Source organism: Delphinus delphis, chromosome X, assembly GCF_949987515.2.
Source record: "Delphinus delphis chromosome X, mDelDel1.2, whole genome shotgun sequence".
Lineage (NCBI taxonomy): Eukaryota > Metazoa > Chordata > Mammalia > Artiodactyla > Delphinidae > Delphinus > Delphinus delphis.
This window is the reverse complement of record NC_082704.1, coordinates 16,511,662-16,583,750: the sequence shown is the minus strand read 5'-3', so window position 1 is coordinate 16,583,750 and position 72,089 is coordinate 16,511,662. Positions and strand designations below refer to the sequence as shown.

Genomic DNA, 72,089 nt, shown 5'->3' with positions numbered 1-72,089 from the left:
AAATTAGAAATGAAAAAGGAGAAGTTACAACAGACACCAGCGAAATACAAAGGATCAGAGGAGAATACTACAAGCAATTATATGCCAATAAAATGGACAACCTAGACTAAATGGACAAATTCTTAGAAACCTAAACCTTCCAACACTGAACAAGGAAGAAACAGAAAATATGAACAGACAAATCACAAGTAATGAAATTGAAACCGTGCTTAAAACTCTTCCAACAAACAAAAGTCCAGGACCAGATGGCTTCACAGGCTATTTCTATCAAATATTTAGAGAAGAGCTAACACCCATCCTTCTCAAACTCTTGAAAAAATTGCAGAGGGTGAAGCACTCCCAAATTCATTCCATAAGGCCACCATCACCCTGATACCAAAACCAGAAAAAAATCACAAAAAAAGAAATCTACAGGGCTTCCCTGGTGGCGAAGTGGTTGACAGTCTGCCTGCTGATGCAGGGGACACAGGTTCGTGCCCCGGTCTGGAAAGATCCTACATGCCACGGAGCGGCTGGGCCCGTGAACCATGGCCGCTGAGCCTGTGAGTCCGGAGCCTGTGCTGCGCAACGGGAGAGGCCACAACGGTGAGAGGCGCACGTAACACACACACACACACACACACACACACACACACAAGAAAATTACAGGCCAATATCACATGAACATAGATGCAAAAATCCTCAACAAAATACTAGCAAACAGAATCAAACAACACATTAAAAGGATCATACATCATGATCAAGTGGGATTTATCCCAGGGATGCAAGGATTCTTCAATATACTCAAATCAATGTGATACACCATATTGACAAATGCAAGAATAAAAGAGCATGATCATCTCAAGAGATGCAGGAAAACCTTTTGACAAAATTCAACACTGATTTATGATAAAAATTCTCCAGAAAGTGGGCACAGAGGGAACCTATTTCAAGACAATAAAAGCCATATACGACAAACCTACAGCAAACATCATCCTCAATGGTGAAAAACTGAAAGCATTTCCTCTAAGATCAGGAACAAAACAAGGATGTCCATTCTCACCACTTTTATTCAACATAGTTTTGGAAGTCCTTGCCATGGCAATCAGAGAAAAAAAGAAATAAAAGGAATCCAAATTGGAAAAGAAGTAAACCTGTCACTTTTTGCAGATGACATGATACTATACACAGAAAATCCTAAAGATGCTACCATAAACCTACTAGAGCTAATCAATGAACTTGGTAAAGTAGCAGGATACAAAATTAATGCACAAAAATCTCTTGCGTTCCTATACACTAATGATGAAAAATCTGAAAGAGAAATTAAGGAAACACTCCCATTTACCACTGTAAATAAAAGAATGAAATACCTAGGAATAAACCTACCTAAGGAGACATAAGACCTGTATGCAGAAAACTAAAAGACACTAATGAAAGAAATTAAAGATGATATAAACAAATGGAGAGATATACCATGTGCTTGGATTGGAAGAATCAACATTGTGAAAATTACTCTACTACCCAAAGCAATCTACAGATTCAATACAATCCCTATCAAACTACCAATGGCATTCTTCACAGAATTAGAATAAAAAATTTTACAATTCATATGGAAACACAGAAGACTCCGAATAGCCAAAACAATCTTGAGAAAGAAAAATGGAGCTGGAGGAATCAGGCTCCTGGACTTCAGACTATACTATGAAGCTATAAAAATCAAGGCAGTATGGTACTGGCACAAAAGCAGAAATACAGATCAATAGGATAGAAAGCCCAGAGATAAACACATGCATATACGGTCACCTTATTTCTGAAAAAGGAGGCAAGAATATACAATGGAGAACAGATACCCTCTTCAATAAGTGCTGCTGGTAAAACTGGACAGCAACATGTAAAAGATTAAAATTAGAACACTCCGTAACACCACATACAAAAATAAACTCAAAATGGATTAAAGACCTAAATGTAAGGCTAGACACTATAAAACTCTTAGAGGAAAACATAGGCAGAACACTCTATGACATGAATCACAGCAAGATCATTTTTGATCAACCTTCTAGAGAAGTGGATATAAAAACAAACATAAATAAATGGGACCTAATGAAACTTAAGAGCTTTTACACAGCAAAGGAAACCATAAACAAGACAAAAAGACAACACTCACAATGGGAGAAAACATTTGGAAACGAAGCAACTGACAAAGGATTGATCTCCAAAATTTATAATCAGCTCATGCAGTTCAATATCAAAAAAAACAAAAATCCAATCCAAAAATGGGCAGAAGACCTAAATAGACATTTCTCCAAAGAAGATATACAGATTGCCAACAAACACATGAAAGGATGCTCAACATCACTAATCATTAGAGAAATGCAAATCAAGACTACAGTTTTTTTGTTTTATTTTGGTTTTTGGTGGGGCTAATGGTGGACTCTGGGAGGGCTCACGCCAAGGAGTAGTTCCCAGAACTTCTGCTGCCAGTGTCCTTTTCCTCACGGTGACCACAGCCACACCCTGCCTCTGCAGGAGACCCTCCAACACTAGCAAGGGGAAGAGACTAAGAAGCCTTCAAAGAAACATTGCCCATGACCTGAGAAGGAAACAAAATGTGCAAGGAGAAGCCATTCTGCTAGTCTTAAGGTCATTCTCATCAAGAGTTGCTGTAGAGGCCTTCCAGGAAGACGGCAGAAGAGTAAGACGCGGAGATCACCTTCCTCCCCACAGACACATCAGAAATACATCTACACGTGGAACAACTCCTACAGAACATCTACTGAACGCTGGCAGAACCTCAGACCTCCCAAAAGGCAAGAAACTCCACACGTACCTGGGTAGGGAAAAAGAAAAAAGAATAAATAGAGACAAAAGAATAGGGACGGGACCTGCACCAGTGGGAGGGAGCTGTGAAGGAACAAACGTTTCCACACACTAGAAACCCCCTCACAGGTGCAGACTGCGGGTGGTGGAGGTTGGAAGCTTCGGGGCCGCGGAGGAGAGCGCAGCCACAGGGGTGCGGAGGGCAAAGCGGAGAGACTCCCGCACAGAGGTTCGGTGCCGACCAGCACTAACCAGCCGAAGAAGCTTGTCTGCTCATCCAACGGGGAGAGCGGGCCTGGGAGCTGAGGCTCGGGCTTCGGTCAGAGCGCAGGGAGAGGACTAGCGGCGTGAACACAGCCTGAAGGGGTTAGTGCGCCACGGCTAGCGGGGAGGGAGGCCGGGAAAAAGTCTGGAGCTGCCGAAGAGGCAAGAGACTTCTTCTTCCCTCTTTGTTTCCTGGTGCGCGAGGAGAGGGGATTAAGAGTGCTGCTTAAAGGAGCTCCAGAGACGGGCATGAGCCGCAGCTAACAGCGCGGACCACAGAGACAGGCAAGAGACGCTAAGACTGCTGCTGCCGCCACCAAGAAGCCTGTGTGAAAGCACAGGTCACCATCCACATGTTCCCTCCCGGGAGCCTGTGCAGCCCGCCACTGCCAGGGTCCCGGGATCCAGGACAATTTCCCCAGAAGAACGCACAGCGCACCTCAGGCTGCTACAACGTCACGCCGGCCTCTGCCGCTGCAGGCTGGCCCCGCACTCCGTCCCCCTCGCTCCCCCCGGCCTCAGTGAGCCAGAGCCCCCAAATCAGCGGCTCCTTTAACCCTGTTCTGTCTGAGCGAAGAACAGACGCCCTCCAGCGACCTACACGCAGAGGCGGGGCCAAATCCAAAGCTAAGCCCAAGGAGTTGTGCGAACAAAGAAGCAAAAGGGAAATCGCTCCCTGCAGCGTCAGGAGCAGCGGATTAAATCTCCACAGTCAACTTGATGTACCCTGCACCTGTGGAATACCTGAATAGACAACAAATCATCCCAAATTGAGGAGGTGGACTTTGAGAGCAAGATTTAATATTTTTTCCCCTTTTCCTCTTTTTCTGAGTGTGTATGTGTATGCTTCTGTGTGAGATTTTCTCTGTATAGCTTTGCTTTCACCATTTGTCGTAGGGTTCTATCCATCCATTTTTTTTGTTTTCGTTTTTGTATTTTTATACTCTTTAAAAAAACTTTTTTCTTTATAATTATCTTTTTATTTTAACAACTTTATTTTATTTTACCTTACTATATTTTCTTTTATCCTCTTTCTTTCTTTCTATTTTTCTTCCTTTCATTCTGAGCCATGTGGATGAAAGGCTCTTGGTGCTGCAGCCAGCACTCAGTGCTATACCTCTGAGGTGGGAGAGCCAACTTCAGGACACTGGTCCACAAGAGACCTCCCAGCTCCACATAATATCAAACGGCAATAATCTCCCAGAGATCTCCATCTCAACACCAACACGCAGGTTCACTCAATGACCAGCAAGCTACAGTGCTGGACACCCTATGCCAAACAACTAGCAAGACAGGAACACAAACACAACCATTACCAGAGAGGCTGCCTAAAATCATAATAAGTCCACAGACACCCCAAAACACACCACCAGACATAGCCCTGCCCACCAGAAAGACAAGATCCAGCCTCATCCACCAGAACACAGGCACTAGTCCCCTCCACCAGGAAGCCTACACAACCCACTAAACCAACTTTAGCCACTGGGGACAGACACCAAAAACAACGTGATCTACGAACCTGCAGCCTGCAAAAAGGAGACCCCAAACACAGTAAGATAAGCAAAATGAGAAGACAGAAAAACACACAGCAGATGAAGGAGCAAGATAAAAACCCACCAGACCTAACACATGAAGAGGAAATAGGCAGTCTCCCTGAAAAACAATTCAGAATAATGATAGTAAAGATGATCCAAAATCTTAGAAATAGAATAGACAAAATGCAAGAAACATTTAACAAGGACCTAGAAGAACTAAAGATGAAACAAACAACGATGAACATCACAATAAATGAAATTACAAATACTCTAGAAGGGATCAATAACAGAATAACTGAGGCAGAAGAACGGATAAGTGACCGGGAAGATGAAATAGTGGAAATAACTACTGCAGAGCAGAATAAAGAAAAATGAATGAAAAGAACTGAGGACAGTCTCAGAGACCTCTGGAACAACATTAAACACACCAACATTCGAATTATAGGGGATCCAGAAGAAGAAGAGAAAAAGAAAGGGACTGAGAAAATATTTGAGGAGATTATACATGAAACTTCCCTAATATGGGAAAGGAAATAGCTAATCAACTCCAGGAAGCACAGAGACTCCCATACAGGATAATCCAAGGAGAAACACGCCAAGACACCTATTAATCAAACTGTCAAATATTAAATACAAAGAAAATATATTAAAATCAGCAAGGGAAAAACAACAAATTACATACAAGGGAATCCCATGAGGTTAACAGCTGATTTTTCAGCAGAAACTCTGCAAGCCAGAAGGGACTGGCAGGACATATTTAAAGTGATGAAGGAGAAAAACCTACAACCAAGATTACTCTACAAAGCAAGGATCTCATTCAGATTTGACGGAAAAATTAAAACCTTTAGAGACAAGCAAAAGCTGAGAGTTCAGCACCACCAAACCAGCTTTACAACAAATGCTAAAGGATCTTCTCTAGGTAAGAAACAAAGAGAAGGAAAAGACCTATAATAACAACACCAAAACAATTAAGAAAATGGGAATATGAACATACACATCGATAATTACCTTAAATGTAAATGGATTAAATGCTCCCACCAAAAGACACAGACTGGCTGAATGGATACAAAAACAAGAGCCATATACATGCTGTCTACAAGAGACCCACTTCAGACCTAGAGACACATACAGACTGAAAGTGAGGGGACGGAAAAAGATATTCCATGCAAATGGAAACCAAAAGAAAGGTGGAGTAGCAATTCTCATATCAGACAAAATAGACTTTAAAATAAAGACTATTACAATAGAAAAAGAAGGACACTACATAATGACCAAGGGATTGATCCAAGAAGATATAACAATTGTAAGTATTTATGAACCCAACATAGGAGCACCTCAATAAATAAGGAAAATACTAACAGCCATAAAACAGGAAATCGACAGTAACACATTCACAGTGGGGGACTTTAACACCCCACTTTCACGAATGGACAGATCATCCAAAATGAAAATAAATAAGGAAACACAAGCTTTAAATTGTACATTAAACAAGATGGACTTAATTGATATTTATAGGACATTCCATCCAAAAACAGCAGAATACACATTTTTCTGAAGTGCTCATGGAACATTCTCCAGGATAGATCATATCTTGGGTCACAAATCAAGCCTTGGTAAATTTAAGAAAATTGAAATTGTATCAAGTATCTTTTCCGACCACAACGCTATGAGACTAGATATCAATTACAGGAAAAGATCTGTAAAAAATACAAACACATGGATGCTAAACAATACACTACTTAATAACAAAGTGATCACTGAAGAAATCAAAGAGGAAATCAAAAAGTACCTAGAAACAAATGACAATGGAGACACGACGACCCAAAACCTATGGGATGCAGCAAAAGCGGTTCTAAGAGGGAAGTTTATAGCAATACAATCCTACCTTAAGAAACAGGAAACATCTCGAGAAAACAACTTAACCTTGCACATAAAGCAATTAGAGAAAGAAGAACAAAAAAACCACAACGTTAGCAGAAGGAAAGAAATCATAAATATCAGATCAGAAATAATTGAAAAAGAAATGAAGGAAACGATAGCAAAGATCAATAAAACTAAAAGCTGGTTCTTTGAGAAGATAAACAAAATTGATAACCTATTAGCCAGACTCATGAAGAAAAAAAGTGAGAAGACTCAAATCAATAGAATTAGAAATGAAAAAGGAGAAGTAACAACCGACACTGCAGAAATACAAAAGATCATGAGAGATTACTACAAGCAACTCTATGCCAATAAAATGGACAACCAGGAAGAAATGGACAAATTCTTAGAAATGCACAACCTGCCAAGACTGAATCACAAAGAAATAGAAAATATGAACAGACCAATCACAAGCACTGATTGAAACTGTGATTAAAAATCTTCCAACAAATAAAAGTCCAAGACCAGATGGCTTCACAGGCGAATTCTATCAAACATTTAGAGAAGAGCTAATACCTATCCTTCTCAAACTCTTCCAAAATATAGCAGACAGAGGAACACTCCCAAACTCATTCTACAATCCCACCATCACCCTGATACCAAAACCAGACAAAGATGTCACAAAGAAAGAAAACTACAGGCCAATATCGCTGATGAACATAGATGCAGAAATCCTCAACAAAATACTGGCAAACAGATTCCAACAGCACATTAAAAAGATCATACACCATGATCAAGTGGGGTTTATTCCAGGAAAGCAAGGATTCTTCACTATATGCAAATCAATCAATGTGATACACCATATTAACAAATTGAAGGAGAAAAACCATACCACCTCAATAGATGCAGAGAAAGCTTTCAACAAAATTCAACACCCATTTATGATAACAACCCTACAGAAAGTAAGCATAGAGGGAACTTTCCTCAACATAATAAAGGCCATATATGACAACCCCATAGCCAATATCGTCCTCAATGGTGAAAAACTGAAATCATTTCCACTAAGATCAGGAACAAGACAAGGTTGCCAACTCTCACCACTCTTATTCAACATAGTTTTGGAAGTTTTAGCCACAGCAATCAGAGAATAAAAGGAAATAAAAGGAATCCAAATTGGAAAAGAAGAAGTAAAGTTGTCACTGTTTGCCGATGACATGATGCTATACATAGAGAATCCTAAAGATGCTACCAGAAAACTACTAGAGCTAATCAATGACTTTGGTAAAGTAGCAGGATACAAAATTAATGCACAGAACTCTCTGGCATTCCTATACACTAATGATGAAAAACCTGAAAGTGAAATCAAGAAAACACTCCCATTTACCACTGCAACAAAAAGAATAAAATATCTAGGAATAAACCTACCTAAGGAGACAAAAGCCGTGTATGCAGAAAATTATAAGACACTGATGAAAGAAAGTAAAGATGATACAAATAGATGGAGAGATATACCATGTTCTTGGATTGGAAGAATCAACATTGTGAAAATGACTCTACTACCCAAAGCAATCTACAGATTCAGTGCAATCCCTATCAAACTACCACGGGCATTTTTCACAGAACTAGAACAAAAAATTTCACAGTTTGTATGGAAACACAAAAGACCCCAAATAGCCAAAGCAATCTTGAGAACGAAAAACGGAGCTGGAGGAATCAGCTGCCTGACTTCAGACTATACCACAAAGCTACAGTAATCAAGACCGTATGGTACTAGGACAAAAGCAGAAATATAGATCAATGGAACAGGACAGAATGCCCAGAGATAAACCCACGCACATATGGTCACCTTATCTTTGATAAATGAGGCAGGAATGTACAGTGGAGAAAGGACAACCTCTTCAATAAGTGGAGCTGGGAAAACTGGACAGCTACATGTAAAAGAATGAAATTAGAGTACTCCCTCACACCAAACACCAAAATAAACTCAAAATGGATTAAAGACCTAAATGTAAGGCCAGATACTCTAAAACTCTTAGAGGAGAACACAGGCAGAACATTCTATGACATAAATCACAGCAACCTCCTTTTTGACCCACTTCCTAGAGAAATGGAAATAAAAACAAAAATAAACAAATGGGACCTAATGAAACTTCAAAGCTTTTGCACAGCAAAGGAAACCATAAACAAGACCAAAAGACAACCTGCAGAATGGGAGAAAATAGTTGCAAATGAAGCAACTGACAAAGGAATAATCTCCAAAATTTACAAGCAGCTCATGCAGCTCAATAACAGAAAAACAAACAACCTAATCCAACAATGGACAGAAGACCTAAATAGACATTTCTACAAAGAAGATATACAGAGTGCCAACAAACACATGAAAGAATGCTCAACATCATTAATCATTAGAGAAATGCAAATCAAAACTACAGTGAGATGTCATCTCACACCAGTCAGAATGGCCATCATCAAAAAATTTAGAAACAATACATGCTGGAGAGGGTGTGGAGAAAAGGGAACACTCTTGCACTGCTGGTGGGAATGCGAATTGGTACAGCCACTATGGACAACAGTATGGCGGTTCCTTAAAAAACTACAAATAGAACTACCATATGACCCAGCAATCCCACTACTGGGCATATACCCTGAGAAAACCATAATTCAGAAAGAGTCATGTACCAAAATGTTCATTGCAGCTCTATTTACAATAGCCAGGAGATGGAAGAAACCTAAGTGTCCATCACTGGATGAATGGATAAAGAAAATATGGCACATATATACTATGGAATATTACTCAGCCATAAAAAGAAACGAAATTGAGCTATTTGTAATGAGGTAGATGGACCTAGAGTCTGTCATACAGAGTGAAGTAAGTCAGAAAGAGAAAGACAAATACCATATGCTAACACATATATATGGAATTTAAGGAAAAAAATGTCATGAAGAACTTAGGGGTAAGACAGGAATAAAGACACAGACCTACTGGAGAATGGACTTGAGGATATGGGGGGGGGGAAGGGTAAGCTGTGACAAAGTAAGAGAGTGGCATGGACATATACACACTACCAAACGTAAAACAGATAGCTAGTGGGAAGCAGCGACACAGCACAGGGAGATCAGCTCGGTGCTTTGTGACCACCTGGAGAGGTGGGATAGGGAGGGTGGGAGGGAGGGAGACGCAAGAGGGAAGAGATATGGGAACATATGTATATGTATAACTGATTCACTTTGTTATAAAGCAGAAACTAACACACCATTGTAAAGCAATTATACTCCAATAAAGATGTAAAAAAATAAAAAGAGTAAAGGGACATAAAAACTAAGCACAAGACGTAATTTTTGATTGGACCATGGACCAGAATCTTTCCCCGTTTTTGCTATAAAGGACATTATTTGGACAACTGCCAAGTATAAATAAAGTAAGACATACTGATGTAAAAAAACAATAAATCCCCCCCCAAAGAAAAGAGTTTCTGTATATTTAGTTTTAGTTTTGGTGTGTTGGTGGAGGGTGGTGAGCTCAGGGACTTCCTATTCTGCCATCGTGATCCCTCCCTTTCCTGAAATCTCAAATGTGGTTCTTGTAGTGGTAGCTGGATGACTTAGTATGGTCTATTTCTCTGAGACTCAATGTCCTGATTTGTGATATTTGTAAAATAAAATTATATATACCTCAAATTACTTCCTATAAATATAAAATGAATCAAGTGATTTAAAAAAAAATCAAGACTACAATGAAGTACCACCTCACAGCAGTCAGATAGGCCATCATCAAAAAATCTAGAAACAATAAATGCTGGAGAGGGTGTGGAGAAAAGGGAACACTCTTGCACTGCTGGTGGGAATGTGAATTGGTACAGCCACTATGGAGAACAGTATGGAGGTTCCTTAAAAAACTACAAATAGAACTACCATATGACCCAGCAATCCCACTACTGGGCAAAACCATAATTCAAAAAGAGACATGTACCATAATGTTCACTGAAGCTCTATTTACAATAGCCAAGACGTGGAAGCAACCTAAGTGTCCATCGACAGATGAATGGATAAAGAAGGTGTGGCACATATATACAATGGAATATTAGCCATAAAAAGAAACGAAATTGAGTTATTTGTAGAGAAGTGGATGGACCTAGAGTCTGTCCTACAGAGTGAAGTAAGTCAGAAAGAGAAAAACAAATACTGTATGCAAGGTTCTGAAGTACTTAGGGGCAGGACAGGAATAAAGACTCAGATGTAAAGAATGGACTTGAGGACACGGGGAGTGGGAAGGTTAAGCTGGGACGAAGCAAGACAGTGGCACGGACATATATGCACTACCAAATGTAAAATAGATAGCTAGTGGGAAGCAGCCACATAGCACATGGAGATCAGCTCGGTGCTTTGTGACCACCTAGAGGGGTGGGAAAAGGAGGGTGGGAGGGAGACGCAAGAGGGAGGAGATATGGGGATATATGTATATGTATAGCTGATTCACTTTGTTATAAAGCAGAAACTAACACACCATTGTAAGCAATTATACTCCAGTAAAGATGTTAAAAAATATATAGACAAAGATACGTTGAAAATAAATAGTTGTAAAATATATATACAAACAATAAAAATCAGAATACTGGAGTGGCTATAATGATAGCAGATAAAATTTCTTTCAAGATAAGAAGGGTTACAAGAAATAGAGGTATTTCATAATGATAAAAGGCTCAACTAATCAGGAAGAAAGTGCAATCATAAATATATATGTGCCTAACAATGGAATTTTTAAATATCTGAAGTAAAATTTGACAAAATCAAAGGGAGAAATGGACACTTTCACAGTCCTTGTTAGAGATTTTAACAGCCCTTTCTCAGGAATTTATAAAAACCACTGGACAAAAAAAAATTAGCAAAGAAAGAGAAGCTCTGTACAGTATACTATAAAGCACCTTAACCTAATTGATATTTATGGAAAGCTAATCCATATAAATGCATAATGCACATTCTTCTCACTGGAATTGGGCATATGCTGTGGTACAAAACAATAAAATTTAAAAGGCTGAAATGATATACTGTGTTCTCTGGCAACAACAGAATTAAACTATATGTCAGTAATGATAACATACCTAGGAAAGCCCCAAATATTTGAAAATTAAAGGACATAGTTCTAAATAAGCAATGGTTCATAGAAGAAAACACAAATGAAATAAGAATATATTTTAAATAGAATTGTGGGAGAAATTAAAGCAGTACTTAGAGATAAACTTGTAAACCAAAAGCTAATTTTAAAAAGTATCAACAAAATTGATAAATATCTATCTAGACTGACCAAGAAAAATGAAAGAATACAGAAATAACAGCCAAGAATAAGAGAAGAGACAGTATTGTGTTCCTAAATGATAAAAGAGAAAAAGCAAAATATTATGAACATTCACACAAATAAATTTGACAACTTAGATGAAATGTACATGTTTCTCAAAGGCACAAATTACCAAAATTAACCCAAGAAGAAGTTGATACCTGAATAACTTTATATCAATTAAAACAATTGAACTGGTAGTTTAAAACTTTCCAAAAAAGAAAACTCCTGAACCACAAAAATAATGTTAATTATGTGACCTGATGGAGATATTAGCTAATCCTATGGTGATAAGCATATATGTGTATGAAATTAACACATGTACACCTTAACCTTAAACAATGCTAAATTTTAATTATATCTCAATAAAGCTGAAAAAAAGAAATTTCCAGGATCAGATTACTTTGCTGGTAAATTCAACCAAACTTTTAAGGGGGAAAAGCAATCAATGCAATACAAGCTCTCAGAAAATAAAGAGTACAAAATATTTCCAAAATATTTTTATGATTATTACACTGATAATAAAGTCAGACAATGACACTGCAAAGAAAAACAACAGACAAATCTTCCCCCAGGACACAGATGCAAAGATCCTCAAAAATATTTAGCAATTTGAATACAGTTTAATATATTAAGAGGGTACTACATAATGACTATGTATGTTTAGCACAGGGATGCAAGTTAGATTTAATATCCAAAAGAATAAATCATTAATCATTAGAGAAATGCAAATCAAAGCTATGATGCGATATCATCTCACACCAGTGAGAATGGCCATCATTAAAAAATCTACAAACAATAAATGCTGGAGAGGCTGTGGAGAAAAGGGAACTCTCATGCACTGTTGGTGGGAATGTAAATTCATACAGCCACTATGAAGAATAGTATGGAGGTTCCTTAAAAAAGTAAAAATAGAACTGCCATATGACCCAGGAATCCCACTACTGGGCATATACCCTGAGAAAACCATAATTCAAAAAGAGTCATGTACCACAATGTTCATTGCTGCTCTATTTACAATAGCCAGGACATGGAAGCATCCTAAGTGTCCATCGACAGATGAATGGATAAAGAAGATGTGGCACATATATACTATGGAATATTACTCAGCCATAAAAAGAAACGAAACTGAGTTATTTGTAGTGAGGTGGATGGACTTAAGAGTGTCATACAGAGTGAAGTAAGTCAGAAAGAGAAAAACAAATACTGTATGCTAATATATATATGGAATCTAAAAAAAAAAAATGGTCAGAAGAACCTAGGGGCAAGACGGGAATAAAGATGCAGACCTACTAAAGAATGGACTTGAGGATACGGGGAGGGGGAAGGGTAAGCTGGGACAAAGTGAGAGAGTGGCATGGACATATATACACTACCAAACGTAAAATAGATAGCTAGTGGGAAGCAGCCACATAGCACAGGGAGATCAGCTCGGTGCTCTGTGACCACCTAGAGGGGTGGGATAGGGAGGGTGGGAGGGAGACGCAAGAGGGAAGGGATATGGGGACATATGTATATGTATAACTGATTCAGTTTGTTATAAAGCAGAAACTGACACACCAGTGTAAAGCAATTATACTCTAACAAAGATGTTACAAATAATAATAATAAAATAAAATAACACAATAAATAAATAAATAAATAAACAACAACAGCAACAAAACCTTTACAGTTACCACCATCAGGTGAAATACTGAATTATTTCCAGCTGAGTTTAGGAAGCAGTTAAAGGTGTTAACTCTCACCACTTTATATTCAATATAGTACTAGAGGTTCTTGCTAGCAAAATATGGCAAGAAAATAAAATAAAGGCCATCGAACTGGAAAACTGTCCTTATTTGCAAATAGCATAATCTTGTATGTAGAAAATTCTAAACTATTTGTGGATATAGAAAGCTAGTAGAAAAAATAAGTGAATTTATAAAGTTTACCAACTACAGGGTCAATATACAAAAATCAATTTCATTTCTATGAGATGTTAATTCTCCCCACACTCCTCTATATGTTCCACACAATCTAGTCAAAATCCCAAAAGGAGTTTTTGTAGAAGTTAACAATTTTTTCTAATATATATATATCAAAAACGAAGAATCTAGAATAGCCAAACAATTTTGAAAAAGAAAACAAAGTTGGATGATTCACACTACCTGATTTTAGGACTTACTCTAGAGCTAAGTACTGCTTTAAGCATGAACAAATAGAACAACAGATTAGAATACGGAGTACAGAACTGGAGCCTCACCTACAAGAGCTATTGAATTTTGACAAAGATTACAAGGTAATTTGGTGGTAAAAAGATAGTCTTTCCAAGAAATGGTGGAGGAACAATTGGAAATTGCAGTGGGTTGATTAGTATCTCTCCCCCACAAAAAAATTATCTTCACTCAGAACCTCAGAATGTGATGTTATTTGGAGAAAGTTTCTTTGCAGATGTAATTAGTTAAGGATCTCAGGATGATGATACTGGATTTAGAATGGGCCCTAAATCCAATGCCTGATGTTCTTACAAGAAGAGGAGAGAACAAGAGACATAGCGAAGAAGGCCATGTGAAGATGGAGGCAGAGTTTGCAGTTATGCTATCACAAGCCAAGGATGGCCTGGAGCCACCAAAAGCTGGAAGAGGTACAGAAGGACTCTTCCCTAGAGACCTGTTGACACCTTGATTCTGGATTTCTGGCTTCTGGAAATGTGAAACAACAAATTTTATTATTTTAAGCCACCCAGATAGTGGTAATTTGTTATGACAGTCCTAGAAAACTAATACAGATGCCATATGGGGAAAAAGTGAACCTCTACTCTTACCTCACACCATACTAAAAAATTAATTGAAGATAGATCATAGACCAAAGTAAATGTTAAAACTGTAAAGCTTCTAGAAGAAAATATAGAATATCTCTATGACATTGGCAGTGGTAAAGATTTCCTGGACAGATCACAAAAAGCACTAATCATTTATAAATGGATACATTGAACTTCATCAAAATTTAAAACTTCTTCAAAAATACCATTAAGGAAGGGAAAAGGCAAACCACTGACTGTGAGAAAATACTCACAATGTTCACATTTGACAAAATACTACATTTGAGATATATAAGAAACTCCTAAAAATCAATAACAAAAAGACAACTCAATAAAAATAAGCAAAGGACTTGAGCACATACTTCACAAAGAAAGATTCTAAATCACCAATAGTCATATGAAATGTACTCAGCATTATTTGTCATTAGTGAAGTGTAAATTGAAACCACAATAGGAGGGTGATGTTAGGGTGAAAAGTGTATGGGAACTCTCTTGTACTATCATTATAATTTTTCTAAATATAAAGTTATTTCAAAATAGTTTTTTTTAGAAACCCAATGAGATACTACCACATACCACCAGATGGTTAAAATTAACAATACCAACAACACCAATATCGGCAAGGATATGAAGCAACTGGAACTCATATATTGCTGGTGGCCATGTAAAATTTTATAAACAATTTCAAAAAACGTCTGAAAACGTCTTTAAAATTAAACCTATATCTACTCTGACACAGCCATTAGACTCCTAGGTATTTACCCAGGAGAAGTGAAAACAAATGTCGACAAAATGACTTGTACATGAATGTTTATAGCAGCATTATTCAATATAGCTCCAAATCAGAAACAACTCAAATTCTATCAATAGGGGAATAGATAAAACAATTGTGATATATTCATACAATGGTCTATTCCTCAATAGTAAGAAATCAAAAAAAAGAAATCATAAGCAATTAATACATGAAACAACATGGATAAATCTCAAAAACATTACATTAAGTAAAAGAAGCTACATACAAAAATGTGCATTCTATATGCTTCCATGCATATGACATTCAAGAACTGGCAAAACTAATCTGGGGGAATATAAAACAAAATAGTGGCTGCCAGTGGCAGTAGTGATTGACTGGAAGGGAACACAAAAGAATTTTGGGGGGTGGTAGAAATATTCTATATCTTTACTGAGGTTGTGGTTACATAGGTATGTACATTTTTCATAATTCCTCAGTTTTACATTTAGTGTATCTCACTATATGTAAATCTCACTTCAATTTTAAAGAAAGAAAAAGAAAAAGTCTCAGAGAGGCTAATGGATTGCCTAAAGTTTTATTTCAAGTTTATGCAGGTGTCTTCAGACCTAGATCTCACTGTCTCAGCAAACACCTTTATAGTAGGCAACTGATACTCCAACAACAAAAATGAGCAATTCCATACTCTTAGCACTTCAAGTCCAGTCCCAGGTGTATGAGAAGCTAACCCACTGTCTTCCAGCCTCCCTTTTTCTCCCTTCAGGTGCAGGTCTCAGATGCGTCTCCAACTCCTAAAAGAATGGGAGTTCTTCATAGAATACTTCAACTTTGCTTTCCAACTTGTCTAAGCCATATCCCCCAAAGCAAGAATTATAAATGCATTTCAACCACCTCATCGGGTTTATTATGTTTTTTGGAAAAGCCAAATATGGAGCTGTCAACCTTTTGCTAGAGAAGTGAAACAGTAAGATAGGCACAAGATATTATACCCCACTGCTTATCCTGTCTTGTGGTACCATAAGGAAAGGCTATTTTTCTAACTGTTTGCTTTAATGACCTAGGATTTTAGTTTCCCGATTGCTACTGTCTAAGCATACCCTGATATAGCTATAGTCCCAGAAGTTGAAGGGGTATTAAGGGACTACCGTTGCAGCCCTTCATAAATACGTCTAATCTTAGGACATGCCAACTCAACAGAATAATTGATGGTATACCCTCAGAATGACCTAATACTTCATAAAGTACTTGCATACACATTTACCACTTTAGCTACATCCTCTCATCTTGCGAACTTGATGAAGAGATCTGCTTCTCGATAATAGTAGCTACCATTTACTGAACACTTTAATCAGGCACTGCTGTGCATTGTTATATTTTATCCCCAAAACAACCCTATTAGATAAGTATTACTGTATTCAATTTATTTTTCAGATGAAGAAACTGAGATGCAGAGAAGTCACACAATTAGTAGGTGGCAGATCTGGAAATTCAACTCAGGTTTGCCTGACAACAGAGCTCTCACTCAAATACTATGCTATGCTGCTTTCTTGCTAAACATTTATCAGGCCCATAGCCTGGGTTTGCTCACAAAGGGAGTTTGAGACATGAAAGCAACATCTGATATTTTATAGTAAATTCACCCCTGTATGATGGAAGGAGAAAAGAGGGTATGTGATCACACTCAGAAAATTGTTTCAAGAAATGAAAAGGGGGAGGGATTACTAGGAGAATCAAGTTATCAAAATATTTTCCTGGATAGTCTCTGTAATCATTGCAGAGCAGGTAAGGGAACTAATAAGTCATTGCCCAGGGACCCTGCCCCTTGAGTATCCAAAAGAGAAAAGCTTCTTGGAAATTGAGTTTATAGCCATTAAATGTTTTCATTGCAATGCAATGCTTTCTTATTCAAGACATTAATGGCAGTTGGAAATATCTGGGGACCTCAAGGTAAATTGTTCGGCCTTGATAGGAATCTGGCATGACTTGCAAAGTGTTACAGAAGGCAGGTCCAGAATATGAGACTTGATCTCTTCTTAGATACCACAATGGGGTGTCTCTGGGTCCAGTCCTTAAAAGCTTCTACCTCACACAGGCAGTGGAGCCATCATTTTTTCAGAATAAGAAAATAATTTCTTTCAGTTCATGCCACAAGTATGAAGAAGAGTTTTTCAAGTTTCCCTGAATAGTTTTCCATATTTCTTGCAACAATAGAAGACTATTCAAATTAACCTCATCCATTCAGGTATTTAACATCAATAATATTCACATTCAGAGATAAAAGGGGAGCTTTTATATCTCGAGAGCTTCTTATTAACTGTTCTTATCTGGTCAGATTTCACTAGGCAGACCACAGGAAGTTGTAGATCCTAGCGCTTCCCGGATATTGGACTTTCTCCTACATCTCTGCCTGGGAACTGCCAGCTGAGTTATTGCTGTCGGAGAATTATGCAGTGTGTCTGGGCTTTGAGGTTATCTGATCAGCACAGGCAATGGTAAGTAAAGTTTACTTTCCCCTCAGCCAAAGAATTATAAACTCAGAGTCTCAGGCCTGGAATAACTTAAAAAGCCATTTTGTCCAACTTCTAGTCAATGCCTACATCACCTGAGCATCATATTCAGGCCCCTGTAATATTAATAGAATAGAAATAAATTTATCAAGTACTTACTCTATACCAAGGATAATGTTTTATCAACCATCTCATTTAATATCCATAACATCACTCTAGAGTAGAAATTATTTTATAAATGACAAAACTAAAACTCAGAGAAGTTAGATGGTTTGGCCAAGGTCACATAAAGTAGCAAGGGCAAGATTCAAACCCATGTCTGTCTGCAGAGCCCACACCCTTAAACACCACATTGTCCCACATAACTGAATTATCTAGGATAACTCCAACTTCTAATACTCCATCATGATATTCCTGAAAGTTGCCTAGTAATTGTCAGAACATCCATATCAGTTTCAGATTCAGAAAATTCAGTTACCATTCCTCTATCGTCTCATTTTTCCTCTTCTCCCAACAAAAACAACTCTACTTTGATTTTTAATATTAGTCCCTTTTCATGGTGAGAAAAAAAATTGGCTAGCAGAAAAATGAAGCTGGTCATCAAATTCCAAGACAAAATAAAAGCCTCTATTGAACACAATACAGGAAATTTGGAACCAAATATAAATCTGTCAAGTGAACTCAAGATCCCCTGGTCAAAATACATCTCTCAGTTGTTCATTGGGTTCTATAATAGAGTGGCAAGACTTGTTTGTCTGACTTGTTTAAAGTTATTTGTATTCAGAGGTCCTCTCCTCTTCTACCTGCTAGGTGGTGACCACTTCCAGAGCAGGGACCATGTCTTACACTTATCTCTGTTTCTTTTAAAGAATCTACATATTTATCTTTCCAACATTTATTGAGCACCCTTTTTGTCCTTGACACTGTACTAAGCACTAGATACACTTTAAAAGACATACTCTCTCTCTCAGTCTCGTGAGGAAACCAAACTCTGAACAAACAGCTGCAGTTTAATACAGAGTGCTCTAATAGAAGTATATGCAGAGTCCTACAAGAACACAACAGGTAGCACAGAATGTACATTACAGATGCTCCAAATTCATTTGTTAAATTTAAGTTATTAAATAGGAGAGTTTAGCTCAGTAGAGAGGAACCATGAGGTGGATCAAGGCCAAAAAAAGTGTCTATAACCAATGGTTTCTCAGTGTACACTCCCCTTGCCTCCCACTTACTTCCCCGAATTAAGCACACAGAGGCTAAGGATATTAAAATGTAAGAACAAATTCTCTACCCTTAGTGTTTTACCACCAATATTTCACTCTGCAAATGTAATCTTAAAGGAGAGTATCCTAGTATCACATGGCCCAGAAATAAGTTATGAGTGGGCTGGAACTGATGGTAGTGGCAGAAGTGATGTAACCCAAACTTTCTTGTGTTAGTACTGGTTAAAGCTTTAGGGTTAGAGAGGGTGGGGTGAAGGATGCTTACCATGGGTGGATTAATAGTAACAAGCTAAAAGTGATATGGAGGTAAGAGCCTCTGGAAATTTTGAATAGACAGTTGTATAATGTTGGCTGGTAGAGAACAGTAAGTAATTGATGTTTCCAGAAGAGGTAAACAGTAAATAGGACTAGGTAATCTTACTGAAGTAATGAAAACCAATTACTAAACTAGATTATAGATTATTTGGGGATGGTTAGTAGGAAAAATGTTTGGGTGGCATACCAGTAAGAAAGGAACGGATCTGCTATCACCTCAGGAAAAAAGAGCTCGAAGTGTATGAGATTTTCCTATCTCCCCTTTCTTCCTCCCTCTTCCTCCCTCTGTACCCCCTCTGTGCTCACATTTCTTTCTTTCCTTGCTCTCATCTTTCTTTTTGCTCCCTAATTTCTGTCCAACAAGTATTTATTGACCCCTATTGTGGACAAAGCATTATACCAGGTAAGGAAATAAATGATACGTGGTTTCTGCCCTCAGAAAGCTTACAACATAGAGAGGGAGATAAACATGTACTATATATACACAATTAGCTACAATTTATTGAAAAGAGTGATATGTACTATAACAGAGGAAGAAAAAACCAAAAATACTGTGAGAGAACACTAGAGGAAAATATTAATTCTGAATTGGGAGAAAGGATTCTTGGAAGAGATTGATCAATAAATGTCTAGAATTTTAATGGAGAGAATAGGATGGTTAGCCATTCTGGTCAGAGCTGTGTGACCAAAGTCATAGAAAGTGGCACGTCTGGGGAATGGTGAGTATGGAAAATCTATGGAGGCCAACTCATCCTAGTTTGCCTGGATTCCCCAGGTTTGGGCACTTGAAGTCCTCCATTCCAGGAACCCTCTTAGTCCTGGGCAGAGAGTTTTGGTGTAGGACATTGAGTACATACATCATAGGGAGCAAATAAACAAAGGGAAAACCAAGGATCAGTGAACATAACTGACAGAAAGTTAGGTTGAGGACAAATAATGAAGGATAATGAAAGGTACTGAATGTCAGACTAAGAAGTTATGACTTGATTTCATAGGCAGTGGAGAATGAAACAAGCGTTTTGGATAAGGAAGTGATATAATCAAAATATAAGATTACTCCGGCAAAAATGTCCAGGACAGATGAAAAGGATAAAAAACTATTTTGGAACCTATTGACAGAGTCCGTGCAAAAGGTACAGAAAAGACTTTGACAAGGGAATCTCTATCAGGGATGGAGCAGAAAAGCCACATTAAAGAGACAGTGCAGTTTGGTGATACGTTAGTGGCTGATATGGGAAACTTAAGGAAAGAGGGACGATGACTAAGTTTCTCAACCTGCTTTATTGGGAAAATTCAGATGCCATTAGTACAAGTAGGGAAGAAACAATGACAGTTTTAAATAGGATGGTGACAAGTACATTTTAATTTTTTAAATTTTACTTTCCAATAGTCTGGGGCTTCAGAAGCCAAATGGACATGTGACTCTTGGGCTAAAAACAAAGCTATCTGGCCTCTAGCTATAAGTTTTTGGAGTCATGAGTACCAAGAGTTAGATGAAGTCATAAAACTAGACATGACTATCCACGGACAGAATAAAGTTACAGAAATTAGGAAGGAATATATGGTAGTCATTAGAGTCTTTCACAAGTAATCCAGTTCTTATTTCCTTCCAGATACATGACATCATTGCCATATGATTGTTTAGCCAACTAAACATGAGTAAAAGTGACTTCCAGGCAGAAGGTTAAAGAGGCAATGCACAATTCAATATGCCTCTTTTTTCCTGCCTCAGCAATCATTAAAGCATACATAAAGAAGACTCCTCAGTAAGTCTGGGTCCCTGGGTGACTTCAATGAGCAGAGACCCACCACAGATGAAAAAGTAGCATGAGCAAGAAGTAAACTTTCATTGTTTCAAGCCACTCAAAATCTGAGGGTTGTTTGTTGCTATAGAGCAAGCTAGCTTATCTTGAATGCTACAGAAACTTTAGAAATACATACATTTAGAAGTTAGAAAGAAGAAGCTAACATGGTAAAAGGATAATCAGAGAGGTGAGAGGTGAATTGAGAGAAATGGATCTTAGAAGACAAAGGAAGAAAAAATGTCAAGAGGTGGGAATGGTAAGAAGTGTTAGATGAAATTAAAGACAGAGAAATAACACTGGATTTGGTCCTTAGTAGTCCACTGGGTCACTTTCTAGTAGGTACAGTTGTGTGATGGAAATCGAAGCTCTGAGTTGACTTACTAATCTTGTATAGCTGGAATTTCGTACCCTTTGACTAATACCTTCTCATTTCTCCTTCCCTGCCCCCATCCCTGGCAACCACCATTCTACTCTCTGCTTCAATGAGTTTGACTATTTTAGATTCCTCATATAAGCAGTGTCACCTAGTATTCGTCTTCCTAGTCTGGCTTATTTCGCTTAGCATAATGCCCTCCAAGTTCATCCATGTTGTCGCAAGTGGCAGGATTTCCTTCTTTATCAAGGCTGAATAATATTCCATCATGTGTACATATGACATTTTCTTTATCCATTTATCCACCAGTGGACATTTAGGTTCCTTTCATGTTTTGACTATTGTGAATAATGATGCAATGAAAATGGGAGTGCAGCTATCTCTTCAAGATACCGATTTAAATTCCTTTGGATATATACCCAGAACTGAGATTGCTGGATCATCATTCCTAGAGATCTACTGTACAGCATAGAACCTATAGTGTATTTTATACTTAAAACTTTACTGAGAGGGTAGAACTTGTGTTCTTATCACAAATACTAACTGATAATAATAAAGAGGGAAGGAAAAAACTCTTGGAGGTGATAGATATATTTATGGCTTAGATTGTGGTGATGGCGTCACAGGTATATACTTATTCCAAACTCATCAAGCTGTATATATTAAATATGTACAGTTTTTTGTATAGCGATTATACCTCAATAAAGTGTTTTAAAGATAAAAGCAGCATTAACAGGAAGGGTGGAAATGGAGCTAAGTAATAAAGATAACCCTAGTTAGAAGCTTGGTGAGGAGAGGAAGTTACTTAACTAGTGCCCTGCAGCCCTTTGAGGGCATGGTTCCTTCTCTCTCTTTCCATCTCTCTTTGCTTACTCTCTTCCTCCATATTCCCCTAATTTAACTCCCTGGATCTGTCCCTCTCCTAGATCTGTCTCTTCTCTTTCCTGCCTTCTCTATGCCCTTGCTTCTTTCTTCCATTTCTTCTCTCTCATAATTATGGCATTATAGATTCTCACAGTTGTATAGACTTGGCCTAGTTCAGGCTATGGTCTAATATGGGAGATCCCCCTACTGTACTGATAACCAGGCTGAAATTGAGTGTTGCATCAGTGAAGGAGTGAGCTCACTAATTCATGAAACTGCTTATTCCATCATATTAGATAACTCTAGTTATCTAGACCAGGGGTCCCCAACCCCCAGGCCATGGACTTGTACTGGTCTGTGGCCTGTTATGAACCGGGCTGCACAGCAGGAGGTGAGCGGTGGGTGAGCAAGCGAAGCTTCATCTGTATTTACAGCCACTCCCCATCACTCTCATTAGCACCTGAACTCCCCCTCTTGTCAGATCAGCGGCGGCATTAGATTCTCATAGGAGCGCAAACCCTACTGTGAACTTCACATGCGAGGGATCTAGGTTGCACGCTCCTTATGAGAATCTAATGCCTGATGACCTGAGGTGGAGCTGAGGCAGTGATGCTAGCGCTGGGGAGCGGCTGCAAATACAGATTATCATTAGCAGAGAGGTTTGACTGCACAGAGAACATAATAAATCAATTGCTTGCAGACTCATATCAAAACCCTATCAGTGAGTGGCAAGTGACAATTAAGCTGCATCTGGTGGCAGGCTTTCTAGTGGCAAGTGAGTTGATGTACTTCAATTGTACAGCTGCAACTGGTGGCAGGCTTTAAGTCAGAATCTGACACTTAATTTCACTCCACGTGGTGGCCCACCCATTATTTTATTTACCACTTCCGTCCTCACCTCTTTCCCACACTGTGCACTTGTCACAGTTTTGCTAAGCCCACAAGCTAACCCTAGCCAAAATGAATAAAAAACAAACGTCGCTGGAGAGCTTCTTTGAAAAGAGAATGATGAGACAATGATGAGACAGTGGAAGACTCTAAGACTGCCAACAAAAAGAAAGCTGCATTGAAAAGAAAATACCAAGAGTCCTATTTAAATTATGGGTTCATTGCAACAGGTGATTCACATTCTCCAAGCCCACCTTGTATAATATGCAGTGACCGGCTATCCAACGAAGCCATGAAGCCTTCAAAACTGCTTCACCACATGGAGACCAAGCACCCTGCATTAAAAGACAAGCCTCTGGAGTTTTTCAAAAGAAAAAACATGAACACAAAGAACAGAAGAATTATTGAAGGCCACCACTTTATCACATGTGTCTGCACCGAGAGCACCATTCTTAGTGGCTAACCGCATTGCTAAAGCTAAGAAGTCCTTTACTATTGGTGAAGAGTTGATCCTGCCTGCTGATAAAGACATTTGTCGTGAACTTTTAGGAGAGGATGCAGTTCAAAAGGTGGCATGTGTTTCTCTTTTGGCTAGCACTATAACTAGACAAATTGATGAAATAGCAGAGGATACTGAGGCACGCTTGTTAGAGAAGATTAATGAGTCACTGTGGTATGCAATCCAGGTTGACAAGTCTACTGATGTTGACAACAAGGCAACAATGCTTGTTTTTGTGCAATATATTTTTCAGGAGGATGTGCATGAGGATATGTTATGTGCACTTTTGTTGCCAACCAACACCACAGCTACAGAACTATTCAAGTCTTTGAATGATTACATATCAAGAAAACTGAATTAGTCATTTCTGTCGGTATATGCACGGACAGAATGGCTGCCATGACTGGACAGCTTTCTGGTTTCACTACTCAGGTCAAAGAGGTCACTTCTGAATGTGGGTCTATGCACTGTGTCATCCAGAGAAAAATGCTGGCTACCTGAAAAATGTCAACTGAACTTAACAACATTTTGCAGGATGTGATTAAAATTATCAGCCACATTAAAGTACACGCCCTTAACTCACATCTGTTTGTGCAGCTCTGTGAGGAGATGGACGCAGAGCACACATGTCATCTCTTATTCGCAGAAGTGAGATGGCTTTCTGAAGGTAGATGACTGGCCAGAGTTTTTGAGTTACAAGAGCCACTGCACAGATTTCTTTTAGAAAAACAGTCACCACTGGCAGCACATTTCAGTGACACAGAATGGGTCGCAAAACTTGCTTACTTGTGTGACATATTCAACCTGCTCAACGAACTCAATCTGTCACTTCAGGGAAGAACTACAACTGTGTTCAAGTCTGCAGGTAAAGTGGCTGCATTCAAAGCCAAACTGTAATTATGGGGGCGATGAATATGAACATTGGGATTTTTGACATGTTTCAAACATTAGCAGAGATTTTGGAAGAGACTGTGCCAGGGCCTTCTTTCTCCCAGCTGCTGCATGACCACCTATCTCAGCTTTCAAGAGTTTGAGCATTACTTTACAACCACAAAAGACCCCCGAACTGGGAAGGAATGGATCCGTGACCCATTTGTGAATAAGCCAGGTGAATCGACTTTGTCCACACTAGAAGAGGATCAACTGCTTGAGATCGCAAATGACTGTGACCTTAAAAGTATGTCTGAGACAACTTCAAATCTCCATACGTTCTGGATTAAAGTCAGGGCGGAATATCCTGAGATTGCCACGAAAGCACTGAAAAGCCTGCTTCCATTTCCAACATCCTATCTTTGTGAAGCAGGGTTTTCTGTAGTGACAGCAACCAAAACGAGATCACGGAGAAGACTGAACATAAGCAACACACTTCGGGTGTCACTGTCTCCCATCACCCCCCGATGGGACCATCTAGTTGCAGGAAAACAAGCTCAGGGCTTCCACTGATTCTGCATTATGGTGAGTTGTATAATTATTTCATTATATATTACAATATAGTAATAATAGAAATAAAGTGCACAATAAATGTAACGCACTTGAATCATCTCGAAACCATCCCCCACCCACCAGTCCGTGGAAAAACTGCCTTCCACGAAACCGGTCCCTGGTGCCAAAACGGTTGGGGATCGCTGATGTAGACAGAAAATCTGTCCTCCTACTCAGCTGAAATCTGCCTCTCTTTTAACTGTCTTCCAGTTCTAGTTCTACCCTCTTATACCACAACAAAATTATTCTCTTCTATACCTCATTCTTGATATTGATCTTCTCTCTTCTCTCTGCCTTCTTTTCTCCATTCCTTATTTTCATCTCTGACTTCCTATCTCTCAGTCTTTACCCTGAACTACAAACTTAACATTAGTTTTATGTTTAATATCCTTAGTTTCATCAAGTTATTGAATAAATTGGCCTTACTTTTAATAATATACATAAATGTAAATATAGATATCAGTATTTAGGAGAGTTAGAAAACCACATTTCTAGCTATGCAAACAACTTAGATTATTGTGTATTTTAAATTACGTTTTTTACTACAAATAGAACTACCATATGACCCAGCAATCCCACTACTGGGCATATACCCTGAGAAAACCATAATTCAAAAAGAGTCATGTACCAAAATGTTCATTGCAGCTCTATTTACAATAGCCAGGAGATGGAAGAAACCTAAGTGTCCATCATCGGATGAATGGATAAAGAAGATGTGGCACATATATACAATGGAATATTACTCAGCCATAAAAGGAAACGAAATTGAGTTATTTGTAGTGAGGTGGATGGACCTAGAGTCTGTCATACAGAGTGAAGTGAGTCAGAAAGAGAAAGACAAATACCATATGCTAACACATATATATGGAATCTAAGAAAAAAAATGTCATGACGAACTTAGGGGTAAGATGGGAATAAAGACACAGACCTACTAGAGAATGGACTTGAGGATATGGGGAGGGGGAAGGGTAAGCTGGGACAAAGTGAGAGAGTGGCATGGACATATATACACTACCAGACGTAAAATAGATAGCTAGTGGGAAGCAGCCACATAGCACAGGGAGATCAGCTCGGTGCTTTGTGACCACCTAGAGGGGTGGGATAGGGAGGGTGGGAGGGAGGGACACGCAAGAGGGAAGAGATATGGGAACATATGTATATGTATAACTGATTCACTTTGTTATAAAGCAGAAACTAACACACCATTGTAAAGCAATTATACTCCAATAAAGATGTTAAAAAAGAAATTATGTTTTTTGTGCATCAAGTGTTATATAAAGGAGGATTAAGCTTCCTCTTTTAAAAAAAATAGGTGTTTTTATGAAAACACTAATCTGAGAAGATACATGCACCCCAGTGTTCATACCAGCATTATTTACAGTATCCAAGACTGTAAATAATGGAAGCAACTTAAGTGTACATCAACAGATGAATAGATAAAGACGTGGTATATACACACAATGGAATATTAATCATCCAACAAAAAGAATGAAATTCTGCAATTTGCAACAACTTGGATGGACCTAGAGGATATTAGGCTTAGTGAAATAAGTCAGACATAGAAAGACAAATACTCTATGTTATCACTGATATGTGGAATCTAAAAAATAAAATGAATGTATATAACAAAAGAGAAGCAGACTCACAGATATAGAGAACAAACTGGTGGTTACCAGTGGAGAGAGGGAAGGAGAGAGGAGCAAGATAATGGTACGGGATTAAGAGATACAAACTACTGTGTATAAAATAGATAAGCAAGAAGGATATGTTGTACAGCACAGGAAATATAACCATTGTTTTCTAGTAACTTTAAATGGAGTATAAGCTATAAAAATATTGAATCACTATGTTGTACACCTGCAACTAATATAATACTGTAAATCAACTATATTTCAATAAATAAATTTTAAAATAAGTGTATTTAAGTTCACAAAGAAAAAGTTAGATTGAATATTTTAAAATCATCTTCTTTTCTTCACAAACAAAACCATTAAAATTTTTGAAGTTACTTTTTACTTATGTATGGCCCCTGACTGATATGTGGGAGTTGAGTCAGTTATCCTCAGTAGGAAAAAGCTTCCTATACCTAAGGTGTTTATAAATGCAACTACTGAATTCCTAGGCTCCCTTATACCTTGAAAAGAGACAAGAAGGTTGGATAAGGGGATATTTTGGTTGTATTCCTTCTTCCAGAAACAATAATCACTTATGTTTTCATACATTTATAATTTTCACAGCATTCCCCAATCCATTATCTTGTTGGGACTTAATATTTCTGTGACATAGGAAAGGCATATATTTTTCCTCATTCTATAGGTAATGAAACTGCAGCTCAGTTGGGTCACACAGCAAGTAAACAGTCAAATCAAAACTAAAATGCCCTTACTTCAGTATTCTTTCCTATGATTTACTCTGGTTCTTTCAGTTATAACTCAGCTACAGGAGAATACAATTATCCTGGGTAAGAGTTGCATGCAATTTCGCAAAAAGCAAAACCCAAAATTGGCACAGAGCTGCCCTTGGCACATTCTCGACTTCTCTTCATGATCACGTCCTTTTTCAAGTTCCTTGAATTCTATTATCAGATCTTTAATTTCTACTGTATCTTTTACCCTCTTGTACCTAAGAAATTTTTCTCTAAAGACAAGAGATGCAGCCATAAAAAGAAACGAAATTGAGTTATTTGTAGTGAGGTGGATGGACCTAGAGTCTGTCATACAGAGTGAAGTAAGTCAGAAAGAAAAAGACAAACACCATATGCTAACACATATATATGGAATCTAAAAATTAAAAAATGGTTCTGATGAACCTAGGGGCAGGACAGGAATAAAGACGCAGACGTAGAGAATGGACTTGAGGACTTGGGGAGGGGGAAGGGTGAGATGGGACGAAGTGAGAGAGTGGCGTGGACATATATACACTACCAAATGTAAAATAGATAGCTAGTGGGAAGCAGCTGCATAGCACAGGGAGATCAGCTCAGTGCTGTGTGACCACCTAGAGGGGTGGGATAGGGAGGGTGGGAGGGAGGGAGACGCAAGAGAGAGGAGATATAGCGATATAGGTATACGTATAGCTGATTCACTTTGTTATACAGCAGAAACCAACACACCATTGTAAAGCAATTATACTCCAATAAAAATGTTAAAAAAAAAGACAAGAGATGTTCAAGACCTGAAATCTGACTGTAAGCAAAATAATTTTGATTTTGTTACCTAGGCAAAGACAAGGGAAATGTTCTGTTTAGGGTTTGAGATGCCTGCCCTTGTGTCTGATGGCTTCTATCATCATTCTGGGCCAAGTAAACGCCTTAGCAAGTATAGAAGTTCCTTTGAAGAGCTGCACTTCACCATGAAAACACTCATTACAGACATGAAATCAAGGATAGCCACCCCAAACAAATCTCTATACAAAATACCCCCTTGTAATACAAATTATAAGGAGGGTGTGGTTCTGCGTCTTCAGGTTTGAATGCTGAGTGAGAGGATGAGGAGCTAAAAACAAGGCCTCATTGACCTAACCACAGCTATGAGAAGATCCAAAGGATTATAGAGTGGCATAAACTGTTTTTTTTTTCTCCCTCTGGTGAAGTGAAGTTCTTCCTCATCATTCAGCCTTGCCCTTTTTCCAGTGCCTTCTTAGGATTACAACATGTTTGTCATACTTTCCTCCTTTTTCTCTTCATAGAAAGGATGATGATTTACCCAACTGAAGAAAATAATCCAAATGTGATGGAATTCATTCTGATGGGGCTCTCCAGACAGCCTGCATCTCAGCTCCTTCTTCTGGGCGATGTTGTTCATCTAATCTGTCACCTTGGTGGGTATATTCTCATCATTGTCATTATCCGGATTGATTCCCATCTTCACACCTCCCATGCACTTCTTTCTCAGCCAATTATCCTTCTTAGATATCTGCTAGTCTACAAGCTCCACACCCATGGTTCTGGTGAACTGCTGGAAGGACTTTCCCACTATATCCTATAGTGACTACTTTTTCCAAATGACGATCTCTCTTTACTTGGGAGTGATGGAGTGTTTCCTTCTTACTGTTATGGCCATGACAGGTTTATTGCCATCTCAGAATGCCTGCACAACAATGTTTGTATCTGGATGGTGGCAGGAGATTGGGCCAGTGCTTTCTTAATGGCTGTGATTCCTGTCCTAGTCACACCAATCCAATTTCGTGGCCACAATGTAGTTAACCATTTTACATGTGAGCTCCAAGTAATCTTCAAACCCACTTGCTCTCATATACTAGTAAAGGAGATCCTAATGTTTGCTAGTGGTGCAGTAGTACTGTTCCTGCCTTTTGGGCTCATTGTGCTCTCTTATTTCCGTATTGCTGTGGCTGTCCTGAAGATCCACTCTGTAGAGGCCAGACACAAGGCCTTTTCTACCTGTGGCTCCCACTTGACTGTGGTCATAATTTACTATGGGAGAGCAATCAGTGTATATGTGCCCACACTCTCAATCTTCCCAGGATGAGGATAATATTGTTACATTGTTGTACGGGGCAGTAAAACCCATGCAGAACCCACTCATTTACATTCTGAGGAACAAGGATGTGAAAGATGCCCTAATGAAGGTGGTCAAAGGAAGGATAATGGTCTGATGGCCTTAGATATCTTGTCCTGCATCTCTGTCAATGAGTCACCAGTCTTTTGCTCTTTCACAATTGTCCACAAAGAAGAATTGAATAAAAGATGAACCTATCTCAGACCCAATCAAATGGGAGTCAGTTGTTTTTAAAGGACTCTTTTCCATGACAGTTTCATCTTTAAGAAAATGGATCTTGATAGTTCTCCAGTTTATGAATTTATTTCTCACTGATTATAATCGTTAGAAAAAGCAGGTGCTAGATCTTGGGGTAGAGTGGACAGTCCAGTCTCTGTGGTACCACATATGGAAGAGAACTGGTCTCTTATATACAAACTACACAGTATACTCTTGCTTATAAACTGTCCCTTCCCAAAGAAGAGATTGCCACAAACAATTGTGTTGCTAACTCACTAACAGCAACAAATTTCACACACTAGCTCTGAAGCAGCTAGGTAGCCATGCTGTTCACCTGATGGAATAAAAAGATGTGGCAGGAAGGCACGCTCTCCACATTCTCCCTGGTATGCCATTTATCTTGATATGTTTGCTACAACAAGTTTGTAATTTCCAGAGCCAGATGAGAATAACTTTTGGATCAGCCATTGCTTTGTTTTGCCTACCCTAGTACGTCCCTGCCTACATACAGAAATGAGAGTCCAGGAAGTAAAGGTAGAAATCTGTTTATCTTCCAGAAGCTTATACCACGAAAAGGACCAGATGACTACTGAAAAACTAAGACTAGAGGAATAAGAACTTTTAACAAGACTCAGATGTGCATACACTATCTAATCTAGGCAACTTCTATGGTACTGCTAAACTAACTTTCTCCAACTCCCTTCCTTCCTAAGGAGTTGGCCTGGCCTATTCAGTACTGGCTGAGTTGAATGGGTAAGGGTGTGGAATTAGGTTGTAAGGAAGTAGAGCTTCAATATATGTAGTATATATTTATATACTAAAAGCAACTGGGACAAGTTGGTGAGTCAAACCAATGTGCATAAGAAAAAGTGGAATTTCAGACACTTGAGAGAACACATATACTATAAAGAAAGGCAAGTCCATAGGGCTAGAGTCAGGGATTGATATAAGGATCCCAAAGCAAAGCAGAGTGGGGCACAGGAACAGAGCCTAAAAAGTTAAGAAGATTGAAGTGAGTTGACTCAAAAGAACAGGTTAGTGTAGACCCCTGGTTTTCAAATTTTATGAATCACCTGGGGAATTTTGATGAAATGCAGATTCTGATTCAACAGGTCAGGGTTAGAATCTGAAATTCTGGATTTCTAGCAAGCTCCCAGGTGATTCTAACACTGCTAGTGTATAGACCACACATTTGAGTATCAAGAGTGCAGATAATTCCATCTAGAAAACACTGATATGGTAATGTGGATATCAAGTAACACTTGAATGGGGATAGTGGAGAGAAAATTTACATGCATAACGTCACACAGAAATCGTTAAACATTTAGACATTTTGTTTTATAATTCTTATGTTTTCCTATAACACTGAGAATAAAGAAAAAGTTTTTCACAGAGAACACATTTCTGCCTTAGATATCATTCAGAACTCTATAGCTTACATGACAATGACTCAGTGATGCTTTTCTTAATCTTTAATGATGTTGTTTACAAAATGACATCTAAACTGAGACTTCCGCAGAGGATAATGAGACATTTGCTGCATAGACAGGGGTTTGTAAGCTATATTTTTGGCATTAGACTGGAAAGGACAGAGCAGTGGCCCAGGAACCTAACATCATAAATAAGAAATTCAACCACCCTGAAGCCAACGTTACTGCATTTGTATCATATGCAAAATTTAAGGCAAATCATATAAAGAGCTTTATTCTCCTAAGCACTAAAGATAATTTCTTATAATAATAACTAGCATTTGCATAACATTTACACATTGTTTTCACATATATTATCATATTTCATACTCATAGCAAATCTGTGAGGTAGAGAAGGCAAAAATAGTAGGCTTTTATTCAGAATAGAAAAGAGAATCAGAGAAGTCAGATGACTCACTAAGGGCACAATTTACAGTCAGGTATCCTGACTAATAATCCAGTGTAGTTTCTATTGTACATTTAACAGTGCATCTTAAAGTAAATTGTTGAAGGTGAACTCCTGATCGTCACTCATTTTGGTGGCACGTTCAAGCTTTCTCATCAAATAGGTGAAGAAATTAATGTGTCATAGAGTGAAATGCTAAACCAAGAAGCATGGGGTCTGTATTAGGAGTATATTACTTGTTTCACTCCACCTACCAGGGTCATCAAGTGTAGAAATGTTGACTTTCCTGTCAATTTCTGTGTCATTCCCAGTCTTTGAAACACTTCTTTCCACATAGCGAGTTTTACTTTGCCCTCCTGCCTACATACAAAGTCCCACTCCAATTTCAAGCTTGAACTTAGGCAAGGGTTATGCAGGAAACTCTAAATACTTTTGTGATTCAATATCAGGTGAATCAGGACATACAGCTTCTATTCCATACCTGACCCAGTGCACCAGTTGACCTCCATTACCTTTTTTCCAATTAAATCTTTGGGTCATGGTCAAATATCTAGCACTCTCGGTCCTCTAGGACTCATGAGTAGTCTTACTCTTGCAAGTAGTGTTCCCTCCATCCTTCCAGAAACTAGAATCCTACCTGACCTGGAGTACAACTTTATGATATCAAAATTCCTGAGTGATGATTACATGCATAGTCTACTGAATACAGTACCCAGTACCCATACACAATGAATTTCTGATCACCAGGTCCCATATACATGTCTGGATAAGATTTCATTACCACTAAATCCCTGATTCTGACTGCTGATCTGTATCCTCTATTGTTTGTTTTGGCCATGCTTGCCTAAATCATATCTTATATACAAGGTCTTATCTCATACCACTACCCTGATTTGAGGCACAGTATTTATGTGCAGTTGTTGTATTGGGAGTACAATTCCAGAGAACAAGAATGAGGGAATGGATAATGAATCAAAGAAACAGGGAAAGCCAATTCAAGGATGTGTTACTGAGCTGACCTCAGCTAAGTGAGACTGTTTGCTTAATCTCATTGGATTTTTCAAGAAGTTGTATAAACTCAATCCTATTCATGGGTGAAAACAAGATGGATGAATTTAGCCACCATCTCCTATCTCCCAATGGATAAAAGGTTCATTCATCAGTCATTCATGCTTTCAGATTGTAGATATATAGGCATCAGTGACGGTCTTATAGTAGTGTTCACTGGTAAATCCCAGCCCAGGAGTTGAGAGGCCTACAAAGAGGGTATGAGGTATTGTCAGGTTGCACCTGCATGAAGTATGTTGGAATCCACACAGCTGATTGTCATAATGACAGGTAAAATAATATACAGGTGAAGCCAAGATGTACAAAAGAGATGCTAATATATCCCAACACCTGAGGATGTTCTTGTCTCCCTGTGCCAGATCCACCCAAATGCCTGAGTAGTATTCAAATTCTTGTCCTTTTGTTGATACATCTAGCATCCTTAATTAGCCCATGTCTAGCCATATCAAATTTCTATGTTTGGTTACAAATAACAATAGGCAAAACCAAATGGGAAGAACATTTCACCATGGGGAAAACAGTATGAAAAAATCAGCTGGAAACATAAACTCAGTACCCGCTTAGTGAGATAGACCAAGTTTTTGGATGGATTCTACTTTATAAAGGAGGTACCTGACAGCCAAAAGCAAACGGCCCATTTCACAAGCCTGAATGACTTCAAGGATGTAGTGGAAAAGTGTTTGTCAAAGACCAGTACATAAAATGGTGCTGGTAGTGGTAAAATTTTTACCAGTCTATGTTGAAATGAAAAGAAATGAAAGCAAAGTAATGAGCTGTTCATAACTAGATTCATTTCAAAGAGTGTTCTAAGCCAGTTCACTGAAGCACTGCTCATAATAGCAAAAGGTTAAAAATAATCAAATGTCCATTAATAAAAGGCTATTAAGCAAATTTGGTAAACCTATACAACGGACTACTATGCAGACATGAAAAGAATTAGGAATCTCTTTATGTATTGACATGGAATGCTTTTAAAGATATCATTTTTAAGGCTTCCCTGGTGGCGCAGTGGTTGAGAGTCCACCTGCCGATGCAGGGGACACGGGTTCGTGCCCCGGTCCAGGAGGGTCCCGCATGCCGCATGGTACTTTCTTTTAGGTCTTCTTTATACCAAACGGGTCCAAATTGAGATTATGTCCTACGGCAGGGATTGCTAGTTGTCTACCCCATTATCCATTCTCCCAATCTTCTTTGGTAATAGATCACCAAATTTTATTTAGGTAGCAACATATTTAGCTAAAAAACAAACAAACAAACAAAAAACTACAACTCCCAACTTCCCCTGAATCTAGGTGACAAAATTCTTATCAATGAAATATAAGTAAAAATGTTGTGGTATATTTTTAGAAAGCCCTAAAAAGGAGAAAATGAGTCCTCCTTATTTTCCTCTTCCTCTATCCTGATGTTTAGAATGTAAATGTGATATCTAGAGTTCTACCAAGCTTCTTGCTCTATGAGAATGAGGGAAGAATGTTTAGCTGGAAGGAATGCAAGTTCATAAATATTGTAGAACTACCAGAGCTTTTCTGGACTTCTCATCTTCAGTTATCTATTATGTGAGGTACAAAAAATCATCCATCTTTTTTAACCACTATATATTAAGTTTTCTGTCTCTTGAAGCTGAAACTGATTCTGACTGATACATGGTCCCTTCCAGTTTGTCATGTCCATTTGAAAATAACTAAGCCTTACCCCACAATGTTTCAATACTCAACATGCCTAACTAATTATACCTCTCCATATATGTATGGTACATGGATATTTACAACATTTCAATCCTAACTGTACTGTTCATTCCTTTACTGCCTACATACCAATTTCTTATTATTCATCGTATACTTGGAGATTATTGCTTTATATTGATTTCATTCTCTACCCCAAACCATAAAGGGAGAGGATATACCGTGGCATGGGTGAAACATGACTTCTACTAGACAACTAGAGCAGAAGATATTAGTAAGAGCAAGTTCAAACTCATGAACACTGTCACAAATCATTATCTAGAGTAATAACTGCCAAAGCTCTATCTATAGCTCAGACATCTCTTCTGAGCTCCAGTTACATGTGTTCTCGAAAAATGGACATGTATCTACCTCAAAGCTCCACAGACAACCCACATGGAACCATTCCAAATCAGAAAGCTTCATATTTCCCCTAAAATCTCCCCTTCCTCTTGTTTTCTGGATGTCATTTAATGGTGCCACCATCCATCTGAGAGACATCCTATAATCTTCCTCCTCCCTCACTACACAATCCAATCATCTTTGAAGCTTTGCCTATTCTACTTCTGTGATAAATCTCAAGTTCATCCCTAGTCTTTCATCCACTGTCTCTCTCTTAATTCCAGCACTCATCATTTCTTGCTTTGACTATTGCAATGACTTCAGACATGGTCTCCTCAACAATCCACTGCAACTAGGCTCCACACTATAGTGTCACCCATCTTTCCAAGACATGTCAGAGCATGTCACTCTCTTGTTTAAAAATCCTCAATGATATTTAGTCACATGGAGGCAAAAAGCTAGATTCATCAGTGTGACATTTAAGACTTTCTGAGATCTGGACCCAGCTCACATGGGTGTCCTGACTTGCTAATCCAACCACACAAACTGATTACCATTCCCATAAACACTTTATTCTTCTACAGTTCTGTGCATAGCATTGATGTGGTCTCTGTAAAATGTTTGTATACTGAACTAGTAAGCTATCCAACCCTGAAAGCCCAACAAAACTGTATCCTTTAATATGAGCCTTCTTCATTTAACTTTTATCTCTAGGCCTGGAAAGTGAATCCCTTCTTTATCAGTGCCCCCACACACAAATCTGTATTTGCCTATTTTGTACATGTCTTATACTTTGTACATGACTACAATGTAGCACTCTTTCCATGTGGTTGCAGGTCTTAGAAAGCAAGAGACAATGACATCCATATGAGCCAGCACCAGGACATATCCTTTGCTGTATGAACTTCTGCAGAGGCTCACATGAATGTGGGGCCTCCAGAGATCCACAGAACAGCTTGCAACAATAAGAAGTCTACCTCTACGCTTGTATCCTTCTCACTCTACTAATTCAAGGGACTCTCTCTTATTCAGAAGCATCAACAGCCCATTTACCTCCTCCTCAGGCCTTGCATCACCCAAGCTTTTGTTGGGTGGGACTGAGGCCCTTCTTCCAGGTGTCCCTCAGCGGCAACTTGGCCTCCTAAGAGATGAGATGAGTCTGACCAGCCAGGATTGCAATATAGCTGACCCTTCCCAACCACTAAGGACACTCTGTTCACAGCTTCTTGGCCTGAAAAGTCTCAAGTGGCTGGAACCTACTCATTGTCACTAAATTCAAGCTTTCAGAAGAAATATTGGCTGGAACTTTGTGTCTTCATCTTTTTTTTCTCTTTTTAGAAATATAACATCTCTGTCTAATAGCAGTCTTTCATCCCTAAGCCTAGAGTCAAGTGGAACAAACGCAGAGAAGTTGTCCTGTTTTCTGCGCAGTTAAGAAATGGAGAATTCAATATGTGTTTACAATGATAGCAACATTAAAATAGCTCATGCTACATTGCCAAGTGAAGGATAACAGACATAAACACTGTCTTTTAAAAGATTATTTTAGAAGAAAAAGTATGAATCGAATCATTTAGTGAAGTACTGTTTGAACAGATGGTGTGATTAACAGCTCTCATGTAAGCCATCTTGGGAGCTTATGGAAAAGTAAACAAATGGAGCTAAAAAGAAATCACTCCATCCCCCAAAAGCGTCTTTCATTCATTTTACTGGGAAAATTGGAAAGTCTGTGTTTTGAAGGCTGTGTTTCTTTGGGGGATGTAGGAGTGAGCAGGGAGGGTCTCTTTAGAGCAAGACCACATCCATGCCAGGTTCAGTTCTGAATTTGCTTCCTGAGGGATGAGATGGGTCAGAGCAGTCAAACCCCCAGCAAAGCTGACCCTTGGAACCACTAAGGACACTCTTCACCTTTGCTTGTCTTGGAAGACCTCGTGTGCAAGGGGAGAAGAGAAAGGAATTAAGAGTTGACAACCAACTACGTAAGAGGCACTCTGCCAGGACCATCACACATACTCTTTCCTCTAAGGCCAGCTCACAATGGCCCTAGGAGTCACATGTTATAAGGCCAATTTCCCAATCGGGAAATTGACATCGGAAAAGGGGGAAACCATCTCCTAAGACCACGTAGCTACTTCCTTTGTGGAGCTGCCATTGAAACTGTTGAGTTTCAGAGCTCTTAGTAGAGGCAGCTGATTACAGAGAGAAGAGCACTGACCAGGACATCTGGAGATACAGGTATGAAAGTCTCCTCTGCTAGCTAGTGCCTTAGGGGCAGACTCTATTCCTTTCTGGGCTGCAATTTCTCCATCTTTAAAATGTGGGCAGGGACTTCCCTGGTGGTTCAGTGGTTAAGAATCCACCTGCTGATGCAGGGGACGCAGGTTCAATCCCTGGTCCTGGAAGATCCCACATGCTGCGGAGCAGCTAAGCCCGTGCACCACAACAACTGAGCCTGCACTCTAGAGCCCACGAGCCACAACTACTGGCCCCGTGTACCACAACTACTGAAGCCTGCGCGCCTAGAGCGCGTGCTCCACAACAAGAGAAGCCACCGCAATGAGAAGCCCACGCACCACAACGAAGAGTAACCCCTGCTCCCCACAGCTAGAGAAAGCCTACGCGCAGCAACGAAGACACAACACAGTCAAAAAAACTTTTTTTAATAATAAAATAAAATGTGGGCACTGTATCAGATGGGCTCCAAAGTCCTCATTTGGATACGAAAATCATATCAGAATATCACACTGGCTTCCCAGCCCCATTCCTGACCTTCATCAACTGACATGAGGAAGAAACCTTGCACATTGGTACAGCTCTAGCCTTTGTGCCACCGCCCACTTAGACAAATCTCCAGGTATTGGCCGACCCTTGACAGAGCCCTTTCCCTACTGCCTTCACCACAGAACATTCCATTAGTGACGGCCCACTACAGGTTGCCCAAGTGTTCTTTCATTTATCTAATATCTGTGGGTGTGTAGTAACATTCCACACCCTGTGCTACATATGGTGGAAAGGAAACAACGGTGGGCAGGAAGGACACAGTGTCTCTCCTCCCAAAATTAGACCCAGAGTTGGAGACACACGAGTGCACAGATAATAAAAATATAGAGGCGTGAGTGTGAACATAAGAAAAGGAACCAGATTTCTTCCTGAGGAGTCAAGGTAGGCTGCCCCAAGGTAGTGATGTTGGCACCAAATTAATACGTGTTTTATCATCCATCCAGATATTTAGAATCATCCAGGTGACTACCACAGATTTGCTGGCCTTTCATCCTGGCATTCGGTACCACTTAGACCCACATGTTGGATTCCCAGGCCATTTAGAACCAAAAGTTGCCAAGAGGCAATGAAATCTTTTATGTTTCCAAAGATAGAGAATTAATTAAGGAGGAAAGCAACTTTAGCATTAATAATCTAGAAATAAGCTCTTTCTCTTGGGCCTGTTCTTGTAAATACTCCTGAACTCTTTCATGTGAACAGCCTTCTAATTGCATCTCTGGGACCTAATCCTGGAGGGTTTGAACTGATTTCCCTTTGCAACTTTAAAACCTTTGATACTGTGTCCCCTGGCAGGTGCGATTCCACTCCTTCCCTGGCCGTTTTAATAAATGGACTTTGGAGAGTTCCTCTCCCCATTTACTAAAGGTGCTGCTGCCTTTGAGTTACATTTGGAATTCACTTCAGGTCTCTACGAAATGGAAAGGAAAAACCTACTGCTACTGCATGTTCTGTGTTCATACATGACACTGCTCAGCCCAAGGATTCTTTCCTCGTGTGGAATGATCCACTGGGACACTGCTCCAGGTCAACAGAAGAAAGAAATTCCTACAACACCTCAGATGCCTCTCTGCACGGATACCTACCACTTTGCCCCTCACCTTATAGTTACTTGTGTCCAAGGGTCACCCCTCCCCTGCGCAAGTCAGCTGTGAGTCCCTGCAGGCAACAACAGTGTTTTGGGTTTCCTGGGGTGCTATGTGCCAAGGGCCAATGTCTTGTATGAGGAGGTGCTCATCCAATATTGGGCCAACATCCAAATTTCCAATGTTGCTTTATTGGTCTCTAGATACTGGTTTTTTATCCATGTCTGCAAAACCTAGTATAATTTTTTTACATCTTTATTGGAGTATTATTTCTTTACAATGGCCTGCCATAATTCATTCTCAAAGTCAGCCATCTTCATTCTTTTCCATATGGCATCAATATTGCTTCATTTTTTTACAGGGTGCTAAAAGTTATACTCTAAACTCCTTAATCCAGAGGAGTTTTCTGTTTTTTTAAAAAACATTATATCTGTTCATCTCCAGTAATTTTCATAAAATCTGACTTCTGGGCTTAGGGACCATATGCTTCTCCTGGAGGAGAAAGGAATGGTATAATTGGTTCTTTAATTTACCACACTGGACCGTTCTTTAGGGTACAATCCAATCAAGGGCCAACAAGGGTAAATAAAGGATTGTAATAATTCTTTCTAAGTTTATAAAGAATTTATTTTTACTATTCTTACATTTATTTTCTATGAAAAACTTTATATTGACTTCTTTATTGGTTAAAAAATCAAATGTTATTTACCATGATTTTTGATGGTCTATTTCACATGGACCATAAGAAACCAAACATACCTGAAATCAAAGAGCAAGAAGAGTCCTTAACAATTGTCTACTGCCATGGGAAAATGCCTGAGTGGGAAACAGGTCCCAGCATTTTCTACAGTTTGACATAATGACTGTGAAAATAGGCATAGGAGTAGGGAAAGAGCCCAAATGTTGTTAATGACCATGACTGAACAGTACAATTCTCTGTGGTTTTAGTTCAATTACCTACAGTTTTCTGTGGCTTTCATGTTTTCTCTTTTGATTGGAAAAAAATGTTGATTAAAAAGAGTAATTGTCCAGTGAGAGTCACTTTCTTTACACAGGAGAAATGAAAGTCCCGGGTGTTCCGGCACAACCAGGACAAGAAATCTGGCCACAGGACATCTAGAGTAAGCTGTTCCTTGACTTGAGATTTGGCAGACATAGAATTCCATTTTTCAATTACTCTAGAATTTCAGTAAAATAAGAATTCTATGCATTTGAAAACCTGGCACTCATTCTAGAGTCAAGTAGGAAACGTGGTTTTACATAAGCAATGGATATGCTTACTAGACTTCCACTCTCTTTTAGATGGAACAGTCATTTGGACTCGTCGTCTTACAGGGACCCCCTTGCCCTGCTCTAGTTTCTCTTCTCAGTCATTTGCTCTACCCAACTGCCCATTGCCAACAGTGGCTTCAGTCATCCAAGGATGCTCATAACCTCTGGTGCAAAAGGAGATTGGACTGTTTTGGTAAAGGGCTGCCAATGCTCTGGATATGAATTAGTTTCAGTGAAAGGAATCTGAACTTTTACATGATGGGTGCTAATTCCTGCTAATTGCTATCACCTCATAATTAGATTGGCAGACATTTCACTCCAGGGACAGGGGATATGAAAACTGGTAGGTTTAAAAGCAGCCTTCTCAGAGGATTCTGAGACTGGGGACTGTGAGATCAACGGCATGTTTCCAGGCCTTAGTTCTATGAGGGATTCAGAGGGCACAGACGACCACAAATTAGTGCTGTTAGCCACAGGACACAAGACCTCCAGATGCCTGAGGGACTACTATTTGCAGTGACCTGTAGGGCACAGGTAATCTCCAATTAGTATAATGCAAAAAGCAAATGCAAGGTAGCAGCTAGGCTATCGGATAGGATTTCAAGAATAATCACCATCCCTTCTAGACCAGCAGTTGGCAAAACTGCAGCATGAGAGCCCAAACCGGCCCACTGCCTGTTTTTGTAGGTAAAGTTTTATTACAGTACAACCATGCCCATTCTTTTTCATAATCCCTGTAGCTACTTTTGTGCTACAATGATAGAGGTGAGCAGTTGCAACAGAGACCTATGGCCTCCAAAATCTAAAATATTCCTGATGACAGAAAAACTTAGCCAACCCCTGTTCTAGATCATAAAAGAAAAAAGTTGGAAGAAATAATCCTGAAAGGAAGCCAAGATAAAAGGGAGTTAAAGAAATCCCAACCTACAGTGTTGAAGCTTAGTAATAAAAGAGATTAACATAGAGAAGGAAGGTCGGGGAAAACTGTATATTCCTGGACTGTGTATGAGGCTATTTCTATAAGGGTGATTCTGGATCATCTAAGCTGATGTTGGCAAACTACACCCTGCCAGTCAAACCTGGCTCACCATGTGTTTTTGTAATTGAAGTTTCATTGGAACACAATCACACCCAGTCATTTATATATTTTCTATGACTGTAGCATCATTACAAAAAAAGAATTCAGTAACTGTCTAAGACATTTAACTCTTCATTTATACTTAAGCCCCCTCCTCTTCTGGTCTTTCCCAAATTGTAAGACCTCTGAATCAGCTTTAAGGGCTCTTTTTCTCCATGCTAGATTTGCCGACTGTTCTCCAGCTGTTCCAGCCTCATTTCCAATCTTATCATCCATTATTCCCAGTAATCTGCAAGGACGAATAAAAGGGGCTTTATCTTCAGGCAATATTTTGGCTTCATGATTACATGCCATATCCCAAATCATGAGCAACAGAGTATACCTGAAGTTTTAAAATTTAGTATCTGCTTAAACAAAATTTTCCTAACGTATTGATTAATGAATTAATGCTATGTTGGAAGGTCTCCAGTGACATGCCCAGGGCCATGTTTTGTCCAACATTTTAATCAAATGATCTCAATAAAAACCCAGAAGGCACATTTGTCAAATTTTTGATGACACAAAGAAAGTAAGAAGTGCTTAGGTAAAGTTTCAGATACCAGAATTAGCATTCAAAAAGACCTCAAAAGGAAGGGAATGCTGAGCTAAACTGAACAAGAATGAGCATTGCTTAGCAAATGGTCAAGTTGAGCCTTGAGGTTGAAAGAAAATCAGCTTTACAGTTACAGGAAGTGGACTAACTGGTTTGAGAGTAGTTTGTGTGGAAAAATCAGGGCTAGTGGACTTACTTCCTTGCTAAGCATACTACTACTAAAAATAGCTGGCTATCCTAGGATGACTTATTAGAAGAATGCTGCCACAATCTGTAGTTTCTCCATAATGGACATTGGTCATCCCATGTTTTCAGAAGGGTGTCTGGTTCAAAGGGCCACTCTTCAAGAGTACACGGGGGGAAAAATCAAGTATATTCTCAGGAGTAGTACTGGGTTTGTGATTGAGAGGTCTTAGAACTAACTATATCATCTAAGTTGAGATGGAAGGACTACAGAATGCTTAACTTGGAAAAAAATACTCCGTGAGGTTAGTGTCATTAGTGAGTTTCTACGGTAATACTAAGTCCCACACAGGGTTTGAAGGGTTTCCTAGGACGTGAGACTTTCAAGTGGTAAAACCAAGAAAGTTTGGGACAAGCCAGGATGATTGGTTACCCTACACTATGCTCCAGCCACACTTATCTGCTATCTATTCAGCAAACAGTTAAACCTGTTCTTGCCCTAGAGTCTTAGCACTTGCTGTTCCCTCTCCCTGGAACTCTCTTCACCTAAATTTTCACATAGTTCCTTTGTGTTCTTTTGTTTATTTTATTTTTTTATTTTTGCTGTGCTGGGTCTTCGTTTCTGTGTGAGGGCTTTCTCTAGTTGCGGCGAGCGGGGGCCACTCCTCATCGCGGTGCGCGGGCCTCTCACTGTCGTGGCCTCTCCCGTTGCGGAGCACAGGCTCCGGACGCGCAGGCTCAGCGGCCATGGCTCACGGGCCCAGCCGCTCCACGGCATGTGGGATCTTCCCGGATCGGGGCACGAACCCGTGTCCCCTGCATCGGCAGGCGGACTCTCAACCACTGCGCCACCAGATAAGCCCCCTGGCAGGAGTTCTTTAGACCCAACCAAGTTGTCAATTACTTGCCGCGCAGTCTTAATTTGGATGTTTGGTGGTCGTCTGGGTGGATGTTTTCAAGCCCAAAGAGATAGAGCAGTAGGAGAATGAGAAAGACTGAGAGGAAAAAGCCTTGGCCTCAGTGCGCTTCTTCGCGGCCAGGGAACCGGTCTCTGCCAGATCCTGCAGGCGACGTCAGCTGCCACTTAACGGGCTACTTGAATCTCCATGGCTCAGGATAAGGCCCAGCCACCCTTCAGAGGGGAGCCATAGCCCAATAGGCGGATCGAGATTATGGCCATGGAGGCCCCGCATTGGGTGCCAGAAAAGATGTTGCAGGAAAGAGAGTGGGGTGCCAGAGGATGGTCACATCCCAAGTCATGTCTGAGTCCCTGGGATGGCCGCCCAGTGTGGGTTCTTGGCTTTGTGCAGGCAAGGATTCAAGAGCAAGACGTAGTAAAGTGAAAGAAGGTTTATTCAGGGAGATACACGCTCCATAGACAGAGTGTGGGCCATCTTGGAAGGCAAGAGCCTTTGTGTCCTTTTGATCTCAACTCAAACATTACCTTCCTTGAAAGCTAACATTTATTGTATAATAACAATCTTGTTCCAGCACTCTCTTTCATATCACTCTGTTTCTTTCATAACCGTTATTACTATATCAATTGCTTTATTTGCTACTTCTTGTTCTCACTATCATCCCAATAGAGTATAAGTCAAATAAGAAGGTAAGCCTTGTCTCTTTTGGTTCATTGTTGTATCCTCAGCAACTTTAACAGAACTGGACACATGGTATGAACTCAATAAGTATTTGTTGAATGGACAAATGAATGATTCTGCCTGACTATAAAGCCTATATTGAATTCTCTCATAGACACACCAAAAAGCTCTGAGAAAAATATCCACAAGATAAATAAAATCCAGGTACTTAGTAAACTTTCAGATTAGGCCACACAGATCAGGACGCTATAGGGATGGGTCTAGTAGAATCTGACTACAAGGCAAGAAAGCTGCTGTCAATTAGGCCTTATGAGATTGCTACGTAAGTACTGTCTACACCCAGGAGATCTGAGTCTGGGCTGTTTGCATGTTGTGTGCTGTGCTCTTGAAGTGGAAAAGGTCTATTTTCACCTTAAATCTCATGATTCTCTGCCTCTGGTCAAACTATCATCAGAGCCTTTAAGAAATTTGAAATTAAAAGATTGAGAGAAAAGATATCTATGGTCTCATAGCCAACTTCCCTTTTGGAAATATTGGCTATAGACTTTCTTTCTATTATGAACTCCCAGATGATATGGTTATTTTCTCCCAAGATTCTGGTCCATTCCATCATAATTAAGTCCACAGCATCATTTCCCCTCAATGCTTCTTTAACCTTCTGAGAAATGAAATTGTCAGCAAGGCAAATACCAAATTTATAAGATGCCTTGCTTTTACCAGACTGAGACTTCCATCAAATGCCTGGACAGCTGAAGCTTTCCATTCCTACTGTAGCTTGCCTCTATGCCAGTTCTGTAATCTTCATTAGGGAAGCATCAACCATGTCCTCCATGAAATATTTCCCTGATGGCACTGCAATTTCTTTCAATTTGTACGCTACTACAAATGTTCATCATCTTATTCTCCTTCACATTTTGTGAATTTCCACATAGGTTTAATATATTTTTTTATATATGGGTGTGAGAAGGTCCCTAGGATAGAATCACACAGAAAATTCTTGAGGAATGGGTATCTCACATAAGCAGAACCTTACCATCAACCCTCTGTGGAAGGAGTGACCCACAAAAGCCTGATATGAAGTGACTATCTGGGTGAAAGTTCTCCTTTTCTGTTGTCTTTCTACAGAGCACTGCTCTATCAATCAATACATTTTTTTGCACCAAGAAATTGACAAGTAAAAACTTCAGGAAAAAAATTGTTCAGGGTCAGATAGCCAAAAACAGATAGTATGATTAAATGCAATATAAAAATACCTGAATGGAAAAATCCACTTAGTGAAAGTGACATCAAGAGCTTTTATTTCAGCAAAATCTTTCAAGAGTTTCCTCTGTGCAAGGTAGAGTTCCAAAGAAAACGGAGATGACTCAGATATGGTCGCTAAATCAAGGAGCTCACAGCTTCCAAAATGTACACTCAGACTTACTTCCATTATACAGGGTCAAAAGTCCCTCAAGTTAAAAACAAAACTAAATAAAAATTGAACTCACAATCATACTTGGGAGAGAATTGGATTGACAAACAGAGCATATCTTTGGAAGACCCAGTAAACACAAAATTAAGTTATACAATCATACTATGATGTACATTTTAATCCCCAAATTTCCTCAATATAAATTCTTAATAGCACTACCTGAACATTTAACTTGCTATCAGAAGAGAAAGTAAATGAAGAACTGCCCAAACAGAAGAAAGCTTCTCCTTGAGGAAAACCAGCCCTGGTTCCCGACCACCACCATATTTACTGACCAGAATCATTGCTATAGGGAACAGTCACTGAAATGCTCATTAACCAAGTTAGGAGGAAAGTGAACATTATTTTAATGAGCTAAATATAGCAGATGTCTCCTCCTCCTTATTCGTTTTCTCTCTCCCTATTTGCATTAGGCAACTTAATTACAAAGCAGGGATATCTCCTAAATCCCCAAAGTGGAAACTGTTCTTCAAGTCTGAGGTTATAAGTTCTTAAACCCACCACAAGATTATCCAAATTTCCAAAGTTCCTTCTTGCATTTGAAGTGTGGCTTCTTTTAATACTACCTAAATATTTTTGGTCTGTAAGTAGACTATACACTTTTGGCAAACACCAATACTTTAAAAATATCTCAATGTATTCAGAAAGGACATCTCCTCAATTTATTTTTCTGTGGCTGGGAACAAAGTAACAGAATTTTGGACACCTCTAGAAGAAATATCATTCTAATATTTGCACAGGCAAAGAAAAACTGCATGTCGTGAACTGGCAACTATATTATTATTATAAGGCTAGAAAATGAATTTTTTTATTGTTTTTTAGACACCAACCTTTCATGGTAGCCTTATTACAAGCCAACTCTGTGTAAATAAAAGAAAAAGATATTTAACAAGTAGAAATAAATGTGCATGATTCACCAGCACAGTTAACTCAAGATTTTCCAACCTTATAACCACAACCGATAGGAAGATTTATCACCACAGCTGCCTGTGTTAAACCTCTTTTCCTTGCAGTTGAAGGAATCAAATTTCTTCTTGGAGATTAGTCATTTGTGGGGGTGTCGCCAACTGCAAAATGCTTCTGTTATGAATGAGGTGCACTTCTCTGTTACTGTCCTCCAGCCCTAAGTCAGTGAATAATTTTCATCTCTTTATATGTCTTTTCCCACCTACCATCAGGAACAAATTTTAATGACTTACACAGTCAACCTTTCTTTAGTTGTTACTCAAACTGAAAACTTCAGATGGTATTGTTTCTGGTAACATGATAACCTTACAAGGAAAGGTAGGATGAAATAACATTTCGGCACATGTTTACAAGGATGAAATCTAAGCTGAAGGAAAGGTCTGTGTGGGGTGTGAAAGTGGGAAGGGAGCTAAAGTTTCTTGGGTGGTATAATTGTGCCAGGCACTGTGTTAGGTTCTTTATAGAAATAATCTTATCTAATTCTTGGAACAGTCCTGCCAGAGGCTAGGTGACATTCCCATTTCACGTATGAGAAAACTGAATTTCTCAAGATTATGCAGCTTGTTAGAGGCTGAACCAGAATTTAGACTTTGATCCAGCTGACTCCCTTGCTTTTGATCTGTATTTCAACATTCTGCCTATTAAGCATGAAGAATTACCTAATTATATGCAGCACTAATATAACTATACAATAAGGAGAGATTTGATTCTGTGTCTAAATAAGAAATCTTTTTTTTAACATCTTTATTGGAGAATAATTGCTTTACAATGTGTTAGTTTCTGCTTTATAACAAAGTGAATCAGCTATACATATACATATATCCCCATATTTCTTCCCTCTTGCGTCTCCCTCCCTCCCACCCTCCCTATCCCACCCCTCTAGGTGGTCACAAAGCACCGAGCTGATCTCCCTGTGCTATGCGGCTGCTTCCCACTAGCTATTTTATATTTGGTAGTGTATATATGTCCATGCCACTTAAAGCCAAAGGAGTCTTCAATGGGTCATCTGTTTTACTCCCTACTGAAAGCATATAAAACTGACAGGGCTCTGTCTTTTCCTTTCTTTTATTTTTAAACACTTCTGGAAACATGCATTCCAAAATTTGCCTTGTCCCTCTTCACAATTTCTGGTAACTGTTGTCTTCATGAAATCCTTTTATCTAATAAGATTTTCCCATCACCCTTTAAGCTCTTGTTTGGAACTATATGGAGATGGGAGGATCTGCACATAGTAAGTTTCTGTCATTTGAAAACGGATGTCAGAACAATTAAACAGAGTGAGATTTCAATAAATCCACCAGTTGCTTGGTTTATTTCATGTCATTTTGGCTAGTGATGTTTTTCCATTGAATTGACTGATAGCTTTAGCTACATATACACTGTCTAATTTAACATGCATAGGTGGTTTTAATATGACATATAAGAACAACAACGAAAAAAAAAAAAGGTTGAAAAGCAAAGAAGTATTTGAAGTATTTCAAGCATTCACAACTGGATCATTGAGCTTAAACTTAAAACTTATTACTTGCTGAGTAATATTCCAAGTAATAATTTTCAAGTTTAAGCTCAATGATCCAGTTGTAAAAAAAAATTATTACTTGCTAATTAATGAACCAGCTTAAATAAATTCGACTATAAACGAGCATTTTAGGTGGGGAGATGTAGCATATTTGCCTCTTTTTTTTTGGTCAAGAATAAAGTCAATCATCTAGCTACGCCCCTTTATGAGAGTAATAATTCTGTTTAACCCACTGTTAATGATTGTCTTACTTAATCAAATATAAGTATCTAACAGTCCAAACAACTTAATAAGCCTTTCCTGATATACGGTTCTACAAGACAGGAAAGCAAAGAGAAAACCTATATTTCCACCATTGGATACTTGAACAGCTGAGTCTAACCCAGTAAAACAAATGACACACAATAATCAGAGCTGCAGAACAGGAATTCTTAACAGGCTATTGAGATGCTACTCTTCTTATTTTCCTCATGTGGGTGACATTATGTTTTGTCTTCTTTCCTAGTACTTGAGACAATTAAATGGGCAGTCTAAAGAGAGGCAATGCCTCTGAGGGGACTGAATTCATCCTTGTTGGATTTTCCCAACAGCCTCAAATCCAGGCTGCCTTCTTGTTAGGACTGCTGTTTTTCCAGCTGGTCACAATGTTTGGGAACAACCTATTGTTGTTGTAGTGAGATGGGATTCTCGACTTCATACCCCTACGTATTTTCTTCTCAGTAATTTATCCTTCCTTGATATCTGTTACTCCACTAGCTCGGAGCCATATATGTTGGCCCAATGCTTCAGGGACTTCTGCATCATTTCCTATACCAGCTGTTATGCCCAGATGACCACATCCCTCTTTCTGGGGATGACAGTGTCTCCTTGCTATCATGGCTCATGGCAGGTTTGTTGCCATCTCCAATCCCCTGCGTTACACCGTCATTATGAACAACCGGGTTTGCATACAGTTGGCCTTGGAAACCTGGGCCAGTGCCTTCTTAGTAGCAGTCACACCAATCATTGCAATCCCTGCTCGTTATTGTGGGCATAATATCATCAACCATTTTACCTGTGAGATTCAGGCCCTGCTGAAGCTTGTCTGCTCAGACACCCCTGTCAGTCTAATTCTGGGTCTGGTTATCAGTGTGTTCACACTGCCTCTGCCATTCACCTTCATCCTCATTTCCTACTTTTGCACTGTTGTTGCCATGCTGAAGATCCGTTCTGCGGAGGCCAGACTTAACACCTTCTCCACTTGTGGATCCCATGTAACTGTGGTCACTGTATTTTATGGGACAGTCATCTAGATGTACCTGAAACCTCAGTCAAAGGAATATCAGGAAGAAGACAAAGTCATCTCAATATTTTATGAAGCAGTTACCCCCATGTTAAATGCCCTCATTTATACTCTGAGAAATAAGGATGTAAATGGTGCACTTAGGAAGTTAGCCAAAGGAAATGAAAAATCCTAATGGCTCTCTTTATAAGCCTCTCCAATGTGCAAGAATAAAAATGGAAACTCAGCCCATAAAATTTCAATTTATGTTTTTAAAAACAAACAACAACAACGAAAATCTTAGCGAGCATTCTTTCCGTGGTCATCACTAGGCACTCATCAAGTCTACCGTGAATGTTAACATTTTGTCAAGCCATATTAAGAGCTAAAGCCATGAATGTGTGCAAAATAGTTCACAAAGAGAATAATAGTAGTAGGTAGGCAAAGGTGACTGCTACAGCCATAGTAGCCCATCAGGAAGAAGTTTCTCTTCTGGGATATAAACCACAAGATTTTTGCAACCAAACATCTTTGTATTTGCCACACAAGATAGATAGAATTCATATATAGGACAGTGGTTATGCAACCATAATATAGCATTTGCTCCTCACATCACATTTTATAGATGTCTGACCCAAGTTTGAACCTAATAGACAAATGACCTCTCACTTCCCACATTTAGGTGATAATATCTCATGCCAAGAAATATCTTTTGTTTGTAAAACACTTTATCATTTAAAAAGTGTTTTTAAATAAATTATTCTAGTTTATACTTATAATTTCTTATTTTAAAATAGTTTGCATATTATACATATTAATAAATATTTTCTCAACCAACATTTGTTTCTGAAAACATTAAATTTCCATCATATCAATTTCTTTTTTTTTTTTTTTTTTTTTTTTGCAGTACGCGGGCCTCTCACTGTTGCGGCCTCTCGCGTTGCAGAGCACAGGCTCCGGACGCGCAGGCTGAGCGGCCATGGCTCACGGGCCCAGCCGCTCCGCGGCATGTGGGATCTTCCCGGACCGGGGCACAAACCCATGTCCCCTGCATCGGCAGGCGGACTCTCAACCACTGCGCCACCAGGGAAGCCCCAATTTCTTATAAAAATGTCTAAACTGAAATTGTTATTCTTTTGCCTTCTTCTATTTCTCTGCCTTCTTTTCCATGGTGTGCTTTAGTGACCCTCTGGCCATTTCTACTCCCACTTCTCATACACATTCACGAGCTTCAGCATTTCTGCTCTACTCAAAAGTGTTCATGGCCAAGATTGTGATTATTTTTCTCCTTTTTCCCAATTTAATAAGATGCCATATGCAGTTTCTATCGTTGTCAAGCAACATTTATTTTACACTTTGTATTATGGTAACTTGTTGATTCTTTTTCTCATCTTAAGTTGGTTGACTCCAGAAACCTTCTGCCATAGCACATTCAGAAGGTAGTTATGTCTTGCTTCTAAAATTTCCTTTATTCCCAGAGCCTTCTCTTGGGTAGATGACTATCTGGTCACAATATTTTCTATCCTTAGCCTTTTTCTTCACTTTCTAAAGGTTGATTATTCTGAAGGTATATTATCTGACAAATTATATATATACATGTATACATATATTTAGATATATTATGTGTAATATATATAAATATATATTATTTATATAAATTAATTAATAGTAAATTAAATTAAATATTTAATAAAAATTAAATAAAATAAATTTAAAGTAAATATATAAATTATATAAAATATATTATAAAGGTATAATATAATGTAATTATATTCCACACTGCACTTTGTTGGTGGTTCCATGTATATAATTGAAGCTATTTGGATTGTGGGCAATGGATTCAGAAAGCTTTGGTTCAAATTTAAGCTCCACTATTTATTAGCTATGGCATCTTTGGCAAATAACTGCTCTGTGTTCCCCACCCATAAAATAAAGATAAAATAAAGTTCCCCACCCATAAAATAAAGATAATAATAGTACCCTTCTTATTGTGCAATTGGAAAATGAAATTGATAGTCTATTTAAAGTTCTTAGAGCAGTTCCTAGCACATAGTAAGTGTTCAATAAATGTAGATATTATTGCTATTTTCTAAAAGCTTCCAAATACTCCTAGTCTTTGTTTCCTAAAATCAATTTCATTTATGCATCATTTTCTCCAGGGTGTGCAATGAGGAGCCTCACCAGACCATTCTCTAATTTTAGAAACACAGTAATATCATATTTCCCTTTGGCTCTCACTTTTATGGCTTTACTCTTAATCTGGTTGACTCCTATTCCAGTTCCTCTGACCTATGCTTGATATATTTTAAGTAGAGACAGCCTCAAACTTAGGAATGAGTTATGTCCAAAAGTTAACTCATAAGTCATCAGCTTGGAACTCTGAGCACGTTTTCCCCACTGAGACAGGATAGCAACATTCCAAGGGCAGTTCACCAACACCTATTTAGGTCATCATTCTATCACTAATAATACTAAAGGCCTTAGGAGAATTTTTTAAAGTATGTTTATTGGAAGATAGGTTTTGAGTCCCCATTTGGATTCTAAAAGCACAGGCACTGTAAGATGGCATTAATGATCAAAAAAAAAGTCTGCCATGAGGATCTGTGTAACCACTCTCATGACCTGCTGGGTGTATGAGGAAATCTCCACAAGATGTAAGAGTGAGACTCAGGGAGCTTTTCTACAGACTAAAAATGTAGTAACTTGCTTCTATGTATGGGTCATGCACAATTCAGAGGACTGCTTTTTATGTTAGTGCTGGTGTTGAATGACTTGCTAACAGAAGGCCTGGGGTCATTCATTCCATAAAGATTTAAAAAGTGGCTACCGTATGTTAGGAATACAATCCAGGTAAGTCATTTTCTTGCCTTTGAGAGGCTCACATTTGAGTTGGGGAGTAAATAAGCATAGTGAAGTGCTACAGATACTGCAATCCGTATTTGTACAAGTTACAGAGACCAGTTCTAACTTGGCAGTCAGGAAATATTTAATAGAAGAGATGACACTTCTAGTAGAGTCTTGAGAGAGGAATAGTTTGCCAGTTGGATAAAGAAGGACCATTTTAGTGGATGCAATGTGAACAGGTACAGAGGTATAAAACCCAGTTTGCTGTACTTCCAGGTACTGCCAATTCAATTCCCACAGCAGAGGGTGTGGGAAGTGTTTTAGCAAAATATAAAACTTGAAAAGAAAGCAGAAGGCCAAATTATGGGAAGATTGCTATGCTATATTAAGGAGCTTGCACTTTATTTATTCTATAGGTTAACAAACTACAGCCTAAAAGGCCAAAGCCAGCTGTTGGCTTGTATAGCCCATGAGCTAAGAATGGTTTTCAAATTTTTACTGGATGTAAAAAAACAACAACAACAACAACTAAGAAGACTATTGACAAAGACTGTGCGTGGCCTGTGAAGCCTAAAACATTTACTGTCTGACCTTTTACAGAAAAAATTTTTCTAAGTCCTGCTATAAGTGGTGGGTAACTACTGAAAATTTTGGGCAGATCAGTAGCATGTTCAGAATTGTGGGTTTTTTGTTTGTTTGTTTTGCGGTACGCAGGCCTCTCACTGCTGTGACCCCTCCCGTTGCGGAGCACAGGCTCCGGACGCGCAGGCTCAGCAGCTCACGGGCCCAGCCGCTCCGCGGCATGTGGGATCTTCCTGGACCGGGGCACGAACCCGTGTCCCCTGCTCCGGCAGGCGGGCTCTCAACCACTGCGCCACCAGGGAAGCCCCAGAATTGTTTTTAAAAGCTCAATTTTACAGCAAATGTGTAAAATTGATTGAAGAGATAGCAGATTGGACATAGGGCCAATTAGGAGGCTGTTAACAATAATCTGAGACCTCATGCAGACCCAAACTAAGGCTGTAGCAATACGGATTTGGAAGAAACTTGGGTCATTAGAGTAAACCTTCCTTTTTCGTTTTTACATGCAATTTCATTCACATTCAACATTCATTTTCTCAGAAGCAAGATCTTTAGCACAAATATAATAAGGGGCCTTGGGGTTGGGTGATCTCATCCACAACATCATTCATTTCTTTCCTAACATTCCGTGAGCACAGAGAAATATGAAGAGAGCAGGGTTCAAAGTCACTTAGTTGTGTGTTTTACTCATATATTACAGCCCTTTCTCTGACCCAGAATAGCTTTGTAAGGCATATAAAATTGCATTTTGTTCAAACAAAATGTGTTTATTTAAAGATAATAAATATCCTCTGGCTTCTCATATGATCTCTGAAGTTCACTGATCACCTGCCACTCGTTTAGACGTAGTGTTGCATCTCATGCATTATGAACAGTGCCACCATGAGCCTTAATAAAAAGATTTCTAAAAATAGTGTTTAGTAATGTCAGTGACTCCCAGTTTCTTTTTCTTTGCTCAAATGCCATTAACCCGCCTTGTTTTATCATACTGGTTGTTTCTTTCTTATCCCATATACCACAGAAACCACAGATATAATCATTTTGTAATATATACATATATAAAATCACTATGCTGTACACCTTAAACTTACACAAGGTTACATGTCAGTTGTATCTCAATAAAGATGGGGGAGGAAAGAAAGAAACCCACAAATAAATACTTGCTCAGCCCATGCAAATAAAAGTCCTAGAATAATAATATCTAAATTTTGTTCAAGATATGTTCACAAATATTGTTTCATTTGAGCTTCACAACAGTGTGAAGTCACTTTACAGATGAGAAATTCAAGGATCTGGAAGCTGGAAAGATTTGCCTAAGGTAAAGTAGGACTAAAACCCATCTCTAACCCCAAAGCTTGTAGATTTTCCATTGTGCTGCATCCATAAGGCAGCAGATTCATGTTTTCTCATCAACAACTTGTTCATGATGCTCCTCACACTTGAGCTGTGAAGTCTGTTGCTGAGTCACTCTTTCGTTTGTTGCTTGTTTTTTCACACCCCCATATTAGGCTATATCCTTTCCTGCATTATAAATCCATAAAGGACTCTCATAACTGACTTAAAGTCACCTTAACCTACCTGTCTATAACCTCTCAAGCACGTGGCAACCTTCTTCTCTTCATGCACATGAGAAAATGCCAGTAGACTTGCTTGCCTTTGCTTCTTCCTTGTATTACCCAGTCTTTCTGTCTATTGCAGACATTTATCACTTGCTCTTTGATTTTCCCTATTTCTGTTCTAATTTCTTTATTTTTTTTTCTGTGCTTTACATTAATTTGTTCTAAAATTCAAAATACCTATTTTTCTCTTCAAAGCATTTGGCTTCATTTCTTTCCTTGAGAGCTTTCTCCAAATTATTTTTTCATCTGTATCAATCCTTTCTGACAGCTTGAAATGAAAGCTGGGCTTCTCTCCCCTTGACCATTCCTCATCGTTTTCAATGCCTTCTCTTACTTATATGAATTTGCTCATCCTCCATTTACCTCTGCCAAATTTCCAAGCTTTTAAGAAATTAATTTAGGCTATTACCTTTGCACGATCAGAAAAAGTGCTATCTTTCATTTTATATGTCGGACCTCTACTGTCTCTTGCATGTAAATCCAGTCAACCCTACTGGATCACTTCCCTTTTATGTAAGCATATTGCAAAGTGTTAGCATACGCTTCCAAATAATCTCTCAAGTTACATTTTTGTACACAATTTTCTAAGTATTCAGCTTCACTGGTCAATTTCCAATTATCTCTGGCCCTTTTCCCTTTTCTGAGATGTAATTGAAATGTCCCTCCACTCCAAAACAACTCTACTTTATGAAGAATGAAGAAAGGGCACCACATCCTTAATTTACAAATCCAAGCTCTTCTACTCCTTAATTGACATCCTTGATCATGCCCTCCAATTCAGATCTCCTATCTTTCAAACATTTGCATGGTGATATTTCACCAAAAATCTTCCTCTCTGTTGTAGTCTCTTTCTCCTTTTCAATAACAAGAACATCAAACAAAGCCATGTCATGTGAATAATGGATGTGTACTATAAGCAAACAACAGTATGCTATGGATATAAAGTAAATAGATAAATTATCTATGGGTAAGAAGAAATGTAGTATATTTCTTTAACATTGAAGAATTTGAGCTGGGTTTAGAAGCATGGATAGCATTTAATGGTATGGGATATGATCATATTCCAAACGGCAGGGAAAAAATGCACACAAGTGTAAATAGGGCGTATCATGTCATAGGGTGTATTTTCAGAATGGCTAGTTCCTGTTGGCCGAAGGATGGGCTGCAAGAGTCATAAATCAGGAAAGGTAAGGTGGGCATATGCTGTAGAGCATATTGTTGACCTACGAAGTTTATCTTTTATTCTATAGGAAAGAGTAAGCCATTGGAAGTTTAAAAAGGAGTAAGAAAGTAGACTCTCAAATCTTTACCAAAAGAGTGAATGAGTGAATCAAAGATAAATCCAAAATGTTTTATTTGGATGAGTAGGAAGAGAGCAACGCTGTTAACAAAGGAAAGAAGGAAGGGGAGCTGCTGGCTTTGGTCAAAGGGAAATGGGCTCAGCTTTGGATATAAGTGAACATAAGGTGCTTGAAAGCCATCCAAATCAAGTTATTCATCAAAAACATGGATATGAAGGTTTGTTGAACATAAAGATTGAAATTCTACCACATAGAAAGAATAGTTAAAATTATAGGGGTGAGTGAAATCACCATGCCTAAAGTCAGAGAAAAGGTCAGAAGGAGTTTCCATGGAGAATACCCACAGGGGTAGGAAGAGAAAGATGGGAGGTTAAGGAGAAAAAGCATTGTATGGGAGTTAGAAGAAGAATCCAGAGACTGAAATATTACTGAAGTCAAAGGAATATAGAATTTAAAGGAAGGGGTTGATTAACAATGCTGAATGTTTCAGAGATACAGATGAAAATGTGTTCTAAGAAGCATTAGATTTGGCAATTAGGAAGTGATCGGAAACCTTCAAATAGGTATTTCAGTAGACAGGATGGTGCAGAAGCTAGACGGTGGGGGGGAAGTGAGAAAGTAGAGGCAGCAATTGTAGACTACTCTTTAGTGAAGTTTGGTGATAAAGGGAAGGGAAGAAATGAGATAGCTCATGAATTTAGCAGGATTAAGGGATGAGTGATCTTAAAATTGGAGAATCCTCTGTATGACTGTAAGCATAAGGAATGGAGTTTGGTACAAATTGGGAGATATATATATTTATTTATTTATTTATTTATTTAGATTTATATAGTAAAATTGGTAGCATGGAACATGAGGATAACTACTAAAGCAAGATCCTGAAAAATCAAGAGGAAGTGAAATCAGTTAACCATATATATGTTAGCTCTGACAAGAAGGCAGATGGGAGCTTCTTTCTTAGAGGCAGAAAAAAGTATAGTTTCGGATATAGGAAAGAGTTAAAATTGAAAGGAGAGAAAGGAGCAAACAGATATTATTCCTCTTTGATCAATCTAAATTTCTATTACCCATTTCTTTATTCCTTGTACTTCTGTGTCTTGAAGTCCATCTTCAGGAAATCTGTGGTATTTATTTTCTTGTGTATGTCTCTATGGTCCTTCTTTCCCCACTCTGTAGATGTTTTATGTAGCAACTCCACATTGTCTTTTTCCTTCAGTTTACCCCAGCTTTTTTTGCTGCACTTTCATTTTACTGTTTTCCTTTACTCCTTTCTCTACCCCTCCCAACATCCATTTTTATTCCTCCCTTCAACATAAACCTATCATCCACACATATTAGTCCCTGAATCTCTCTTTTTCATACAGACTTTTCCTGACGTGTGAAGACTATAGCTAGTGATTACTACATATTTCAAGAGGTTGAACTGTGATAAAAAGTGATAGCCAGAGAAGGGATAGCATAGTGGGGAAAAAAAAAACTTGAACATGCTTACAGGATAAGGGAAAAGAGTCAGTAGAAAAGGGAAGTGAGGTGTTAATACAAAACAAAGTAAATTATTTTATTCTACAGCAAATAAAAGGAAATGGAATCCAGAGCACAGGTAGAAGAATTTTTCTTAGGCATAATGAGGATTCTTTTCCACCAAGGCAGGAGGGAAGGAGTCAGTGATGAATCAAACATATACCTGTTTGTAGGAGGAGGGGACAGGAAGTGTAAGAATTCTAACCTGATGACTTCTATTTTTTGGAGTATTAGAGAAGTCAGGTACTGAGAGTGAAGATAGAAATGATGAAAGAGAAGATAAGGAGAGGCTCATGGAGGTTCCAGTAAGCTACTGTGAGAAATGGAGAAGAGCGCAGTCTAGGAAAACATCACATTATCATGACATGGAGGGTCAATGAGAGCTTAAAAGCCATAAATACGTAGAAGCATAAATTCACAAAGGTGTGAGATCTTGTCTTGGCAATATTTAGCAGTCTACATGTAGTAAAAGATGGCCTGAATAAGGCCTATGTGTAGGAAAAGAGTTTAATTAATTCACGTGAAATTGAGATAGGGATGAATTCCAATGTCCCAAGAGAGTATGCTGTGCTTGAAAAACTATAGGAGTTTGTTATGGCTGAAAGCATAGTAACTGAGGCTGAAAAAGTTAATCAGGGACCTAAGAGTTGATGTTCTCACATTCCTTTGGCAATGGAGATCCATTGAAGAGTTTTGAGCATGAGAATGATTCGATCACATTTGTGTTTTGAAAACCTCTCTAGGGAATATCTGCGGAGGATGGATTGGGAAGAGATATTGGAGGCAAAGGCGCCATTTAAGGAGTTTTTTCAATAATATAGATGAGAGGACCTACCCAAAGTGGGCACAGAGTGGAGGAAATGGATTAGAGAGAACTACAGAGACATTTGGTTGAGGATAGATTTGAGAAAACTTGGTGACTAAATGGGATTTTAGTTTATTTGAATCGTATTTCTTCCTAAAGATCCTTCATTACTCCACTCTGTAGCTGATAGCTATAAGCGATCCTTCCTCTGACTGAAGCCAAGAGAAAAAAAAAAGCTTAGGACTAAATGCATCTGAAGCTTATAGTGTATTCTTGAAACTTGAGCAGTCTAATGAAAAAAGCATGGACTTTGGAGTCAGACAGTCCTGGGCTCTAAACCTAGCTCTGCCACTTAATATCTGCATGATTTTGCACAGTTAGCTTCACTGAGCCTTAGTTTCTTACTGTATAAAATGAGGATCATACCTATTTTCCAAAGTTGTAATATTTAAAATGAAATACTGAAAAAATGTATAGAAGGTAGGTGGTTTGAATACTTCCTGGTACATAGTAAGTGTTCAATAAATGGTGGCTAGTTCTGTTTTCATTGTTTCTGATATTATTAGTATCTTTGTTATTGCTTCAATATTCATGTAGTCCTTTTGCCAGGTTCTGCTGTCCCCTCCAGGGCTAGTTTCATATGTGACAACCTACTCCTGCCTTCTTTACACTGAAGTCATACATACACTATACATACATACATTCATACATTATAGATAGGTGACTCCTCAAATATATCTAAATAAGCCATTGTGCTTTAAGTACCCTACGTGCTTCAGATCACATGGTTTGGAGGACCCTCCCCTCTTCTTGTCCACCAATGAGTCAGCTGGTACCTGGTTCACACCAATAGCAGAGGCTGTCCCTGAAATCAGATTGTATTTGGCTGGCAGATAAAACCGTGCCATATAACGATGGCTTCTCAAATCATGTGTTTAATTGTTGCTGCCATATTGTATATACAAATAAATATCATATCATTCTATATGTCATATGTGAATATGTTATATTCATATTGTCCCAGTCATGCCTCACATCAGCTACCTGAAAAAGTATGAATTGGAAGAAGCCCCTCAAGTCTCATTACTTAAGGAGCTCCTCCAAAAGCAAAATCATAGCAGCCAAGACCCCTCTAATTGCATCATGGGCAGCTGTCCCTGAAATGATATCTGCCAAACTGGATGGCTGTCCACAGAGACTGCCCTACAAATAACCTTTGGTATGGGGTTGTGCCTCTAGTTACATCCTGTGAATGACAGAAATCCTGCCACATAGTAGCTTTCCTTGGGTTATAGGTGTATAGACAGAATCAAAATAGCTTACTGTTTTATTCTAAATAAATCCAATATGGTTCCTTTAACAAAGTAACACATTTAGGGTTCTTTCCTCAGAAATCTACTAGGTTGTTGCTCCAAGGGATCACTTTTCCAGAACTAGGGTTCAACTTTAAGTGATAACCTGAGTTAGGCGTACAAAATAGCTTGTGCATGCAAAGAGATCCAAACTATCAGGGATTTTCCAAAATTTCCCTTCAGCATCAGCCCTAAGGCCCTAAATTATTAAGACCTCTGATAAGACCTTATTAGGTGCTTTTGACAGTGTTTTCAATCAAGTATTCTAGAATATTCTGCTGCCGAAGCTAGAAGTAGGCTCAATGGCATTCTCCATGTTTATGTTTTCCTGATTGTAGTGTGGAACCACTTTACCCAGAATGTAGCAAAATGGGGTTGTGAGAGGAAGAGAGAAAAGTGGTCTATCAAATACTGGTCCTAACTTCATCTCACCCTCAAATATTCACAAGGCTGCTCTCCACATGGTGGAGACCTTTAACAAGTGTGAAGAGTCTGCTTGGCTATGATAGAAGGAGCAAGGAGTTTGTAGCGACAAATTAGGAATATATTTCAGGTAAAAGCAGGTAGACCTTCTGTTAGCCTACGGATTTCAAGGACATTTAGGACAAGAGCACCCAGTCACCTCATTATTTGAAGAGCAGCTGACTGAATGTTTATGGAGTTTAAGATTAATGTAAACTGTATTTAAATAATTAATTAATTAAATAATTTTAACACATTTTTGTAAACAACAGCTCAAAAAACAATCCACGGGCTTCCCTGGTGGCGCAGTCATTGAGAGTCCACCTGCTGATGCAGGGGACACGGGTTCGTGCCCCGGTCCAGGAAGATCCCACATGCTGCGGAGTGGCTGGGCCCGTAAGCCATGGCCACTGAGCCTGCACATCCGGAGCCTGTGCTCCACAACGGGAGAGGCCACAACAATGACAGGCCCGCGTATCGGAAAAAAAAAAAAAAAAAAAAAAAAAACAATCCACAAGGCTAATTTCAGGGGCAGGGACAGGTAAGCTACAGCAAGGAATATCTCCACTCTAGTCCTACAAAGGTTTATGCCACTTGCCCCCGGCTCCCAGTGTTTCATTGCCCTTGAGGCACATCTGGCCCAGACTATCACTGCCTAACACTTTTCCAGTAGAGTTATTTAACTTCATCTCCTGCTAGTGTACAGTGCAAAGCACCTGTGCATGATAATGAATTTTAAGCATTTATGCACAGTAGTAAACACAACCTCGTGGTTGTGTTTCACTGTAAAATGGGCCCTTCTAGCTTTTCTGGTATCCACATGTGTGTTTGTGTGTGTGCATGTTTACATGCATGTATGTAAACAGTAAGTAACAAGCAAAAAAGCAAAAACACAGCAGTGTGCTATAGGAACTAGAGCAATGAGTGCTGAGTGTGACTCTCTATCCTCATTCCAGGCTGAATCATGTGCCCCTCCTGTGTACTGAGGTTAAATAACCACTAATATCTATGATATTACATAGCACTTCCACTCTAGAATTGTCAAAAATTTACCAGCATTTTCTGAATGCATTGGCTTGAGTAGCTGGACCCCAGAAATACAACTATCTAAACACCAATTTACTTCTAATGGCAGACATAAAATTGGCTGCTCTCATGGTGAACTAGATGGAATCAACTGAAACAGAAGGTGGTATGAGGGTATCCACGGAAGTTTGCGTATATAATTCAAACATAACTTTTGTCCCAATTCTAGGAGGTCATGTAGACCATCGTTCAAGAAATATTAAAACATAACTGGAACCCTACATAAACCAAAGGGTGTGACACTGTAATTGAAACGGTGAAGTCTGCTTTCATCTTTAGTCTTTTCAGTACAGTAAGTCACTGTATGTCTACCTGAAAATCCAGATTGGAGAATAACTGGGTGCCCCAGGGCTTGTCTAGAAAGTCAGACGAGGGAGTGCCATTTTCAGTCCTGCATCATCATTGTTCAAAGTATCCCCAGCATGGAATGTTGAAAGGCAGGCAGATGAACCTCTTCCCCAGCTTTTTATTGGTCTATCCCTGGCACTTCTAAAGAAGAGTGCTGGAAGAAATAGCTGAAATGAAAGACACTGAACAAAGAGCCACAGGTTACAGTTGGGCTAAAGCCCTTGAGTCAGCACTAGCCGGCAACAGAGAAATTGAGAGATGGCAAACATAAGCAACTTAATGTGGCCCTCTACTTTACTCCGGGGTAAGGTTTCTGTGAAATGGATTCTCACCAAAAAGGGAGAGACAAAGAAGCAAACAATTATAATACAGTATGTAAAATGCTGTAAAGGAGATAACCACAAGATTCTATGGGATTATAGTGCCACCTAACACAGGCTTAGAGGATAAAGGTACCAGGGAGGGCTGCCTGTAAGATATGACATCTGAAATGAGCTTTGAGGGATGAACAGGATTTTATTGGATGAAGAAGTTGTGGCACGTATTCCACATAGAACGAAAACAGCCTGTTCAGAGGAGTGAAAGCATTAAACAGAAGCATAGGCAAGCCGGAAGTAGCCCTGCCTGGCTGCACTATAGGGTTTGAAGGGGTAGGGAAGAGATGGCAAGATAGGGCAGAGGATGGAATGGCAAGATGAGAGGCTGGAGCAGGAACCAGATCATGCATGGCCTTCTGTGGCACTATACTGTAAGCTCCAAATACGTTATGACTTTAATAATTAAGCTTCATGAAAGAAGAGACCGTATACGTTTCATTTATGAATTCATCCCCAATGTCTCCAACATAGTACATAGTACATAGCACAGAACAGATTGTCCAAAAGAAACATGAAGGAGTCCTATGCTAAAGCATTTACACATCATCCTGAAGGCTAAGAACAGCCATTAAATGTTGTCAAGCAGAGAAGTAACATGGTTAGATTTAGATTTTAGATAGAGTCTGGTTGCTGGGTGGAGAATAAATGGGAGGAATCAACACAGGATGCGGGCAGAGTGTCTATAAGGTCGCTGCAGTAATCCAAGTGAGAGGAGATGGTAGCCCGGAATGAGGAATGTGGAAAATTGTGTAAGTTCAAGAGATATTTAGGAAATAGAATGAACAGGAAGAGGTAACTGAATGAAAAAGAAGATAGAAGGAAGAATGTGTCAGAGATGATACCACCAGTTTGATGACTTGAACAAGGTGGTGCTGTTTAATGAGATGGGGAATACTGGGAAATGATTAAGTCTGGGAGGCAAAGGAGGGGTTTTGACGTGGGATGAAAATGTGAGGAGAGTCGATGGCAAGGAGAGTAAGGAAAATATTAGTTCCCTTTTGGAAACTTTGAGTTTAAGGTGTCTGATGGATATTCAATTGGCTATATATCAAGTAGCCAGTTGTGTGTATGTATGTTGTGTGTGTATGTATGTGTGTGTGTGTGTGTGTGTGTGTGTGTATATATATATGTATATATATATATATGAAGCGTAGAAGAAAAATCTGGAAATATACATTTGCGAATCTGCATGCAGATGATAGTTGAAAGTATATATTCCTTTTGATTGACTTCTTTAATGTCTCCTCTCATGCCCGTGGCTCAGTGAGGTCTGCCTAAAAAGTTAAGCCACCACTGCCTGAATTCCTAATCAGTATTTAATCTTTTTCCTTATGTCCCCAAACCCAGTCCAGGCCCTGGTGGCACCCTCTGATAAATCCTTCAGGAGGCTGAGCAAAATTCTCTGCATCCCACACGGTTACTGCGGCATCTAATGATTCCCACAGCTCTCAACTTCTAATAGCACAAGAGTGCCCTCCAGTGTTCCACACGGTGCATTCAGGGGCAAAGAGAAGAGAGCTGGGAACCTTTGCTTTCAACCAGCATCATTGCCCTGTTGCTCTTGATTCAGGGGAAATTTCACCAGCAACGTGCAACCCCAGGTTAGGAAGAACTCTAGAGACCCGATTCTGACAGAACATGAAAAGAGTCTGGCAAGCTCGATTCTCTTAGGCAATAATTTTTTTTCAGTAGCCCCACCAGTTAGGAGACAGCTTATAGTGCCACTGGTTGACTAAAAAGAATAGGCCCTTTATTCTGAGTTCTCAGAGAGTCTCAGGGGAAACTACTAGATGGATCAGTCAGAATAGTATTATTTTTTCAGAAATAATAAGCCTCAGGATGGGAGCGGAGGGGCAAGATAGGGATAGGGGATTAAGAGGTACAAACTACTATGTATAAAATAAATAAACTACAAGGATATACTGTACAACACAGGGAATATAGCAATATTTTAAAATAACTTTAAATGGAGTACAATTTATAAAAATTCTGAATCACTATATAAGGTATACAATATAATATAGTATTGTAAATCAACTGTACCTCAATTAAAATTAAAAAAATAATAAGCCCCAGGGCATGAATACAAATGTGTCCACAAAACTAGAGAAATAGAGGAACCCATGCCAGAGGACTCCTGGACACACTAATCTCTGAATATGTACCAAAGTAGAGCTAACCACTTTGCCCATATGTACCATCTCCACCATTGGAAACTCCTACTAACCAGGGTCCCAGGGTAAGAGTAGAAGGTTCACCGTTTACTCTTACCTGCCAAGGGCAGTGGGAAGGGCATTTCATAACATAGAACTCTGGGTGGTATGCTCTGGCCTTTACACTGGTGACAAGATCCAAGGTTATCCTAGTTTAAATGGAAACTCTTTTAAATATCCCATGTTGGGAGGGATAGAGATAATTGAATTAACATGCTCATAAGATAACATGCAAAAAAACCCAGTATTGTCAGCGTGTTATTGCTCATAACCCATTCCCTGGTCTATTGCCTTTACAGATAGAGATCCAAGTGCCTCGGACCTTAAGAAAACCTTTGTTTTTCATCTTACTTTGCACTTCTGCGTAAGTTCTCTAGCTCTGCCCACTATGGCCCTACACCATCTGTCACTTCCTTGCCTGAGATTCCAGACAAGTCTGCCACTTACCAGAAGGCACTTTCAGAATTGAAGGCAAAACTACATGTGAATATGATTAATCTGGGACCTGGGGCCCACTATTATGTCAAGCACTTGAATAGTTTCTCTAAGCCCAAGGCCAAGTCCTTCCAATAATATACAGATAACTTATAGGAGAAGTACGTCAGACCCCTGTACTAGTCTTATACAAAATGGAGAGTTCTGCCTCTTCCAGGCATTACCTCAGCCTCATGGCAATAAGCTCCTGACCACACCTATTGATTCAGGACCTGTCAGATCATCTTGGCAAAGCATAGCTTCTTTTAAAAATCATTTTTTTTAGATATAGTTTACATACAATAAAATTCACCCATTTGAGTATACTTTATAAAGAGTTCTGACAAGTTTATATACCCCCTGGAAGTAACAACTACCATAGCCAAAATATAAAAGATTTTCATTACCCCCAGAAGTTCCCTTGTGCTGATCTCAGTCAACTAGCACCCCAATCCAAGCCGCAGGCAACCATGAATATGCTTTCATCATCTAGAATAGATTTATCATTTCTGGAGTTTCATATAACAGAAGTATATACTATGTACTCTTTTGTGTCTATCTTCTTTCACATAATATTTTTGAGATTCATCCATGTTATTGCTTACAGAAGCAGCTTATTACTTTGAATTGCTAAGTAGGATTCCATTATATAGATATATCACAATTTTTTCAGTTCAGCTGTTGATGGAAATTTGGGTTGTTTCCAGTTTTGACCATTTTCAACAAAGCTGTTATGAACATTCACATACAATTCATTGTGAAGACATATGTTTTATTTTCTCTTGGGTAAATACCTAAGAATTGAATTGCTGGGTCAAAGAGTAAATGTATATTATTTTATCAGAATTTGGCAAGCTCTTTTCCAAAGTGGTTTTACAATCCCACCACAATGCAGGAGAGTTCCAGTTGCTCCACATTCCTGTCAATACCTGGAGTTTTCAGGCTTTTTAAATTTTACTCATTTTAGTCATACAGAGTGAAGTAAGTCAGAACGAGAAAAACAAATATTGTATATTAACGCATATATGTGGAATCTAGAAAAATGGTATAGGTGATCTTATTTGCTAAGCAGAAATAGAGACACAGACGTAGAGAACAAATGTATGGATACCAAGGGGAAAGGGGTGGGGAGGGAGGAATTGGGAGATTGGGATTGACACACATATATGCTATTGATACTATGTACAAAATAGATAACAAATGAGACCATACTGTATAGCACAGGGAACTCTACTTAATGCACTGCGGTGTCCTCAATGGGAGGGTAATCCAAAAAGGAGGGGATATATGTATATGTGTGGCTGATTCATTTTGCTGTGCAGTAGAAGCTAACACAACATTGTAAACCAACTATACTCCAATTAAAAAAAAAGACCAAAAAAATTTTACTCATTTTAAAGGGTTTATATTTGTATACCATGGTGGCTTTAACTTACATTTCCCTAGTGACTAAAGACGTTGAGTACCTTTTCATATGCTTTTTGGCCATTGCTATATATTCTTTTGCAAAAATTGATAAACCATTAGCCAGACTAATCAAGAAAAATAGGGAGAAGACTAAATCAATAGAATTAGAAATGAAAAAGGAGAAGTAACAACTGACACTGCAGAAATACAAAGGATCATGAGAGACTACCACAAGCAACTCTATGCCAATAAAATGGACAACCTGGAAGAAATGGACAAATTCTTAGAAATGCACAACCTTCCGAGCCTGAACCAGGGAGAAACAGAAAATATGAACAGACCAATCACAAGCACTGAAATTGAAACTGATTAAAAATCTTCCAACAAACAAAAGCCCAGGACCAGATGGCTTCACAGGCGAATTCTATCAAACATTTAGAGAAGAGCTAACACCTATCCTTCTCAAACTCCTCCAATATACAGCAGAGGGAGGAACACTCCCAAACTCATTCTACATCCCACCATCATCCTGATACCAAAACCAGACAATGATGTCACAAAGAAAGAAAACTACAGGCCAATATCACTGATGAACATAGATGCAAAAATCCTCAACAAAATACTACCAAACAGAATCCAACAGCACATTAAAAGAATCATACACCATGATCAAGTGGGGTTTATCCCAGGAATGCAAGGATTCTTCAATATACGCAAATCAATCAATGTGATACATCATATTAACAAACTGAAGGACAAAAACCACACGATCATCTAAATAGATGCAGAGAAAGCTTTTGACAAAATTCAACGCCCATTTATGATGAAAACCCTACAGAGAGTAGGCATAGAGGGAACTTTTCTCAACATAATAAAGGCCATATATGACAAACCCACAGCCAACATCGTCCTCAATGGTGAAAAACGGAAAACATTTCCACTAAGATCAGGAACAAGACAAAGATGTGCACTCTCGCTACTATTATTCAACATAATTTTGGAAGTCCTAGCCATGGCAGTCATAGAAGAAAAAGAAATAAAAGGAATACAAATTGGAAAAGAAGTAAAACTGTCACTGTTTGCAGATGACATGATACTATACAAAGAAAATCCTAAAGATGCCACCAGAAAACTACGAGAGCTAATCAATGAAGTTAGTAAAGTTGCAGGATACAAACTTAATGCACAGAAATCTCTGGCATTCCTATACATTAATGATGAAAAATCTGAAAGTGAAATTAACAAAACACTCCCATTTACCACTGCAACAAAAAGAATAAAATATCTAGGAATAAACCTATCTAAGGAGACAAAAGACGTGTATGCAGAAAATTATAAGACACTGATGCAAGAAATTAAAGATGATACAAATAGATGGAGAGATATACCATGTTCTTGGATTGGAAGAATCAACATTGTGAAAATGACTATACTCTCCAAAGCAATCTACAGATTCAATGCAATCCCTATCAAACTACCACTGGCATTTTTCACAAAACTAGAACAAAAAATTTCACAAGTTGTATGGAAACACAAAAGATCCCGAATAGCCAAAGCAATCTTGAGAACGAAAAACGGAGCTGGAGGATTCAGGCTCCCTGACTTCAGACTATACTACAAAGCTACAGTAATCAAGACAGTATGGTACTGGCACAAAAACAGAAATATAGGTCAATGGAACAGGATAGAAAGCCCAGAGATAAACCCACGCACATATGGTCACCTTATCTTTGATAAAGGAGGAAAGAATATACAGTGGAGAAAAGACAGCCTCTTCAATAAGCGGTGCTGGGAAAACTGGATAGGTACATGTAAAAGCATGAAATTAGAACACTCCCTAACACCATACACAAAAATAAACTCAAAATGGATTAAAGACCTAAATGTAAGGCCAGACACTATCAAACTCTTAGAGGAAAACATAGGCAGAACACTCTATGACATCAATCACAGCAAGATCCTTTTTGACCCACCTCCTAGAGAAATGGAAATAAAAACAAAAATAAACAAATGGGACCTAATGAAAATTAAAAGCTTTTCCACAGCAAAGGAATTCGTAAACAAGACCAAAAGACAACCCTCAGAATGGGAGAAGATATTTGCAAATGAAGCAACTGACAAAGGATTAATCTCCAAAATTTACAAGCAGCTCATGCAGCTGAATATCAAAAAAACAAACAACCCAATCCAAAAATTGGCAAAAGACCTAAATAGACATTTCTCCAAAGAGCATATACAGATTGCCAACAGATACATGAAAGAATGCTCAACATCATTAAACATTAGAGAAATGCAAATCAAATCTACAATGAGATATCATCTCACACTGGTCAGAATGGCCATCATCAAAAGATCTACAAACAATAAATGCTGGCGAGAGTGTGGAGAAAAGGGAACCCTCTTGCACTGTTGGTGGGAATGTAGGTTGATACAGCCACTATGGAGAACACTATGGAGGTTCCTTAAAAAACTAAAAGTAGAACTACCATACAACCCAGCAATCCCACTGCTGGGCATATGCCCTGAGAAAACCATAATTCAAAAAGAATCATGTACCAAAATGTTCATTGCAGTCTATTTATAATAGCCAGGGAAGGGAAGCAACCTAAGTGTCCATCAACAGATGAATGGATAAAGAAGATGTGGCACATATATACAATGGAATATTACTCAGCCATAAAAAGGAACGAAATTGAGTTATTTGTAGTGAGGTGGATGGACCAAAGTCTGTCATACAGAGCGTAGTAAGTCAGAAAGAGAAAACAAATACCGTATGCTAACACATATATATATGGAATCTAAGAAAAAGAAAAGGTCCTTTGTGACCACCTAGAGGGGTGGGATAGGGAGGGTGGGAGGGAGGGAGATGCAAGAGGGAAGAGATGTGGGAACATATGTATATGTATAACTGATTCAGTTTTTTTAAAGCAGAAACTAACAAACCATTGTAAAGCAATTATACTCCAATAAAGATGTAAATAAATAAATAAGGTCATGAAGAACCTGGGGTTAAGATGGGAATAAAGACACAGATCTACTAGAGAATGGACTTGAGGATATGGGGAGGGGGAAGGGTAAGCTGTGACAAAGTGAGAGAGTGGCATGGACATATCTACATTACCAAATGTAAAATAGATAGCTAGTGGGAAGCAGCCGCATAGCACAGGGAGATCAGCTCGGTACTTTGTGACCACCTAGAGGGATGGGATAGGGAGGGTGGGAGGGAGGGAGACGCAAGACGAAAGAGATATGGGAACATATGTATATGTATAACTGATTCACTTTGTTATAAAGCACAAACTAACACACCATTGTAAAGCAATTATACTCCAATAAAGATGTTAAAAAAAAAAGAAGACATACAGATAGCCAAAAAGCACATGAAAAGATGCTCAACATCACTAATTATCAGAGAAATGCAAATCAAAACTACAATGAGGTATCATCTCACACCAGTCAGAATGGCCATCATCAAAAAGTGTACAAACAATAAATTCTGGAGAGGGTGCTGGCAAAAGAGAACCCTCCTACACTGTTGGTGGGAATGTAAATTGATACAGCCACTATGGAGAATAGTACGGAGGTTCCTTAAAAAACTGAAAGTAGAACTACCATACACGACCCAGCAATCCCACTACTGGGCATATACCCTGAGAAAACCATAATTCAAAAAGAGTCATGTACCAAAATGTTCATTGCAGCACTATTTACAATAGCCAGGACTTGGAAGCAACCTAAGTGTCCATCAACAGATGAATGGATAAAGAAGATGTGGCACATATATACAATGGAATATTACTCAGCCATAAAAAGAAATGAAATTGAGTTATTTGTACTGAGGTGGATGGACGTAGAGTCTGTCCTACAGAGTGAAGTAAGTCAGAAAGAGAAAAACAAATACTGTGTGCTAAATCTAAAAAAAAAAATGTGGTCATCAAGAACCTAGGGGCGAGACAGGAATAAAGACACAAACCTACTAGAGAATGGACTTGAGGATATGGGGAGGGGGAAGGGTAAGCTGGGACAAAGTGAGAGAGTGGAATGGACATATATACACTACCAAATGTAAAATAGATAGCTAGTGGGAAGCAGCCGCATAGCACAGGGAGATCAGCTCGGTGCTTTCTGACCATCTAGAGGTTGGGATAGGGAGGGTGGGAGGGAGATGCAAGAGGGAGGGAATATGGGGATATATGTATATGTATAGCTGATTCACTTTGTTTTAAATCAGAAACTAACACACCATTGTAAAGCAATTATACTCCAATAAAGATGTTAAAAAAAAACCAATATATTAAAAATTGTATGTGGCTAAAGCAGTGTTTGGAGGGAAAGTTATATGTCTAAATGATTTTTTCTACCTTTATTTAGGTATGATTGACAAATTAAAAATTGTATATATCTAAGGTATACAACATGGTGTTTTGATATAAGTATACCTTGCGTAATATTTACCAAAATCAAGCTAATTAACATATCCATTGCCTGACATAGTTATCATCGTGTGTGAGATGAAAACACTTAAAATCTACTCTCTTTGCAAATTACAAGTATACAAAACATTATTATTATTATTAACTGTAGATACCATACTGTACATTGCATCTCTAGAACTTATTCGTCTTATAATTGAAAGTTTATACCCTTTGACCAACATCTCCCCATTTCCCCCATCCCACAGGCCCTGGCAACCAATGTTCTATTGTTTCTCTAGGTTCCACTTTTTTTTTTAGACTCCACATATAAGTGAGAGATCATGCAACATTTGCCTTTCTATGTTGGGCTTATTTCTCTAAGCATAATGTCCTCCAAGTTTTTCCACATTGTCACAGAAGGTAGGATTTCCTTCTTTTTATGGCTGAATATTTCATTATATATATATATATCTATATATGTATGTGTATATATATATATATATATATATCACAATTCCTTTATCCATCCATTTGGGATTTTTTTTAATTTTAATTTAATTTGATTTTTTGGTCACGCCGTGCGGCGTGTGGGATCTTAGTTCCCCGACCAGGGATCAAACCTGCTCCCCCTTCACTGGAATCGCAGAGTCTTACCCCCTGGACAGCCAGGAAAGTGCCCTGTCCATCCATTTGTTGAGGAACACTTAGGTCTTTTCTATATCTTGGCTATTGTAAACAATGCTGCAAAGAATTTGGGAGTGCAAATATGTCTTTGAGATACTGTATTTATTTCCTTTGAATATATACCCAAAAGTGGGATTGCTGGATCATATGGTAGATCTATTTTTAATTTTCTGAGGAATCTCCACTCTGTTTTTCATAATGACTGTACCAATTTACACCTCCACCAACAGTGTACAGGTTTTCTTTTTCTCCACATCCTGGCCAACCTTGTCGTTTCTTGTCTTTTTTATATTAGCCATCCTAACAGGAGTGAGATGATATCTCATTGTGGTTTTGATTTGCATTTCCTTGTTGATAGTGATGTTGAGCATCCTTTCATGTACCTGTTGGCTTTGTATGTTTTCTCTGGAGAAATGTCTATTTAGGTCAGTTGCCTTTTTTCTTTCTTTCTTTTTTTTTTTTTTTTGCAGTTGAGTTCCTTATATATTTTGGATATTAATCCTTTATCAGATATATGGTTTGCAAATATTTTCTCCCAACACATAGGTTGCCTTTTCATTTGCTGATTGTTTCCTTTGCTGAGCAGAAGTTTTTTAGTTTGATGTAGTCCCACTAGTTTCATTTTGCTTTTGTTGCCTGTGATTTTGGTGTCATATACCAAAAAATCATTGCCAATACCAATGGCAAGGAGCTTATCCTCTATATTTTCTTCTAGGAGTTTTATGGTTTCAGGTCTTACATTTAAGTGTTTAATCCATATTGAGTTGAATTTTTATGTGGAGTAAGATAAGGGTCCAATTTCATTATTTTGCATGTGGATATCTAGTTTTCCAATACCATTTATTAAAGAGACTATCCTATCCCCATTGTGTATTCTTGGCACCTTTGTCAAAGATTAGTTGACCATATATGTACAGGTTTATTTCTGAGCTCTCTACTGCTTACATTAGAAAAGAAGAAAGGAGCATGAAAATAAATTTCAATAAATGATTATGTAGAATCAAGATGTTCATCACTTCATTGATACATCCAAATGCCATTTCCCTTGTCCCTGATTAATCTTGTGCCTCTGGAGTTCATGAGTCTTATGCAAGGTCTCTAACATACTAGTCACTTCTTGCTCATCAGCTCATCTCAACATGACTTCATAGATATACAATACCAATGTAATGTTTTGTGAAATGGCTAGATGCTCTAGCCCTGGTGCAGGATTATAAATGTATATTGTTGTCTGCCCCAAGTGAATGCAAACTGCTTCTGATCCTCTCTTCTGATATGGACAGAAAAGAATATGTTAGCCAGATAATTGGAGATTTATCATGTGCCCAAAATAGTGTTGATCTGCTGTAGTGAAGATACCATATCTGCCACAGCAGCTGCAAATGGAGCTACTATTTGGTTGAGTTTGTAGTAGTCCAAACATATTCATCCTCCATGTGTTTTTGTAGAAGCCAAACTGGTAAATGAAATGGACTTCATTTGATACTTAGTCCCCATATGCTCCCACACTTAAAAGTCGTGCATGAAGATGCTTCAATTCTCTGGGTATTAATCTCCACTCAGACCTTGTACCTAACAGTCCTTGAAATATCTAGGTGTCCCTCTTTTCTCAGTGTACAGATACCTGAGCAAATGGCCATAGGTCTCTTTGGAGAAGAATTGGGTAAATCATTATGACACACTTTCTGTAATGTTTCAGAGCCCTTTCTCCTGGAAACTAATCTTCTCTCTCCATCAATGGGTTCTCGGTCTATAAACTG

The 72,089-nt window shown here is 38.8% G+C and overlaps 1 pseudogene; it reads left to right on the top strand.

Annotated features, from left to right (window-relative positions):
• Window positions 1-14,241: 14,241 nt before the first annotated feature.
• Window positions 14,242-49,035, top strand: LOC132418777 (olfactory receptor 13H1-like; annotated as a pseudogene).
• The last annotated feature ends 23,054 nt before the right edge of the window (window positions 49,036-72,089 follow it).